The sequence below is a fragment of the Eurytemora carolleeae genome, unplaced genomic scaffold, assembly GCF_000591075.1.
Source record: "Eurytemora carolleeae unplaced genomic scaffold, Eaff_2.0 scaffold1283, whole genome shotgun sequence".
In the NCBI taxonomy this organism is placed as follows: Eukaryota; Metazoa; Arthropoda; class Copepoda; order Calanoida; family Temoridae; genus Eurytemora; species Eurytemora carolleeae.
The window spans coordinates 22,250-94,338 of NW_019402138.1; the positions used below are offsets into that span (position 1 = coordinate 22,250).

The 72,089-nt window shown below is 32.6% G+C and overlaps 1 protein-coding gene across 4 annotated transcripts; it reads left to right on the forward strand.

Moving 5' to 3' along the window:
- Window positions 1-21,153: 21,153 nt before the first annotated feature.
- On the forward strand, window positions 21,154-56,645 carry LOC111717966 (CUB and sushi domain-containing protein 3). 4 transcript variants are annotated; one of them, XM_023493431.1, is made up of 21 exons: window positions 21,154-21,510; window positions 21,964-22,080; window positions 23,538-23,597; window positions 28,130-28,263; window positions 31,268-31,364; window positions 31,835-31,895; window positions 36,122-36,175; window positions 37,891-37,952; window positions 41,242-41,412; window positions 42,860-42,967; window positions 44,273-44,317; window positions 46,676-46,828; window positions 49,650-49,681; window positions 50,553-50,639; window positions 51,217-51,329; window positions 51,463-51,521; window positions 52,069-52,168; window positions 52,785-52,931; window positions 53,843-54,443; window positions 54,899-54,965; window positions 56,293-56,645. In XM_023493431.1, the coding sequence occupies exons 1-21, from the start codon at window positions 21,450-21,452 to the stop codon at window positions 56,598-56,600; spliced, it is 2,637 nt and encodes an 878-aa protein (XP_023349199.1). In that variant the 5' UTR covers window positions 21,154-21,449; the 3' UTR covers window positions 56,601-56,645. The 4 variants fall into 4 exon arrangements, with proteins under 4 accessions (XP_023349199.1, XP_023349202.1, XP_023349200.1 ...); XM_023493434.1 differs by having other exon boundaries at window positions 54,371-54,443; XM_023493432.1 differs by having other exon boundaries at window positions 52,069-52,162.
- The last annotated feature ends 15,444 nt before the right edge of the window (window positions 56,646-72,089 follow it).

Here is a 72,089-nt window from a genome sequence, read left to right on the forward strand (position 1 = left end):
GCCTGGGGGGGGGGTCAAACACATTCCCCTCACTTCTTAAGGGGACTGTAAAGGAAAAATGAAAGGGGGTATAGGCTAAAAGCTATCACTTTAGCTATTGATCGAGACTTACAAAAGTTATGTCTGATGTTCCTGTCTCGAGAAATTGATATAAAACTGTGTCAAATTTATACGAAAATTCATTTACAGTTCTTTGGACAGCTTAAAAGCAAGCAGATTGCACAATTTTTGCAGCAAAATTTTGCACAGACGCCTTAAAAGGGAATTCGCACTTTTTCAGTTTTTCTTAAATACACATATAGGTTTCAAAAATTTTGCAAATGTTTTTGCTTATTTGAATTTACTGGGTTAAGGGCTTTTCAAAATGTATAATTTGTTGCAACTTGCGCAAATTTTTGCTTTATAACTATACAATTTGCAAAAAAAATATTTTTGCAAATTTTTCATTTTTTAGCAGATTATTGAAGCAAAGCCTCAGGGCTTTCAAGAAAACGTATCAATTTTTATGGTTTTGTATCACAATAAGAAAAAAGAGGGGGAAATTTGATCCCCCCCCCCCCCGATTAGTAAACCAGACGTCAGGCTAAATAGGGTTAAAGAGACTGTGAGCGTAATTTCAAGCTCTTTGTTTAATTATCTTGAAAACCACTTGAATTCCTTTAAAATGTTTTGAACGCTGTGTAAAGTTTTAAATCGCTGTAACAAATTTGAGGGAAAAAAAAACAATGTTTTTCCGCCAATTCTAGAAAGTGCAAATCTTAATGTTTCTAAAATTGCAAATATATATGTGTACAAAATTTAAACACGTTTTTGTAGATTACTAAGAAAAAGTCCCACAACATTGAGTGTTTGTATAAAATGCCTTCTTTTTGAGCGAAAATTTTATATTTGGATTTTGAAATCTCACTACCGCCAATACCACAGTTTGAAAATAAAAGTTAAAATTTTGTATTCTCATTATGGATTTTCAAATCTCACTTTTTATTTTTTTCATGAATCTCACTACCTTAGAACTTGACACTATATACTTTTATTTTATAAAACTGGGGCATTTTATACCTACAGCGACATTGATCAGTCGAAGGTTTTCAAGGGTACCGTTATGAATCTGGCATTGCAATCTTTGCATGGAGATTTACTCAAAAATACACTTAAAGTTCCTGGGAATGAACTGCAGGATCTCCTACAAATCCCTCTGTTATCAGCTGCAGTACATTGTACAGTGTTGTACATATTTGAAAAATGAAAAGGATAAATTTAATCAGTTTAAGTGTCCAAAAACAAATTGTTTTCCCCTCGATCAATCCATCAATCAGTTGATTGAAGAATGATCTCCTCTGAACATTATCTAAAGTTGCTCCACCAAAAATCCTAGACTCTGAGTAATAAATTGAACCACACTTACTCCCAGGGGAGGGAAGGAGTTTATGGGAGATTTTACAATTTGATGTTAGAGAAACCAACCTACAAGGTAGACGAACTAATTATTAAGTTGTTTTTAAAGAAAATTTCAAGTAGTTTTAAGTCACAACTGGTTTTCACTGATTCAAATAGTATAACTACGTCCATATACCCAATTTTAAGACGTAGAGCTGGGCAAGTTCCAACTTTTTCTAACCGTTGCGTTATCGTTTCAGGTAGTTTTAAAGTTAAGAACGGAACATTCGTTTTGTTAACAGTATTTTCCGCTTTTTGTATGCTACCTTTAGTTAAAGATGTTATTAATAACGCGTTAAAGGAATATATTCTACCGTTCACGGGTTTTTTTTTGCAATTGACGGCATTAGCTATTCAGAAATTTCGCGGTTTTTCAAATCCTTAATGGTGCAAGCTCCCATAAAAATTCATCAACAGTTTAGCAAGCTGGATTTAGTGCACAAGCACAAAAAAAATGCTGTTAATTCCTATATGTTTCCCAACAGTTGAAATACTTAAGTCCCTTTTGTAGAGAAACCGCAGTTGAAAATAATTATTTAAGTCTAATTCAAACTTTAACAGACACAACTTTTAAGGATGAAGGTTATTTGAAATTACGGTTACAGTCCCTTAGACTACATAAAAAATATTTGCTATATTGTAATAAGAACTGAGGAAGAATTTAAAGAATTTAATCCGCTGTTTATATGTAAGCCGCGGCTCAAATTTTGGTGGTTCCACTTAAATTTGTATTAAATTTTTCAAGATTTAAGCCGGCGGGTTTTGGGGGATTTGAGACGCGACTATTCATTAAATTCAGACACTGGTTCTGTAGTCTTAAAGTGTCCTATTGCCAGAATCAGAGCTGAAAACTTTAGAATGGTGGATATTGAGATTAATGCTTGATCCTCTCTTTTTCTTAATATCGAGACTAACTTAATCTTGTATCTTGTATCTTGTATCTTGTATCCTGAAAAGTGTATAAAATTCAACCAATCACAGTAGCGTATATGAAGCCGATAAATTTGAAATTTTGCGTGCCATTTAAGATTATATACAGAAACAGGAGGCACTCTCTAAATTAAAAAAAAAACCGGTTTTTGATTTTTCTCTACTATATCCAAGAAAGAACGGTTTAAGCAGAAAATCAAAAGAGTGTCCATTGGATACTCAGATTAAGTAATCGGGATTAAGGATATCTCATTCTAAAGTTTTCAGCTCTGAGCTGGGAACTTTAGAATGAAACATCCTTAATCCCGATTGGTTAATTAATCTAGAGATTAAAAACAAGAGGAGAACCAGCATTATTTGATCTCGAGATTAAGAAAAAGTGAGGATCTAGCATTAATCCCGATATCCACCATTCAAAAGTTCCCAGCTCTGATCAAATTCTTTTATACATATAATATTATAGTTTTTCAAAGAATTAAAAGTGTTAAATGCTGATAATTCCTTTATGTTTCCCAACAGATGAAAAGATAAAATACGCAAGTCCGTTTTATAGAGAAAGCACAGTTGAAAATGATTATTTATATCAAATTCAAACTTTAACAGACAAAATTTTTAAGGATGAATGTTACTTAAAATTACGCTACAGTCCCTTTAAGACTCCATATGAAAAAATGTCGTTGACAAATCAAAATTACATTGATTGCTATTAAGTTGAGAGAACTAAGCAGAAAACTTTTGATCCCGATCGCTTAACCCCGATATCCACTGTGGGCACTTTTATTTTGAGGATCAATACCTCCCTTGATCAAAGCTCCCTTCAACACCTAACTGGGTACGATTACCATGCGGGATAAAGATTCAATTAACCTGTAGATTAACAAAAAAGATCGCGTAGAAGCATTGATCTTGATATTTACAGTACAAGAGCTCCAAGCCCTGGTTCTTTAGTCTTGAAGTGTCCTATTGCCAGAATCAGATCTGGATCTAGACTTTCATCATTTGTCTCTTTTTTTGTCTCAATGTATTCTCGGTAAATACATACACGAGGTCATAGTATTAACATTTATCAGAGATCAGGAGACAACGATAAATATATCTTCCAAATTATGCACCCTCCCCCCCCCCCCCACATTGAAAAATGTACACCATGATATCAATTAGTTGAGCCTGGTTTAGACCATTTCTGGGCCGTATAGTTAAGACTTAATGGTTCTTAAGAAAAAAAGCAAGAATGCCACAATATCAAAAACCACTTGATCGAAAATTGTGTTTAAAAACATTTAAAAAATATATTTTCATAATTTCATTGATGAACTATAAAAAAATTAACAACAATTAAACTTTTTAAACTTCAACACACACTAAGGTTAGACAAAAATTGGCCCAATCGGTTTACCCATATTTAAGTTTTACAAACCTACAATAGAATAGATATATAATATATATCTACTAGGATTTCAAGACTATTCCAGTAAGAATTCGAGCTGTTAACAAATTCCTCTTCAAACTGCAATTTTTCTATATAATTCATATTTCGCTGATTTTTATGTTTGCATTGACACATTTTCAAAAACAATTTGACCATCCATAAAGATTCCCTTAGTTCATGTGTGAGTTGCCACAAAAAAATTGGGCCCGATCGGTTCAATGGATACAAACAATACAAACAAACATGCAAAGAATATATAAAGTATGTACGTATATTTAGAGTGAAAAGAGAATCATTAACTTTGTTTAAAGAAAAATAAATTCTGAATCCTTATATTGAGAACTGAGTACTTTAAGTAGGGCTGGGAACTTTAATACTATTTTACTTTATTCTTCTGTGATTTTACTCACAAGTCCCAATGTCCTTTTCACAAAGCGCATCAGAAAATTTCAGACGCAGGGTTAATTTTTTTTGTTTTTGTTTTAGAACATAACCGGCATTAACCCTATTTTTGCTGGGTGGAAGGGTCAATTTGACCCCCCCCCCGTTTTTTTTTTTTACTTAACTCAAAAACTATTGGTTTTGGTCTGTTGAAATGTTCTGACTTTTCCTGAATACCTATAGCACTTCCAGCACTGGCTGAATAACTACTTTTTCCTGTAACAAACTAAATCATTGTTTTGACCCACTTTAACTTGAATAATCTGATAGTTTTTTTGCAACAAAACAAGATAAAATCATAGAAAGGTGTTGAATTCTGGGATTTTTTCGTTTTTCAAGAGAACGTTGTCCAACGCCAGTACTGAGTGAGATACTGAGATATACCTAGAGATAGAAAGGTAACCCTGAGATAGATAAGAGAATATCTTTATTTAGAATAATGATGTGATATGATTGATCACATATTTATCATGGAAAAGAAAGTAATTGGTAAAAAAGCCCTTGAATTAAAAAAACTAAAAAAAGTCTGAAATCAAGTCCTTACACCTTAAACAAAAAGCTGTAAATAAACCATTTGAAGAAATTTTTTTATTGATATAAAAGTGCACAAAAATCTTCATATAAAACTGCTGTGATAAAGTGTAAATTAAATTTTACACGTAGACACTAGACACCATGTTTTTCAAATAAAAAAGTTGTTTATTATGATTGAAGTATATTGAGGTATAACATGTTTTCCAGAAGTTGGAATCTAAAAATTTATAATCTTTCATATTTTTTCAGGAAAAATTGCTTAAAATTTTTTTTTTGCCCAAACACCGTATTTCAATTCAGATTTACAGACTGGCAACCTTGTTTTCTATAAACTCCTTAATTGGCACATAAAAAGTTAATTTTATCAGTTTAAACACTGATACATTTTTTTAGATATTCTTTTACTTTACCCATCCACATACCTAGTGGTTAGCATTAATATCAATACAGTGACGGATACTGAAATTTATATATAAATCTAGCTTGTCTGTTTGTTTGTATCCAATTAACGTCAAAACGGCTGAACCGATCGGGCCCAAATTTTTGTGTGGGACCTCACGCGACCCCAGGGAAGGTTTATGAATGATCAAAATTTTAAAAAATTGTGTTTAAATGTTTTTTTTTATTTTTGTAAAATTTTGAAAATGCGCAAAAAAATATCATGATATCCGCAAACTTTTTTTGTTTTGTTTTATACTGTACAAAGAGAAGATGCTCACAGATAAAGCCACAATTAAAAGTTGAAATAGAAGATGGGCGCGAAGCGCACAAAAAGCCTAGTGTTGATATAATACAATTACAGTACCTGATTATTCATTGGCATCTATACAGACAACTCAGTTCAGTACCGAATACTGTTTTAAAATACAAGTCAGCCTCTGTATTATACCGCTAGTTCAGTAAACGATATATATATATAAATTGATACATAATTGTGTGAAAAAACTACAATAAAAATAATGTACCATATCAACATACCACTGCATGACATTATATCAATATTATCTAATGTCTATTAAACCTCAATTACTGCCAATACCTACTTTATTATTCCACCCCCCCTGAGACCTATATATGTCAAATTTATAATTCATAAAGAAATGTCAACTGATAAATCCATGAATCAACGTCTATAAGAAAATCCTGTAAACTTTTACCATGTAAATACAAGGAAAAGAAAAGAAATGATGTCTTATAGCTAGTACAAAATTAGCTGTTTAAAATTTTTAATATATTAAGATATAATAATTTTGTTTTTTATCCTTCTAAAGGAACTGTAAGCGTAATTTCAAGTGAGCCTCCATGCAAACCCTTAAAACCGTTACTAATCAAATTAGATATATATCAATGTTTTTAATTCAGAAAGCTGCTAAAGTGACTTGCGCATTTCTACTGCAGGAAAACAACGAATTATCAGAATTAAGCACATTAAACCTAGACAAAAGATATTGTCTACATTATTGATCAGATAACGGTTTCAAGGGTAACGTTTTAAATCGGGCATTGCTATCATTTACATTGAGGGTCACTTGAAATTACGCTTACAGTCCTTTTAAGTCAGTATGTAAAGAATCTTACCAGATTTGTTTCTTTTAGTACAATTCACATTCTACTCCATAAATCCAAATTAAAAACCCAATATTAAGTTCTTGTGCTAGGCCTAAGGCATGGGGACCAGGCAACCTAGGTTCGGAAAGCCGGAAGGATTGGGTCCAAAGAGAGACTAGGCCCGAGACCGTTAAAACCTCGAATATACGAGACCTTCTACTCATCCTGGTTCAGTTCCGAGGAATCCTCCAAACCATTCAGCGGCATTCTCCGCGAAATTTCGTCTTCCTTTTCACAAATGTTATTCTTACAAACTTTATCTTTTTTTTAAATCTCTAGGGAAATTTGCGATTAACCTCGTTTGTTATGCATTTAGTGAATGAAAGTGCCTAAATTTTTTTAAATGGTCATTTCAAGAATATTTATTTAACGAATTTTACGAACAAAGAATGCTTTTGACTCAGGTCGGTGCAACTTTTAGATTTGTAAAACGGTAAAAATGTTAATATATTCAAAACTTTGCCAACTTGAAACTCGAGTAAAAGATACAACATTTGTTTTATACCTTTCTTTCAAAGAAGAACCCTCTCTGTTTAAACAATAGGTTGGTCTGGATCAAAGAATTATTAATTTTATATCCTTATAGTGAAATCATAACTCCTGGTATTAAAATTTATTGAAAATTAAAGAATGTTTTGAATTTCTATTATATGATTTGGCTTTTCTCGGACGTGTGTGTGTAAAATAAAAACTATAGAGATGAAGCTACGAGGTCACAAAGTCGTATAAATTTAGCCTATTTACTGGTTAGTTTGCAGTCCATTATTTCCCTTCCTCATCTCAACTCTATCACTTAAAAATGTTCAACTCCCACCCGGGAAAATAAAGTGGGTTTCAAATCTGCAACCACTTAATTGTCCCGGCTCACGTGGATTTAACGGTTCTCTCAATATTTCAGAAAGCTGTGACTTTAGATCACAATATTTGACCCATTATACATAATTTTTAGCCTTATTTCTTAAAAACTGTTTTTTCGGTAAATACATTTTGAATAAAAAGTAAAGAATAAACAAACCCGTAATTTTAAAGATTTTTGGATTATAGACCAAAACACGTTTTATTTCAAATAAAAAAAAACTAAACGCTTCTCACTCTGGTTCGTCCAGGGCTATTATTCACTTTATTTTCCTGACTGCTCACTTCTGATCCTGGCTGCAGATTTTGACCACACATTTTTGATAAATCGTTAATATGTTTTTATTTTTGATAATTAAACAAAAATTGTCAGGAATTTGTGTCTATGTTTAGGAACATGCTCAATTGAAATTTTCTCAATAAATCATTGTTAGAATCAATTATATATTTTTCATCATTATATTGGATTTCTTATTCTTTATGAATTTATTCGCAGATTTCTTCAAATTCTTCAAATGTCGTCTTTTCAATAAAAATTCCAGGAAATCTACAAAAATGTTTGTGAACTATGAGACATTACAGAAGCCAATAACTGAATAAGATTACTTATTTTCGATAATGAAAGTTAATTTTTATTTTCTCAACTTGTTCTTAAACAACTAATTAGTTTACTGTAGAAATTTTTTGTTAACGTTATTAAATGATTTTACAAAAATCGATTCTCAAAACGTAACCACCAACATGGATGACTTTGAACTTCGACTTTGCGCTCAAACTCAGTAATTATACATCATTGAAACGTTTTATATGTCTGAAATGAATCATAAAAAATGTCTCCACAATACTAGATTTTCAGTTCAACTACCATACATTGCCGGTAAATTTTCTTCCAGTAAATTTCTTTTGTTTGCGCTGAATCAATAATGTCAAGAGAGTAAAGTTATTTTAAATGTTAATACTTCTTCATTATTTTGAAAGGTTTCAACAATAAAGCTCTGAGAATACTTAAATATTTAAGAGGCAAGCAGGTATAAATCTTAAATTTTCTTATTTAAAAGAAATAATTCTAAAATCTCGGAGCTTATCCGTCAATTATGTGTTAAATCAACTATTTTGGGACATTTTTCAATTAGACCTAAAATATCAAGAAAATGTACAAAATCTTAAAATTCGGTGATGGTGATGGACCAAACATCTGTAGAGTTAAAAAGTAGATGTTAGTTCCACATTTATTGAAAATATATTTAGGTCTGGGTTGACCCTCGTCAGTTCTTGAGATTGTTTCTTCACAAAGATTAAAAACAAACTAAATCTTATCCCTATTTAACGGTCTTTTAAAAACACTAACTTAGGACAATAATTATTTTTTAATTATTGTTTTTAAAGAATGAACACTGTTTTCGTTACGGCTACTTTATGTCCTGAACAAATCAAACAAATCAAATTTAAATTTCAACCGAAAACTGTAAGTTTTCAAACACAACTAATTTTGTAAATTATTTAAAAAATCATCTTGAAATCGACCCATGCAACAAACTTTTTTGTTTGGGGGGGGGGTTTATAGAATGAATACTAGAGGAGTAGTCCAAGTATATATACGTCCAAGGATATACGTGATGATATTGTCAATTGATTCAATATTTATTATGATTTAATTATCCTCCAACCCTCCGCTTTTTATACTCCCTGAAAGGGACTGTATATGTACTTTAAAATGACCCTCCATTGATAAAGTGGCATGTCCGATTCACAACGGTACCCTTTAAAGCATAGTTAGATCAATAATGAACCAAATTTGTCTGTTTCAATTGTTTATTTTCATTTACATGGGTTCCCCACGGGCAGCCGTAGTACATTTGAATTTTTGAGCCGGGTCAACCTTTCCGGTCCCAGTTTGTACTGTGCCTTGCTCTATGGACAGGACTAGCCGGTGCAAAAAGGTTGACGCGGTCAGACTTAATACTTCATATAGGTTGAATTTACTTTTACTAAAGGGGCAGAGGTGCGTGTCCCTGCAAACGTGACTTGCGCTTTTTTTGGTTCAGAAACAATAAAGAAACTACACGATATCTTCCACATTATCAGTCAGATTATCAGATTTTACGAGTACCATTGTGAATCGGTCATGGTCCTTTTTTAAATTACAACGAGAAAAGAATTTGGAATGAAGAGAATCAATATCAAAATATATATTTTGTAAATGTAAAAGCAATTCAGTATATTCGAATCAAAACTTGTTATTTGTTTGTCAACAAAATTTTCTTTTACATCCATCTAAAATATCAAACAGGGTGACGAGGAAAAAAATCGATTTTTAAAGACACAGAATAAAATTTGTCGAAATTGTCGAAAAGCAATTAAAGCATTTTGCGTTTTCCTTTTTTCATAAAAAAATTATTTTTCCAATTTATTTATTTTGGATCACCCTGTATATTCATATCATCTTCCTCTCGCTATAAAGTTGAAATTTGAAATTTGAATTCTATTCTATTCATCGTTCAGATTTTACAATAATATATCCAGGCCAGCCAAGGGTTATAAAAAAGGAAAATTCGCTCAAAGTTTTTTAAACATGATATATGAATGCGTCGCATGGTTAATCTATATAGGGTTAACCACAATATATTGGGCTTCGCAGACGATTGTATGAAACTTATTCAATCTTCTTTTCTTAAATTCAATGTTTTCTACATTTGTAACACCTGTTTCTATGTTTGAAAATCACTGAAAATTCCGATTTAGTTAGAGGAGTGTTCGCGAAAAATGAAAGGGGGTACAAATTATCAATTGTGATTGCTATACTTATCTTACTTCTATCTGTTGCGTCTGTAAGGAGAAAATTGTGAAAAACGACTCATACCGAAAAACGTTAGCGTCCATACAAATTCAGGAAAGTTGCAACATTCGATTCGGATCGTAAAAAAATCAATTTAATTCCAAACAAATCTTTCAGATATTACAACCTGTAATCCTCGATTTACTTTGAAAAGGTAATGAGATTAATACTCTGAAACAATTTTTGGAGATAATTCATACACAATATCAGCTATATATTAACTTCTTGATATAGAAAAACTACTATTCAAAACGTGTGAACTGTACCAAACGTGAAAGATGTTTTCATAGCTTGAAAAATGTTTAGCACTGTGACCCTTGCAAAGATGGTAATGCCAGATTAACAACAGTTTTGTAGAGATACAAATATTAAAAATAATTTTTTTCTAATTTTTAAACATTGATTTCTTTTTCATTCTTGATCAGAATCAGGCATTGTCCTCTGGCTATGGAGGTTTACTTGAACTTACAATACACGGAACTCTGCCCCTTTAGTAAAAGTAAATTCAACCTATATTAAGCATAAAGTCTGACCGCGACAACCTTGTTGCACCGGCTAGTCCTGTCCATAGAGCTGTAGAGTACAAACTGGGACCGGAAAGGTTAACCCGGCTCGGAAATTCAAACATACTACGGCTTCCTGTTTCTATCAGTCCCTTTCTATGAGGGTTGTCTGCGAATTCCGTGGACAACCCTATTTATACGGGCAACCCTACAAAACCCTATTTATACGGGCAACCCTACAAACTGTCACCCTGTATATCGATATACAGTGTTTTCTGAGAAACCTGAAAACACGATACAGTCCAATAAATGCAATAGATGCCATTGAAAGAATTTTACAAAATAACTCTCACCCGGGCAAAAGGAAAATCTATTTTTGTCAAAACATTCAAAATACTTCTCTCTGAAGTTTAGCTGAACGAGGGGAGGAAGGCCAACCACATCAATCTCTAGTCCGAACCACATTCTCCTCATTTTCTCGTCCGAACCACCTCGAAATCCTCGTCCTTTCGATATTATTTTTTTGAAGTGTCCGATCCTTGAAAATAAATACATTTTTTTAAAATATGGCGACGTTGGCATAAAACATGACTAGAATAAAGTTTTCCAAGGATTTTGAGATGTTGGAATCTTCAAATCCACGAGAATGATGTCAAAAATTATTTAAGTAAAAATTAAATCTCTTCTGCCTCCATAATGGCTAACCTTCGTGATATAAAATAAATAGAAAAATATTCGGCATACCTCTGCCTATAATTTTCCCCATGGAACCACCCGGAAAAATTTTATGGTTTTCATTATAGTTAACAAAAAGGTTAAAGTTCTATAAACTTGAAATTATTTGCGGCATTCTATACCAGGAATATCTAAAAATGCGCGTAAAAAAGGTGTACATTTTTAAGGACATTAAACTTGAAATCTTTAATTCAATTGAAACTTTTTACATTGATTTACAAAAATTTGATATTTCATTTATGTCCTAACGTGGCTTGATTCTTAAAACATAGTTTTATATGGAAGGATTATACACTTAAAAAAATAATATTGAAAGGACGAGGATTTCGAGGTGGTTCGGACGAGAAAATGAGGAGAATGTGGTTCGGACTAGAGATTGATGTGGTTGGCCTTCCTCCCCTCGCTGAACAGTTCAGGTGATAACAAACCCCAAAATCTAACTTAAAGTGATTTCGTATTAAGTATGCCGTGACCCCCCCCCCCCTTTCTTCTGAAAAAGGACAACCTTGCTGTTCTGTCATGTCATATACATACTGTATTGTCATGCACTGTCATGTCATGGACTGTCATGTCATGGACTGTCCTGTCATGGACTGTCATTTCATGTACTATCTAAAAATGTTAAGAAAAAAACTTGAAGAAAGGTGGCCCCGAGCTCTCTAAATTATATATATCTAAATAAAATATTCTGTGTCTACTTGAATACCCTTTAATCATCTTCTCACCATTAATAATTCATCTTCTACCGTCCTAAACCACAATCCTCTCCTTAACCCTTTCCAATCCCCCGCCCTCCCTCTTTCCCCCTCCCCTCTCCCTATCCATCCTTAACCCTTTCCAATCCCCTCCTCAAGATACCCCATTCCCTTCACCCACCTTAACTCTTTCTAATGCCCCCACCCCCTCCCCATAGGAGTAGTCCAAGTATATATACGTCCAAGGATATACGTGATGATATTGTCAATTGATTCAATATTTATTATGATTTAATTATCCTCCAACCCTCAAATATATTTAATATATTAGAATGCACTAACGAAATGTTAGAAATACAAAACTTTTGACATTTTGCTTCAATATTACAAACGAATTGTTAAGGTTTCTGGGTACATCTTGTAAACTTATCAATTCTAAAAGTGGAGTTTTGAGTAGCGGTAGTCTAGAACATGAAGCAAGGGAATACTGAAAACGCCAACAGGGAATTCAACAAATTAGCACCAGTACTTTTAGTTTTCCACTCACATCTATTTATCTATTTTGTATTATAGGAGGAGGGGGGGCTGCAACAATACCTTACTATCAAGGTTACAAGTTAGTTTAACAATTTATTTCATCTTCCTTTTAAAAATTCTTCCTTTGTTCTCTTCCTTACTTCTACTTTTTGCTCCTGCTTTCTCCCTGTTTCTCATTCTTTCTTATTCTTTCTCCCTGTTTCTCATTCTTTCTTCTTCTTGCTTCTTCTTTCATCTTTTTTCTTCTTTCTTCTTATTTCTTATTCTATCTTATTATCTCTCCCTATTTCTTCTTTTTTCTCCCTGTTTCTTATTCTTTCTTCTTCTTTCTCTCTGTTTCTCATTCTTTCTTCTTCTTTTTTCTTCTCTCTTCTTCTTTCTTCTTATTTTTCTCTGTTTCTTATTCTTTGTTATTATTTCTTCCTGTTTTTCCCTATTTGTTCATCTTTCTCCTTCTTTTTCCTCCTTTCCCACTTGATTTGTATTTTTCCAGTTTTGTATTCTACAACTGAATAAAAAAAACTAAGGAACTTAATAAAGGAACTAAGGAACTAAGGGGAAGGTAACTTAACAAAGGAACTAAGGAAAATAAATACAGGGGAAGGAAATTAAAAAATGAACTAAGGAACAGAAATACAGGGAAGGAGCTGAGAAATGGAACTAAGGAACAAAAAGCTCAAGGGAAGGAAGTTGAAAAAAGGAACTAAGGAACGTGGGTGTAAACTGAAAAAAAACTTAAAAATAAGATAAAAATTGTTAATCTACGTATTACTGATTCTGATAATAATCTATAGAATTAATCTTAAAATAAAGCTGGTTGTTGTTGTTGTTGTTATCTTGAACATTATGGTTTATCTTTGCTTTTAAGTTAGGCCAGGGGGAGCTTTTTATCAAGTTTTAGCGAGTGATATAACATTGCCTCGGGCTAATCTGGGAACAAACTTAAAATTTTGACAATATGCACGAAAAAAAAATATCTTAAAATCTCCGAAAATCTTTAAATGTAGAGGCTTTTAAAGTGGATGAATTTGGAAGAAAAAATTATTTTGATCCAACCCCTCCCCCCCATTCTTTCCCTGCCATCTCTCCCCACCCTTCCTTCCATTCTTTGAACTTGATCTAAAAACGGATTTAATTAATAGAAGTTAAAACTAATCCCAAAAGAGAAGACAAGGGCAAAACTGAAAAAGAAATATAAAATACTTATCAATTATAGGGATAAATATATATTATTGTTTTACTAGAAACAATGATATATATATAATTGTAGAAACAAATTCAAAATCGTGTGCAAATGTTGAATTGATATAAAAACAGAAAACAAGATGGCGAATTTTTTGTCGAGTAGCGTTGTTGGAAATATTGGATTTTGTTTTGATTGATCTTCCTTCTTTATAATCCTTTATAATACTTTCCAGCAACACATTTTTACAACAAGATACAAGAAGAGGCAGGTATACTGCCTGTCAGACAACAAGATATAAGAAGAAGGCAGATACTACCTGTCAGACAACAAGATATAAGAAGAAGGCAGGTACCTGCCTGTCAGACAACAAGATATAAGAAGAAGGCAGGTACCTGCCTGTCAGAACTTGCTTTTGATTAGATATCACGCTATATATTTTTAATAGCTGTCCCGTTCACGTGTTAGCAAAGGAATCGGGTCTCAGATTTTCTAATCACTATATCTTTGCAACCTGATGGTATAAACCTTTGATATTTCAAACCTTGATTAATTGATCTAACAAAAATAATAGTTTTGAATATCTAAGGTCTCTGACATTGGGTTGCAAAAATATAGGGCTTAGAAAAACAGAGCTTGTGACAAAGACTTAATTTTTTAATCAAGGTTTTAGCTTGTATTTTCTTTATTTTGTTTTTGGGCGGGTCAAATTCTGAATCCTGAAATCGAAAAATGTCAAAAGTATCGTTGAGAATTGGAGGCTTTTTGTAAATTACATTGACAGTTTCCTTAAGAAGTTTAGGAGGAGAGGCTAATCAATATTTAGGAGAAAGAAGTTCGAACCAACTATTAAAACTTGAATTCGAATCAGATAAATGTTCCCTTTGACCTTTGATTATGTTTTGAAAACTATTTGTGCATTAAAGTTTGACATTTATGGAGACAATCTCTCTGTTTAGAAGTTTTGTAATGCAATTTATTAGTATCGATATTTAATGTTGATTTTTAGTTACGTTTTCCTACTTTCCAATTGTTGTACAGGGGGGACGCATAAAACTGTGGAATATGGGGACAGTATTAAAGGGACGGACCGGCAATGTATGGTGGTTGAACTGAGATTGCAGTATTGGAGAGAAAAATTTGTAGGATTCATTTGAGGCATTTAAAACGTTCTAAAAATATAGTAAAAATTCTATAGTAAACTAATTAAATGTTTAGAACATTTCAAAAGAAATGTGTCAATAAATCAACATTAGAATCAATTATTTCGTCTTCATCATTGTATTGAATTTCTTATTTTCTATGAATTTGTTCGCAGATTTCTACAAATTCTTCAAATGTCGTCTCTTCAATAAAAATTCCAGAAAATCTCCAGAAAATCTTTGTGAATAATGAGAGATTATAGAAACTAATAATTGAATAAGATTACTTATTATCGGTGATAAGAGTTAATTTGTATTTTCTCAACCTGTTCCTAAAAAAACTTATTAGTTTACCGTAAAATTTTTGTTACATTTCTTGTCGTCGTTGTTGAATAATTTTTTAAAAACCGATTCTGAAAACGCACCCACCCAAATTGATGATTTTGAACGTTGACTTTGCTCCCAAGCTCAGTAATTATAGATCTTTAAAACGTTTTATATGTCTCAAATGAATCCTAAAAAATGTTTGCAATCTCAGTACAACCACAATACATTGCCGGTCACTCCCTTTCAGGCAATCAAATAAAAGCAAATATTGTTCAATAGCTTGAAAATAAAAAATGGATTGCACTCCTGTGTTTCATGTTCATAGGACTGTTCAAAAGCATTTTTTGGTCAAACAGTAGTCTTTCTAACTGCAACTAAAGTAATGTGAAAGCATGGTTTAAGTCTTTTGAAAAAATCCAAAAGCATTAAAATTACGAAAATGAAACATAGAACCAACCAACTTAACGAAAATACTGGTGTAAAACAAGTGTCCTATCCTATCTTGATTACAACTATAAATATTAAACCCTAAACTGAGCTTTCGGTGTGTTCTGCAGTGATTTGCAGTACTCTGACCAAATATAAAGTAGCGTGTATTGGAGAGTGATCAACGTTTAATGTTTGTCTTTTTTATGAGCTTCCATAGTTGAATATGCATAAATAACTATATGTAATTTTAACATGGTTATATTATTGTTATGTCTCACAAATCAAACAAATGGACCTTTAAATTTTGTAAAAACGTCTCTAGCAGAATATGTGCACTTATGAACATGGTTTAACACTATTATGATTCAGGAAACAAAAGAAAAAATTTGCCCATAAATTGGTGTTACAAAGGAATTGAGTTTTTGCAAGAAACTTAAATACTCTAATTTCTATATATTTTTAATTATTTGATCCCACAGAATTCATAGTTTGAAATATCTAAGGTTTACGCATTGTGTTGTTATGATAAAGGGATTGGAAAATCAGAGTTTGTGGCAAAAACTCAATTCCTTATAGAATATTTTCGACTCTAAGGATTTTAATATAGTTATAAATAACACAGTTACTACTTTGTTGTAACAAACCGTTATTGACATTATTAGCTATGTGTTTTTTATGCAACATTTTATAGTAGAATATATGTGTGTACTTGTTAACTTGGTTATAACACTGAATAAATGCTGACTCAGTATCTCAGTACAAGGGTAAGGCAGTGAGAATATCTACTAAAAAAAAGAAGCAAATACAAAATAAATGACGCCAGTACGGAAATCTACTAAAAAAATAACTGTGTCAGATTGGGACTTGTTAAAGACCTTTGATATTTTGTATATTTTGAAAAATCCCAAATACTTGTTTTGATATGAAAATCTCAACCATTAAATATTTTAAGAAAACTAAAAACAACAGTTTTGTAAATTTGTATCCTATGAAATGATTTAACTATGATTATGATAAGTTTTAGTTTAAACAATAGTTGTTTTACTTCCTATCCTGTTCTATAATTTCTCCATGATTTATGCTAGTTCAAGTTAAAGCGACAATTTCGTTATTTTCGTTCCCTTTCTATATTTTATCCATGGTAAAACTATTATTCTAGCTTCAACAACGATGTTATTACTTCCTCTCCTGTTCTTGATTTTCTCCATGGTTCAATCGCAACACTATTTTAAAGTTTTAACATTCAAATCCCTCCTGTCAAAGTTGCCAAGCTTTCTGACCAAGATATTCGAAGAGATTTCCCCGGATTATTCTTAAACTTAAAAGGAAATTGAAGAAATTTGGCTCAAACATGAAAATTTTAAAAAGAAAAATTGTGAAGTTCAATTTAGAAACATATTTTGTTATTTTTCAACCCATAGCTGTAAACATTAACGTAAAGGAAATGATGTTTTGCGTCAAACTAAGAAAATTGGATGAAACTGCAAACTTTTAAAAAAAACTTTTCATTAAGAGGGGGTATGATTGAGAACATTTTGCATGATTTAAAAATGCAATTTTTTTACAAGATTATCCGTCGATTTTTAGCGGATCAAAATTGAATTCGAAATAGATGTGTAGAGGTCACAATCTAAAATTGTGTTTATATCCTCCCTTTCATGCTGGTTAACAGACATAAAACTTTATTGGAAAGAGACCAATTTTGCGTAATAAAATCTGCTTTTATCTACCATTAAACTTTTATTAATTTTCTGCTAGACTGTTTCGCCAAGTCTGCCACAAAGTAGAGAACTGAATCCGTAAAGCTAGTGTGATTGTAATCTTTACCACCTTTTGACCAACATGACCGACCTATGATTCCCCCACCAGAGGGAGGTTAAGGTACTTAATGTCTCAATTCTGTCTGTTATGTAGATTAATCACCCGCTGGCCGCTCTGCAAAATAATTCGGAACAAAAATTTGCCCATTTTCATCTTAGAAGACGATAAAATTCTGTACAACTACTTTTTCGGGAAATTGCTACTTTACTGGGAAAGTTTACTTTACCAAGGGTTCCCAAGACCCGTCGAGGGAACCAGTGTTTAATTAAAATTTGTAATTTCCGGAAAAAGTAGTTGTACTGTGTACACGATGTTATCGTCTTTTGAGATGGAATTGTGCATAGCGGGTGGTTATTTTAAATAACTGTCGCAAGGGACGTTACGTAACTTAACCTCCCTCTGTTGGAGGAATCACTGTTTATTCTTATTGCGGTTTCTCAGCGAGATCAAGTGACTTGCGCATTTCTTTTTTGGCAGAAGCAACGGTGAAACTTATAGAAATAAACACTTTTTTGAGTCCTCAGAGTTGTCAAGTGTACTGTTGTGAATTTAACACGTAACTCTGGAATTGGAGGTTCACATAAAACTGAAGAACTATTTGAGAATAATTTTTCAAAGAAAAACGTTTTTTTAAAGCGCGAGGCATTAAAGTTCTAGTGCCGAACATAGGATTTAGAAAAATTGCTATAATATGAGAAGTTTCAAATATGCCAGTGTTTTAGAAATGAGGAAATGTAGGGGTGAGACGGGAGGTGGAGAGTAAGGAGTAGGGATATAAAGTGATTCGTTCAATATTTCATGTAAAGTAGAGTAGAGAAGTGTAACCATGAATTATTCAAAGTATTTTTGATTCTTACGTAAAGAAAATTTCTAAAACTTAAAAACAGTCAGTTCAAAAAGTCAAAACTGGAAAGATATTTTTTAAACCACGAAAAACAATTTCTATTTTTTGTTTTATAAAAACCAGATATATTTTCATTGGTAATATTACGCTAGTTTAACAATATCAATCATCTGAATGTAATCTGGATATCCTCCAGTCTAACTGTTAATCTGTCTGATTGTATTCCTATCTGTCTCTCCATCTATCTATCTATCTAACTATCTATGTTAATATGTTTGATACGTCTATCTATTTTTTTATCATCTATCCACTGTCTTTCTATCTACCTATATATCTGGCTATCCGTCTATCTGTCTTTCTATCTGTCTATCTAGCTATCTGTCTATTAATCTACTTGTATATTGGACATAACAAAACTCTATTCTTAACTAGTCAACATTTCAACTGTTAAATATTGACCTTGAATATGCCCACCCCCCATGAGCTGTCTCACAACACCCCTTTTAGGATTAAAGTTTTTTTTTATAAAAAGTCAAGATTCAAATATTCATAAACTTGTTTAAAACATCATACTTTGTAATTTAGCGCTAAAAAGAAAATGAAACTTGCAAAAAAAATTGCAACTTTTATAATTCAGAAGTTTTCTTATTAAAGAGACTATAGACGTAATTTTAAGTGACCTGTCAGAATCACAACGGTACGTTGTATACTCTTTGTCTGGATACATGAGATTTTATTCTATTACAGTTGTAGTAAATGCCCTACTCCATAACTGTTCCTGGAACACGTATCTTTCCAAGTACCAGTCGATTCCACTAGCTATCAATGTCTAAACCCGGACACAAGTACGTAACTATTAATGCCTCAACTAGGACATGATTTTGAGTTTTCAATTCCGACAACTAGGACACCATCTTGAAAACTTTCAATGCCTCAACTAGAACATGATATTGAGCTAACAATGCCTCAACTAAGACACTATCTCGTAGACTATCAATGTCTCAACTAGGACACAATCTTGAGCTATCAATGCCTCAACTAGGACACGATCTCGTAAACTATCAATGCCTCAACTAGGACACGATCTCGTAAACTATCAATGTCTCAACTAGGACATGATTTCGTAAACTATCTCTGTCTCAAATAGGACATGATCTCGTAAACTATCACTGTCTCAGCTAAAACACGATCTCGTAAACTATCAATGTCTCAACTAGGACACGATCTTGTAAACTATTTATGTCTCAACTTGGACACGATCTTGAGCTATTAATGCCTGAACTAGGACACTATCTCGTAAACTTTCAATGTCTCAACTAGGACAGGATCTTGAGCTATCAATGCCTCAACTAGGACACAATCTTGAGCTATCAATGCCTCATCTAGAATACAATCTCATAAACTATCAATGTCTCAACTAGGACATGATCTCGTAAACTATCAATGTCTTAACTAAGACACAAACTCGTAAACTATCAATGTCTCAACTAAGACACGATCTTGTAAACTATCAATGTCTCTTAACTAGGACATGATCTCGTAAACTATCAATGTCTCAACTAAGACATGATCTTCAACTCATTTGTTTAGAACAAGGAAACAATTACTCTCTCTCTTAGCAATCAAAGTGGAGTCTCTATATCGACTAGCTTTATTTCTTAAGTTAGATTAGAATTGGCTCTTAACAGCGTAATAATAAGCTATGTGCTGTCATATATAAAGTAGTTAAGCAATAACAATATGGGTAAGACAGAGTTATATACATCCACATATTGATTGGGACATTCAATTCAATTCAATGTCACATCTACGGAAGCTAGATAGTTCTTCTAAGAAAAAATAAACAAATTATGCGACATAACAGGTCACCCCTGTCTAACAGTTTAATGATCCGTGACGGTACAACACCAGCTGAATATTCATTCAGTTGTACCGTCCAGTCAGCCTTCCTAGTGTATAGAGTCGACCCAGCACGATTATGCAAGATTAGCGACACTACTACCTCCTCTAGTTTAAATTTTACGCATATTTACGCAAAATTGTTTAGTTACATAAACGAAATTTGAATTTTTTTTTCTTTCAATAAACCTTCTAATTTTCTAAATACGAAAAGTTATGATTGAAAACATATTTGAATCCTAAATGCAACGTGATATATATGTTTACCCGCATTATGATTATACATCAAGTACTCCAGTAATGAGGAATAATGGGTATATCTTGGTATAGTTCTTTAAGTAACAAAACATGCATTACATGTAAATAACACAATAGGGGAAGGGAGGAGGGGGAGAAGGCGGGAAGGCCGAAGGGAGGGGGGAGGGGGGGGGAGCTTTTGGCAATCCAGTCTATTCATATACAATATACATTGTCAATTGTATACGGAATGGTATGAGAAGAAATAAAAGATAAAGCAAGAGGAGGAGGGGAGGACCGTGGAACATGTAGATGTTTTTTACAAAAAAGAGGATATGACAAAATCAATTATGGATAAAAACCCTATTTTACAAAGGAATTGATTCTTTGCCCCAAACTATGATTTTATAAACCTATATCTTTGCAACCCAATGTCGTAGATCTTAGATATTTCAAACCATGAATTTGGTTAGATCAAACAATCTAAGTTTTAAATATCAAAGGTTTACACCATTAGATTGCAAAGATATAGGGATTAGAACATTTCTTTTAATTCGACTTTTGGAAAAATATCTTAAACAATTTAAATATTCTTAAGGTTCAAAAAAATGAATTTAAACTTATTTTATCTTCTTTGTAAAGTTATAATTTTATTTTTTTAAGTTGAAATAGATATTTATGAATAAATTTAAAATAATTTTCTCTTTAACATCTAACAAAATTTCAGATATCAGAATGATCGGGGGGAAAATAAAGAAAAAATCAAACAATTGTAGAGAAAAGTTATTTGTGAAAAAGTGAACTTTTGAAAAGAAACTTTTATTGTAAAGACAAAGTTATATATTAGTGCAAAAATGTTCCTAAAGACAGAATGATAAACAGATAAACTTTTATACAAATGAACTCTATAAAAAAGTTTTCAAGTAACCTGTACTTGGGAATTAAAATGTGAAAAAGTGACAAGATCAATTCATTTTCTAAACTTCTCATGTACTAGATTTTGAAGGAAAAATCTCCGGCTGGTAAAATGTTATTATTCTTTGCTCTGAGTTCACTTCTCTTGGCCTACAATTCAGACAGAGTACACGGTAAACTATTTTAAACTTTATATCTGTTTTTCGGATGAGGAGGTAAATTGAACCCACCCACCCCCCCGGCCCATCCCATCCCATTTGTACGCCATTCAAATCTTTTAACATTATCTAAAATCTAAATATTTAGACAAAAAAAACAAAGCTTTTACATGGAACTGCTTGCGTTCTTATGCTTTCATTGTTCTGTTTATATAAACCTTAAATCACTATTTAGATCCATTTCCTTTTATAAAAGAAAACGATGTATATCAAGATGTATATTGGAAAAACAAACAATCTTGTGCTTTTTTATATTGAAGGACCAAACAACTTTGTATTCCCAGTATATTGGGACACCAAACAACCCTGTATTCTTTTGTACATTAGAACACCAAACAGCCCTGTATTTCTATATATCAAACACCAAACAACCTTATATGCACTTGTAATGGGGAACATCTTGTTTAGGTAAAGAATGTGGGTATCCAGGAACGCCAAACAATGGAACGTTCCAACCTACCGATCGTATATTCTATCCTGGAGATGAAGTTATCTACTCATGTAACTCTAAATTCATAATCAAAGGTTGGAACAATATTTAGATTACAGATTGCATTTGCATTATAATTTTAATCAAAGAGCTCACGCACCTCTGCCCCTTTAGTAAAAGTAAATTCAACGTATATGAAGCATAAAGTCTGACTGTGTCAACCTTGATGCACCGGCTATTCCTGTCCATAGAGCTAGGTGCAGTACAAACTGGGACCGGAAAGGTTGACCAGGCTCGGATATTCAAATGTACTACGGCTACCCGTGATTAAATTAGGCAAACTTATCTTGTTGCATGCAGATCTCATGAAAATTTCTTTAGAAAAAGGATTCTTGAGTGCTAATGGGTGAATGCTGTGGGCTTAAAAATTGCAAAAGTAACAATTTGACCTTACGTAATTGCAAATAGCTAGAAAGCTCAAATAATTGTAAATTACAGAAATTTAGCAATTATACTTGCAACATTACACAATTTAACAATTATACTTGCAACATTACACAATTTAATAATTATACTTGCAACATTACAAAATTTAACAATTATACTTGCAACATTACACAATTTAGCAATTGTACTTGCAACATTACACAATTTAGCAATTATACTTGCAACATTACACAATTTAATAATTATACTTGCAACATTACACAATTTAATAATTATACTTGCAACATTACAAAATTTAGCAATTATACTTGCAACATTACACAATTTAGCAATTGTACTTGCAAGATTACACAATTTAGCAATTATACTTACAACATTACACAATTTAGCAATTGTACTTGCAACATTACACAATTTAGCAATTATACTTGCAACATTACAAAATTTAGCCATTATACTTGCAATATTACACATTTTAGCAATTATACTTGCAACATTACAAACTTTTGCAATTACACTTACAACACTACAAAATTTAGCAAGTATACTTGCAACATTACACACAAAGGATGAGGTAATTCAGGGTTCGACATTCTAAGTGCCGTCAAAACTCAAGTTTCATCAAAAGAGGTTTTGGTTGTCAAACTCTTATCTTTTTGAGGAAACCCTGAAAGGATTGAATAATAATAAAGGCAACATTATTTAGGTGCTAAAAATAAAGACGACATTATCTAGGTGATGATAATAAAGACGACATTATCTATGAGATGATAATAAAGATGACATTATCTAGGAGATGATAATAAAGACGACATTATCTAGGAGATGATAATAAAGACGACATTATCTATGTGACGATAAGAAAGACGGCATTATGCGGATGATAATAAAGACGACATTATCTATGAAATGAAAAGAAAGACATTATTATCTAGGAGATGATAATAAAGACGACATTATCTAGGAAATAATAAAAAGACGCCAGTATAGGGTATGATGATAAAGACGACATTATAAATGTAAGGAAAAGAAAGACGACATTTTAAAAATGATGATAATAAAGACGACATTATGTATGAGATGATAAAAAGACGACATTATCTAGGTGATGAGAGGAGAACTTGTAACACCGATGGAACTTGGAATGGGAAACTACCCTTTTGCAGTAAGTACCTAAATACAAAATTATAACTTTTAATACAGTGATAACCAAAAAATACATCGGAAATAAAAAGACAACTTTAAAGCAATAAACTTCAGTGTATTTATAATGTTGTTACAAAGTAAATTATTTTACTAAAGTTAAATGGGTCTGTTTATACTGCACCTGGGTTGTGGTGGCGCATGCTCATTGGACTATTTAAATTCAGAATTTGAGTCTGAATGTCGTCTTCCTATTTCACTTTATTGCAAATGATTGCTTTGTTAATATGTTTGCTCTAAATAAAAAGTTAGTTAACAAACAATTAAAATATTTAAGAAATTAGAAAATATCGAAGGTTAGGTTTTCCAAAAGAAATTGGTTGCACATCTGAGATTTTATAAGGGCACACTAACCCCCCTGCCCGTCGCCCCCCCTTGGGCCCCCGATCTTCAAGGGTAAAGCAATAGAATTGTAATAATTTGGTAGTTTATAAGCAGTTTATTCTCAAACTTAATTCAAACTTTCAAACTATTCTTTTCTCGACTCAACAACTTGAAAATTCCAGCCCAGCTTCACTTGGTTTTAACATTTAGAAATAGATATTTTGAAAGCTTTGTTAAATTTTTAATAATTCTGGACAATACTTTAACATTCTTTAAAAAAAATAAGCTTTTAAGAAGATGTTTTTAAGTTGTTCAATAACAAAAAAAAAACTTCTTTAAAATTTATTTTCATCCTTACAGTTGCCAAAACAATATCGTTAAAAAGATGTCAGTCTTTTTATTTCATTTTTGTTATGAGATTTTTGAAAACTTAGTTATTTTGTATTATTTAAGAAGTAGAGTGACTCTTTGTTGGGAGATATATGTTTTCAAAAAAGTTAATTTCTTGTTTAAACTGTGTCATTTTTTAGGTGAAGAAGTTTCAACTACTTTGAATGTTTTCCCCTNCTCCTACAATTCCAGGTTTTTATTGAAACTCTGAAAAGTTTTCTTTTTTCTTGCTGTCATAACTTCCCTTTAATCCCCTCGATATGCTAATCTGTCTCATTCAAACCTATTCATTCTAACTGGGGGGGTGCATCCCCCCTGTTCAAACTGGTTAAAAAGGGTAAGCCCCCCTCCACTGGTTACTTTGTCCAGAATATTAGAATTTTTACAACTTAAAAACAATTTCCATTATTCATAATTATATGCAGTTTTATTGATAAATCTTTGAAAAATAACAAAATATTCCCAACAAAATAGTCAAAAATAACCAATAAAATAAATTCCTTTCTTTCGCACTCCTTCTAATAATGTGTTGTAACTGTTTGAAATAATTCTTAAATCCTTATAATGGGGTATAGTAATACCATTATATTTCAAGCCCTGCTGCGCTATTACCCCCCCCCCCTCTCCTCGGACCTCGCACTCACATATCCTTCTAACTCCATTCTTATCCTCCCCTGTAAAAGAGAACGTCCACCCCTCTTCCATTCAGATGCGTATTCAGGGGGGACTATTGGAACTTTATGTCAGTGTTTTAGGGGTTTTTCGGCCACCCCCCCCCCCCTTGCAAAAATTCCTAAAAACGTCCCCGCTTCCATTATTATCCATATTTCCTTTAAGTGCTAATTAATTGTTCTTTAAGTTTTCCTTAAGTAATTATAAAACCATACATTAATTAATTAATCTATAGGAATTAATTACTCCAGTTTTCAATTCGCAAACATAAAGGGAAAAGAACAAAAAAATGAATATTTGTGAAAATAAAGGGAAAAGCGAAAAATGGGCAAGGGGGGAAGCACAAAACAATTCTATATTTTTTTTCACAAAAACTAGCAAAATTATAGCAATTAAGTTAATGTTGAATATAACTGGTGTATATAAAGGTGTTCTTAAAACAATAATACATTATTAAATCATAATATTTTGTTTGCTAATTGTAATTTGTCATGTAAAAAGTCAGCAATAATATAAAACATTAAATTGGTAAATTGGGAGTTGGATTAATTGGGAAGATTGAGTAATGAATAGATGTTTTATGGGGACCACTGTATTGGGAAGAGAATAAGCAAGATATAGAAGTTCAGAACAGAGGTACAGATATAATAAAATACGTGTATAAAAACTATGGAGAATATGTAGTTTAGTGGATAAAAAATGTTGATAAGGAGTGAAGACGACATTTTGGAAGGAATTGGCGGATTATTTTTAAGTTGGAATAAGAGAGAGAAAAGAGTATAAAAATCATCATTAGAATCATTCAGTACTCTGAAACAATAGTTTTGAAGCAAAAACGACATTTTCCGTACATTGGAGCGCATCGAGAGTAACCAACCGTATTTATATACAGCCTTACTTTCTTCACACTTCTTCACTTCGTTTTATTTCAAAACGAAAACTATCAAATCAAAGATCTTAAACATCGAGTTGCAAAGAAATAGGGATTAACAATTCTGGCAAAAACTGAGTATTACAATATAAATGAATTCTAAGAAACTAAAAGAAAATTGTATTTTAGTTCTATCAACTAAAAATCGATAATTGCCAGTCTTCATTAAACATTTACAGGTGTTGGAAGAGTAGTTGGTTAGCACATTTCTAATTAGTAGAAACTAAAGGGATGTACACACATAGAAATATTTATGTATTATAAAACTTGGTTTTACTTTACCAGTTTGTAAACCCAATCTCATGGCACGAAAAATTATAGTATAATTCATTTTAAGACAATTAAGAACAAAGTTTGGCACTAAATTAAGAAAGATAGGGATTAGGAATTATTGAACTATTTAACATGAAAAACATCTCAATTGTCAGGAAAAATTTAAGAGTTTGACTTTAATCTCCCTCATCCCCCCCCCAAAAAAAAAAAACTATATTAGACAAAAATGGCCTAAACAAAAAGGAAAAAGTAGGATAAGGAAGTAGAGATTGTTGAACTAACTTTAACCTTAGAGAAAAAATACTACCTCTCATAAATTCATTAATTTAGAGCCCTTATGTATTATACAAGATATAAGTATTATGTAGCTTTGGAACCCAGCCTTGACTGGAGTTTATAAAAGTTAACCCAATCAACTTAGCGCGTTCTAACCTAGCTAAGAACATTTCCGTGGTTCCCCGAATTCATCAAATCAAGATTTTAGACAAATTGGTCCATGTGTTTATGATCGGACATACACACATTCAAACTTTTATATATAGATTATGTTAGATTAATGTATTCTACACATCATAAATAATTAATATTCTAAACCTAGATGTATACTGTATTAGTAATTAAGAAAACCGCGCTGGGCCTTTTATTTACCAGGAAATTAATTGAAAAGTAATAATTATGAATACAACAGAAAAGAATGAGACAAGGGTCGTTGATTTGGTTTTATTTACTTTTTTGCCACTTAGCGCACCACGCTTTTCTATTAACAAATTAAGCAAATTACAATGTTGATCGGTCGCCAATTTTCTTCATATTTGTAAAACTTAACTTTGTCGCCAAATTTATCTGTTTAAATGGATGCATTTTTCAGAACAATAAAAATAATAATGACAATAACTTTATTAAAACCAGTGTTGGGAAAATGAAATTATATGTTAAAGGGAGTGTTCGCGAAAAATGAAAGGGGGTATGGGCTTAATGCGATAAAAAAGCGCTTTTGATCGCTACTAATCTTACTTCTATCTGTTGCGTCTATAAGGAGAAAATTGTTAAAAACGACTCACACCGAAGAACGTAGTGTTCATACAAATTCAGAAAGATGCAACATTAAACTCGGATCGTAAAAATTTCTATTTGATTCCCAACAAATCAATCAGATATTACAAACAATAGTCATCGATTATTTTTCGACGCATTCGTAAATAGTTGATATTTCTTAATATTTTGTATTTTTCATGATCTGAGAGTTACATTTTTTCCTGTTTCGAGGATTTTTGATAATGAAGACGACATTTTCATATTTTCCAGGAATGTTCGAAAATCCAGCGCCAGCGAAAATTAATTAAAAAACCAAAATCAAAAATATTATGAAATATTAACTATATATGAATGCGTCGAAAAATAATCGATGACTACTGTTTGTAATATCTGAATGATTTGTTTGGAATTAAATTGATTTGTTTACGATCCGAGTTGAATGTTGCATCTTTCCGAATTTGTATGGGCGCTGCGTTCTTCGGTGTGAGTCGTTTTTAACAATTTTCTCCTTATAGACGCAACAGATAGAAGTAAGATTAGTAGCGATCAAAAGCGCTTTTTTATCGCATTAAGCCTATACCCCCTTTCATTTTTCGCGAACACTCCCTTTAAATGCTTTTTATAAAGAAAAGTTGACATAAACCAAGTATCTTCCTTGTCTGTGAAAAGTATTCACAATTTATTAATTTCCTTATGCAATTACGCAATATGCAATACCCAATATGCGATACGTATTGAAGAAAAAAATTTTCGTTATGAACATCTTAATTACATCACAATAAAAAATAAACTCTTTAATCTGCAATATCATTATAACTGTAAAGTGTAAATAATAATTGTGGAAAAAATAATTTTGAATAATGTTGCAGGAGAAAACCTTGCTCTGGGAAAGACTGCAACTCAGTCAGATGTACTTTGGAGTTACACACCTGAACTAGCGGTAGACGGAGATATGAACACCTGTAGTTTTACCTCAAGGAAGGAGGGACAACGCTGGTGGCAGGTAACCTATAGAACTAGCAGTAGATGGAGATATGAACACTTGTAGTTTTACCTCAAGGAAGGAAGGACAACGCTGGTGGCAGGTAACCTATAGAAATAGCAGGTAGATGGAGATATGAACACATGTAGTTTTACCTCAAGGAAGGAGGGACAACAATGGTGGCAGGTAATCTATAGAACTAGCAGCAGTTGGAGATATGAACACCTGTAGTTTTACCTCAAGGAAGGAGGGATAACGCTGGTGGCAGGTAACTTTTAGAAGAAGCAGTAGATGGAGATATGAACGAAATAGTTTTACCTCAAGGAAGGAAGGACAACGCTGGTGGCAGGTAACATATAGAACTAGCAGTAGATGGAGATATGAACACTTGTAGTTTTACCTCAAGGAAGGAAGGACAACGCTGGTGGCAGGTAACTTATAGAACTAGCAGTAGATGGAAATATGAACACCTGTAGTTTTACCTCAAGGAATGAGGGACAACGCCGCGCTGGTGGCAGGTAACCTATAGAACTAGCAGTAGATGGAGATATGAACACCTGTAGTTTTACCTCAAGGAAGGAGGAACAAAGCTGGTGGCAGGTAACCTATAGAACTAGCAGTAGATGGAGATATGAACACCTGTAGTTTTACCTCAAGGAAGGAGGAACAAAGCTGGTAGCAGGTAACTTAATTATAGAACTAGCAGTAGACGGAGATATGAACACCTGTAGTTTTACCTTAAGGAAAGAGGAACAAAGCTGGTAGCAGGTAATCTGTAGAACCTTCAGTAGATGGGAAATGGGGATAGGAAATCCCAAGTTTTACAATGATGGATGGAAAGCGCTTGTTGCAGGGAAATTATAGAATATACAGATAGAAACACAAGTGTAATGCTAGCCGCAAGTAAAACAATTTCTACCCAAATGTTAGTTTTTGGTCCAGTTTGGCGCATTTGACCTTCAAATCTGAGCCAAGCTTTTATCAATATCCAATATCAGATTTAATGATTGTTAACTGCTTATCCATTTAACGGATGTAAGAAATTAGGAGTTTGGAGAATATAAATTTCTAAGTATCTAATCTATGCAAGATTAAGAAAATCGAGAATTATATAAATCAATAAATAATTTATCATTAAATACTAGACAAAATGTGGTATGCTATCTGCAGCATTTATTGATTAAAGGATTAATTTGGTTTTATTTTAATCTAAAAATTGTCCAGTTAACAGGGGAATTTAATAAATAAAGTTTATTGGTAGGATAAACTATTTCAGTTTTTAGAAACAAATAAAAAATGGCTTAAAAGGTTTGCACTTCCAAATTAAAAAACCTAATAATTCTCTCGTTTTATATTATTTGTAGGCTATTTTTAAGATATTGTGACGGCTGTTATCCAGATATTATGTCTGCTGTTTTTCAGATAGCTATTTTCCAGATGTTGTTTCGACTATTTTCTATAGATATTGTGTCAGCTGTTTTCCAGATATTGTTTCAGCAATTTTCCAGAAATTGTGTCAGCTGTTTTCCAGATATTGTTTCAGCAATTTTCCAGACATTGTGTCAGCTGTTTTCAAGATATTGTTTCAGCAATTTTCCAGAAATTGTGTCAGCTGTTTTCCAGATATTGTTTCATCTATTTTACAAATGTTTCTTAAATATTGTGTTAGCTGTTTTACGGATTTGTAAAACCATAGTTACAGATATTGTGTCAGCTGATCTACAGATGTCAGCTGTCTACAGATGTCAGCTGTCTACAGATGTCAGCTGTCTACAGATGTCCGCTGTGCTTAAGATATCAGCTGTTCTTAAGATATCAGCTGTTCTTAAGATGTCAGCTGTTGAGATGTCAGCTGTTTTTAAGATGTGTGCTGTTCTACAGATGTCAGCTGTTTCCAGGGTCTGTAGTCAGGGTCTGATGTTAATAAGATCTAATTTATGCAAAATCTACCCACAAATACAAGATGGTGTCTTTTTCTTTAAAATTCAGCATACTCTGAAAATAAAAGAATTATTTTAAACACAAACCCCTCTTGATTCCGCTCCTAGATACGTAAATAGATAAATAGTAAGATAGATACAGAGGTAAATAGATAAATAGTAAGATAGAATTGTATTCTTGTATTCTTGTATTCTTGTATTCTTGTATTCTTGTATTCTTGTATTCTTGTATTCTTGTATTCTTGTATTCTTGTATTCTTAAAGGGACTGTAGATATTATTTCTAGGGCTCTCCATTTATAGAGTAGCATGTCTGAATTATGTATACAAGTTCACAACACTATCATTTAACTCTTAAAGGGAGTGTTCACAAAAAATGGAAGGGAGTATGGGCTTACTTCGTAAAATAGTCGATGGTGATTACTGCTAATCTTACTTCTATCTGTTGCGTCTATAAGGAGAAAATTGTTAAAAACGACTCATACCGTGTCTTCAGAACGTAGCGTCCATACAAATTCAGAAAGTTGCAATATTTGACATGGATTGTAAAAAAATTAATTTCAAATCATTCAGAGATATTGCAACTTATAATCATTGACTTTTTTGACGCATTTGTATATAGTTTATATAGCATGATATTTTTATTAGTTTTATATACAATGCACTTAAAACGAGGATTTTTTTTATCCGTTGGGTGTCTCTTCTATATGGAACCACAGAAACATCGAGAGTAGAGACACCTAACGGCCAACTTATTGTCGTTTAAATTGCATTGTATACAAAAAATGCGATATATTATGAAATATCAACTATATGATTTGTTTTTTTTGACAATTTTCTCCTTATAGACGCAACATATAAAAGTCAGAGAAGTATCAAGCACCATCGAATATTTCTCGACGTAAGCCTATTCCTCCCTTTAATTTTTGCGAACACTCCCTTTAATGTTGACCAAGATATCCTTATACGCAAATAAATTGGTATGCACCAAACAACAAAGATACAGTTTTACAGATTTCAGTATTTCTTTGTTTTTTAATGATGTAAATAAAAATTATAATTTTTCCAAAATTATAAAATATTTAGGTTTCCCTAAGCCGTCATCTCCTGATATCCTCAGTATGGATCTCCATGAGTCCTGGTTCATATCAGAAATTCTCTATATTTGTCGTAGAAATCCTAGGTAATAACAATTCACAACTGTACCCTGTAAACCTATGTCATCGTTAGCAGACAAATCCATGTTTTTACTTTTAAAAATGTTATGCAAAATTTGATACCGGCCCTCTGGTGCTATCATCAAATTACATTAATTTTGTAATAAATAAGCTAGTTGGTATTTTTGAACAGTTTTAGAAAGTTTAAGCTCCAGCATTCCTTGCAAAGATTAATCAATTAAGCAGTGAGTACTAAATAGTTAAATTAATGAGGGAAAATCCAGTACAGGTTCCAAATTAAAGGACTCTGGTACCAAATTTTATGAATGAGAGATGGGTTGTTGAACTACCAACAAATTCTGAATGTCTGCTTTAAAGTTGAAGATTTTTAAGGATTTGAATAAGTGACTCTGAATTTGAACCCTTGTCCAAGACAAAGCTTATAGTATATAGCCCAGCTTTCATAAAATATATATTACACGGATAATTAATATAGATGGAAGTACTGCAGAGTATAAGCCCTGTGCTCAGTTTGAAGGAAGATTTAAAACTCTTAGGTCAGTAACACTTCCCAATCATTCTCTTTCATGTCAGTAACCATTCCCCCTCATTCTCTTACATGTAAGTAACTCTTACCCCTCATTCTCTTACATGTCAGTAACACTTCCCCCTCATTCTCTTTCATGTCAGTAACCATTCCCTCTCATTCTCTTACATGTAAGTAACTCTTACCCCTCATTCTCTTACATATCAGTAACACTTCCCCCTCATTCTCGTTCATGTCAGTAACACTTCCCCCTCATTTTCTTACATGTCAGTAACACTTCCCCCTCATTCTCTTTCATGTCAGTAACCATTCCCCCTCATTCTCTTACATGTAAGTAACTCTTACCCCTCACTCTCTTACATGTCAGTAACACTTCCCCCTCATTCTCTTTCATGTCAGTAACACTTCCCCCTCATCTTCTTACATGTCAGTAACACTTCCCCCTCATTCTCTTTCATGTCAGTAACACTTCCCCCTCATTCTCTTACATGTCAGTAACTCTTACCCCTTATTCTCTTACAGTAGTATTAACTCTCATTCGTCTACAAGTCAGTAACCCTTCTCCCTCACTCTTGTACAGGTCAGCAGCCCTTGCCCCTCATTCTTTTAACAAGGCCTTTATCTTACCACACAAGCATATCATATCTTACATGAAATCACATATCCCACAATGGAAAATGCTTTTGCTGGTTTGGGCCTGCAAAAGGTTTATACCTTAGTATCGCAATGATTAAAAACTGGAAAAAAATTGAACTCTTCTATTCTAAAAGGTAGATAATAATCTAAAGTTTTAACAATATTTGAATTCCTTCCAAGATATATCTGTTAAAATAATTTAGGTTAACATCAAGGCGGTTGATTTTTTATTAAGCAAATTTTCAATTTTTAAATTATTTGTTTCCAATTTAGATACAAAATATAAATATTTCAATGAACATGAAGAAAACAGTGATTGAAATTCCTCATTTGTCAGTATTTTCTGTTCAAACTCCACATGGATACCTAAGTTGCTTGCAAAGATCACTGCCATTTGTTGCACTGCATCTTCCAGAGGTGCATGTAGATTGAATTCCATTGATCTGATAGATACCATTTAGTCTACTGTTTATACACCTTAGATTACAGATTGGAGCAGTTGTTGTTGGAGCAGTTGTTGTGGGAGCAGCAGTTGTAGTAGCAACTGTTGGTGTTCCACATGGATATCCTAAAGCCATGCAAAGATTACTTCCATCCGTAGAAGTGCAAATACCTAAGCTGCAGGTTGCAGGGAGACCATTCAATAGATAGTTTCCAGAAAATGTCCCCACACATCTGAGATCGCATGCAACACCTGTAGCTGGAGCTTGGGTTGTAGGAGAGGCAGTTGTTGGTTGTACTGGAGGATTAGTTCCTGAACACCATCCATCTGCAACATTTGAGTTGATCCAATCCAAGTAGTTGGTAACTCTAGCATATACTCCAGCAGTGTTAGTAGAAGCACAACCTATACCATAGGATACAACACCTACTACTGTGTATCTTCCATCCTCCTTGACAACCAGAGGTCCACCACTATCTCCCTGACAGCTATCAGTTCCTGCTGCATAAGCACACATCCTTGTTTTTCCAATATTTGCGTATGGTCCTAGGCAGGTTGAATCAGAGTTAGCTACAATTTTAACTGTAGTTTCCTTCAGCAAATCACTTGTAGACCCTCCTGAAGAGGTAGTGCCCCACCCTGAAACAACTGCTTGCTGGCCTACATAAAGATTATTTGGATCAGTAGGTAGGCAGGCAGGTACAACATTGGCGTTAAATACAACATCAGAAGACAAGCGGAGCAGAGCAATATCATTATTCGTATTCTTTTCATCATAGTCATCTCTCATAATAATATTGGCAACAGGAATATTCTGTTGTGGTATTGTCTCGATAGCAAAATTTTTACTATAATCTCCAATTTTGACCAACGCACTCCTAGCCGCGACACCTCCACTCACAACACAGTGCATTGCAGTCATGACATACCTTTTATTGATCAATGTACCTCCGCAAGAAGCGCAACCATTAGCAAAACAGGTCTGAACAAATACTTGATATGGAAGCTTGTTCTGTGGGGTAACTACAGATCCACCAACAATTCTTCCAGCTGCTGGATTAGGATTGCTCACAGCATACCCGCATCCACAATCTGTTGTAGCTCTGGCCAAAGCCATCTTAGGAGTCAGCAGACTGGGATCAACAACCTCAGTTTCATTTGTAAGAAGCTGGACCTCTAGCTTTGGAGTCAACAGGCTTGGATTGATTTCTTCAGTCTCATTTACAAGAAGTTGAACTTCAAGTTTTGGCAAGATATTCCTTGATTCGGTTTCATTGCTGATCAAGACAATATCAAGCTTAGGTTGAATATTTTTGGCCTGGGATACTCCAGCCAACAGAAAAGTCAAACACAAGACAGATCTCATCTAAAAATGTTCATTTTAGCATCAAATTTAAATTCAACATCTAAACTTGCTTTTATGGTGTCTTTAAAGTGTCTTAGATTTAGTAAAAACAATGGAAACATCTTATAAGCAAAGAATATGGAGAAAATGGAGGTTAAAAGTTATAAATGAACACAACAAAAAGGCCTGATTTTGAATGTCTAAAATAATGATATTACTGCACCTTGGGAGAAGTAGGCTTGAGTAACGTACTACAGAAGTCCCAGCAGTATTTATACCAAGATAACACTTGTGTGTCTATTTGCTCAATTACACAAATACTAAGTTTAACAAAGCTTTGAAAGGGATTGCTGGTGTTGCAGAAATGTTTTATCGCTGAATTCTTATTTTGAGAATAAAATTCATGATTTAAAGAACTTAACATTTTTACAATATAAGGCTTTTGACGTAGGAAATGACAAATACTAACTCTGTCCTGAACATTCTTCTAATTATATTTATGCTAAAACGTTAGTTTCCTCCCACAATATGGCCAGAACCAAGGGCTGTATAACCAAAGGATAAAACAGTGTATGCCATACTAGATTGTGCCAAATTAAAAAAATTTTACTTTCTGGTCAAATTTTTGATTAAAATAAGAAGCTTAATTTGCAAGTTGAATTAACTAGGACCTATACCCGATATAAAAAAGTCGGTTTCACAACTAGTCCAACTAAAGATACTATTACAACCGAGGCCGAATTTAAAATCGGTTTAAATTTAAGCCGCTGCTCAAATATGGTTGGTTCTACTTAAATTTGTATTAAATTTTTCAAGATTTAAGCCGGCGATCAATTAAAACCGGTTTTTGGGGGGTTTAAGACGTGGCTTAAATTAATTGTATATTTTTATTGTAAAAGATAAAAACATGTCCAAATATAATAAGTATGTGAACAGTAGTTTTTTGTCCTAGCACTCTCATTTTAGACACTATCACCGTGAAATTATGTGACTTTTAATGAATAGTAATTAAAAGGATTTTTAGTTAAAATGATATTTTTTTTATTTATTGTCCGGTCTGTGAAAAAAAATCTTAAATAGCCCACTTTTTTGTGACTATAGCTACAGATCTAAAAACTATATTTTTGAAAAGCTTTGAAAAATGCATGGAGAAACATATGTGTCACATGTTTATATTTCATTTTGTTGATCCTTTTTTAGGCTTTTTTCCCACCCTCCCTAGCACCAAGTTATCGGTCTACTTTTTTTTTCTTGGAGCTGGCCATGAAAATTTGGGCCATGAACATGCATTTCAACCCTATACCTCTAAGGCCTATATTCTCTAAGGCATTTTTCTTGGAGGGGGGGCGACAAACGCCCCCCCCCCTTTGTCGCTAGTTAAAAGAAAGTTTTATGAACGCTATGCAATGTTATTGTTCAAAATTATTCTTTAACTTCACTATATTAAATTTATTTATACTTTTTGTTCGAAATATATCTTTAATAATGTACATTGATAATACCCTATTTACATAACTAAACATTTTTACACATTTTTAAAATCAAAATATTGAGAAAAAACTTGAAGAAAATAGTTATAGATATTGTTTATTTTTATTTAAATCAGCCACATTGAATCAAAACAAAAAGCATTAGAGAGTAATGGTTTGGATGCTTTGGAGTAAAATTTGAATTGTTTATCCTTATTTTCTACCATCCTTGTCTGGCCCATACACAAACTAAAATCCTTAACCTATGGAAAAATTAAAAACTTTTTTCATTTTTTGATGTTTTTCATTTTTTATTATTTTTATTAATAACATTCGAAATTCAGAAAAGAGTTCGAGTGCGTGAATGAAGGTCAAAAGGGACAGTTTGTTTATATCAGGTAACTTTTATATTCTAAAAATTCCAAAACAAGAAAAAAATTCTAGCGTTTGTTTGATAAAAATAAAATAAAATTTAATATATTGAAAACATACAACTAACGGTTTACAAGGGTATCTTTTATTTTTTCATGTATTTGCAAATCAAGAAGTTTTTTTTTGAAATATTTCAAAAACGCAGAATTTTTAAATAACATAAAATTAAGTAATGAACGAATTTTTTTTTCGGAAACACTTTGATAGATGTACCATCGTAAGACACATGAGCTCGCGTATAGTATTGTTAATCTAAAACGCTTAATCTCGCTTAATCTCCAATGTGGGGTTTTTTTAATTTAAAGAGCAGTGCTCGATCCCTTCAGTTGAGTTGTCCCTGCAGGATTTGACCAATTAACTGAACCCGTAGCTCTGCATAATATTGAGATCGTTGGTTGATCCCTAAAATCACGACATAAAAATTCAATTTACTTAAAAATATTTTATGGCACTTTTTAGTCCTAGAGCTAGATACTTAAAAAATAATACTTAAAATTACAATTCATTATCATAAAATCGAAGAATGATTAAATAAAACGTACTTTTATTTAAATCAAAATCATGTTCTATTTAATTTATTCCAGTTTAAGCAAACACAGCAGGATTTTCCTAGAATTTGATATCTGAATCAATGTGTTTATTGTACGAATACAATGATTGTATATTCAGTTGTTAAGCCAAAACAAATATTTTTTTTATATTATTCCTGTCATTTAGATCTGTTGAATACTTGTATAAAAAACATTTATGTGTAAATACAGATATTTCTGTTAGAAATTACAAAATTTTCTAGCTTTTATAAAATCATATAATTATGTATAAAAAAACAAAAAATCAATAATTTAATATCTTTTAAAGATTTAAAAATTTCCCCCTAGTATTAGCATTAAGCCTACATTACTTAAAGAAATGAGCATTTTATAATCTTCAATTCAAAGATGAAAGTTTAGGGATAATATGATGGATTTAATATATTAAGAAACACTAAATATAAAAAACATTAAATTATTTTCAAATTTAATCCAAAGATTAAATGTTTAAAGATGTAATTTATTTATAAACATGTAATTACATATTTAAATCTGAAAAACATATATTTATAAACATCAAAATCGTCTCAAACTGAAGTGAAAAAAATAAATCTTTCCACAAACTAAATTTTTCAATTCCCTATATCTTTGCAACCTAATTGTGTAAACCTTTGATATTTCAAACTTAGATTATTTATTGAAATATCTCAGGTTGGGTTGCAAAGTTATAGGATTGAAATAAGCAAAGTTTATAACAAAGACCCATGACTCCTTTCCTGAAAGTTTTAAATCTTATATGTTTTCAATCATAATTATTGAATAAATATTGAAAAAAAGAAAATAGATTTGAATTTATGATATGTAACGTAAACAGATAAAAGAAACGAGCCTGTGCTACAAACATTTATTTTCGAATTCTAATATCTTTTGCAACCAAATGTTGTAGGCCTTATAAATTTCAATCTGTGAATTATGTTAGATCAAATAATCTAAGGTTAACACCATCAGGTTGCAAATGTATATGAATTAGAAAATTTTTATCTGGCATAAAATCAAATACTTGGTGTAAAACCAAGGAGCTACGAGGTCTTAAAGCCATACCAAAAAAAATAAATTTGACCTTTTATTTAATTTAAAGATTGCATATTTAGGGATGATAGAATGGATACAGAATACTTTGGACTTTGTGAAATTCAAGTTTTTCAAGCGCAAGGTGAGTAAAATACACTTTTGAAACCTTCTTTAAAGGGACTGTATGCGTAAGTTTTTCAAGCGCGAGGTGAGTAAAATATGCTTTGAAACCTTCTTTAAAGGGACTGTAAGCGTAATTTAAAGTTTTCAAGCGCGAGGTGAGTAAAATATGCTTTGAAACCTTCTTTAAAGTGACTGTAAGCGTAATTTCAAGTGGCCCTCCATGCAAAGATTGCAATGTCCGATTTACAACGGTACCGGATTAAAAGCTTTGTCTGATCAAGTATGAACTAGATATCCATGCTTTTCTTTCTTTAAACTAGATACTTTCATTTGCGTTTTCTATGTGAAAGTAACTAGCCAATTTCTTGCTTATTGTAAGCAATGGAGAAATCAACGGAATTAAATACTTTTCGAGTTAAAAAAAAAACAACATCGTCTTCCACTTTTTTATCAGATTAAGGTTTTAATGGTACCAATGTAAATTGGGCATTGCCATATTTGCATGGAGGGTCACTCAAAATTACGCTTACAGTCCCATTTAAACATACTTTAATTAGAAATTCAAAAGTGCGCGCTTCTATTATTTCTATTTGATAATTCTGTAAATAAATTTGATAATTACAAGCTCTAAACAGTGGTTCAGCAGATTTCAAAGCCAAGTTTTACAAAATTAAATAATTAGACTCCAATCTTCTTATATAACGGGTATTTCAGTGAAACTTTTTATATTTTTTTTTTTATTGATAGACCTAAAGACAAGCAGGTCAAAGAATTTATTGTATAACAATTGATCTTTATTATTTTTTTTTGGTATTTTAACATAATAAACGAATTTTACAAAAAAGGTTGCTTGGCATTCTCTTTGGATTTCATCCTAATCCCCCCGCCCCNCATAGTTTCAGTAGAAGTAAATATGTCTATTTACTGATAGCGCCGATATAAGGATTCATAACTCTGATTGGATAATGAGATAGATAGATAGATGTTACCGCCATACTATTGCTATTGGTTCAGAATAGACAACAAACACATGACTGAACCCTGATTGGATCATGCGCCTTAATGGACTCGGCATACATGCGCCAACCCTCCTTAGCTTGCAATGATTGCCGTCATTTTGAGTTCAAAGTTTCAAAATAGATTTAAAATCCTGGAATCTGATCTTTTAAACTATGTAATTTTATTAAAGTGAAATTTAAACGAAACCCATATCTACATAATTTCGATTATTAAGTAACCATATCGTGAACTTTTTAAAGTTAAAAAATTAAAATTGAAAGAAACAGGATACAATGATAACCAGAAAACTCTGTAAAAGGAAGACGACTTTTATGATTTAATAAGTTTGTGTAAAACTATTCGCTATAACAACATAAAATACACTTAAGTATGTCCGGGCGATACAATACAAACTTGGACCGGAAAGGTTGACCCGGCTCGGAAATTCAAATGTACGACGGCTGCCCGCGAAATCATAATCATAAACCATAAAGCATTCTTCTATTTGTAGTATTTGGGGTTCCACTGAATTTCTGGTCATTTTTGCGCAATTTTTGGCCAAAAAAATTTTTTATCCATTTTCAATTTATTTAACAATAAACATTGTTTGTTCAGCATACAAACTGTCTGAACATATTTTTAGAGTAAAAAAGTAAACATTAGAGATACAAAGCTGGATTAGATGTCAGATTCCAATCCTGATATATCCGGTCGATACAAGTATTCAAGTGACCTTTCATTTTAAAAAGAGTTAGTCCGATTCACACTGATTCAATAATATGAGAGAATCCAGTCTAGCTGAAGTACCCGGCGTTGCTCGTGGAATTTTTAAATCAAATTTTGAAAGAAAAAAATGATTTTTGAAAAAAAATCCAATGCTCTCCCCCCCCCCCCCCCGGGGTACTCAAGGGTTCAACCAATTCGGTCCAGCAGTTTGGCCAGCTATAGCTAACATATATATCATACAAATATATACGAGCGAAGAGCTTTATGATATGAAAGTGTAAAACTCTGAAAATTTTCTCCATTGTTTCCAAGCAGAAAAGCGGAAGTCTCTATACAGAGAAAAAATGTAAAATTATCTTTTTTTCAAAAGGAGGATGTTGGACATCTCATGCAGTCTTTTTCAGACAAAGGTTTTCAGGATACCATTATGAATCCGACATGCCGTCTTACAAACTGAGAATCTGACATGCCGTCTTACAAACTGAGAATCTGACATGCCGTCTTACAAACTGAGAATCTGACATGCCGTCTTTCAAACAGAGAATCTGACATGCCGTCTTTCAAACAGAGAATCTGACACGCCGTCTTACAAACTGAGAATCTGACATGCCGTATTACAAACTGAGGATCTGACATGCCGTCGTCTTACAAACTGAGAATCTGACATGCCGTCTTGCAAACTGAGAATCCGACATGCCGTCTTACAAACTGAGAATCTGACATTCTGTCTTTAAAACTGAGAATCTGACATTCCGTCTTTCAAACTGAGAATCTGACATGTCGTCTCACAAACTGAGAATCTGACATGCCGTCTTACAAACTGAGAATCCGACATGCCGTCTTACAAACTGAGAATCTGACATTCCGCCTTTAAAACTGAGAATCTGACATTCCGTCTTTCAAACTGTGAATCTGACATGTCGTCTTACAAACTGAGAATCTGACATGCCGTCTTTCAAACAGAGAATCTGACATGCCGTCTTACAAACTGTGAATCCGACATGCCGTCTTTCAAACTGAGAATCTGACATGCCGTCTTACAAACTGAAAGTCCGACATGCCGTCTTACAAACTGAGAGTCATTTAAAATTACGTTTACAGTCCCTTTATCTTGTATTTGAATAATAAGAGTAAACATTAGATAAATGTAAACGCAAGTGTGCAAAATATAATCACACAATAAAAGCAGCGCAGTTTTGCAAGTTTTTTATTCTCGTGATAATTTCGCACAACAAACCAGTGTTTGAATCAAACTCATTTTTAATAATGTTTGAAGAATAAAGTGAATATTTTACGATACATTCCATAAAAAGATTGATTCATTATTTATTATTTAAGAAAATGTTAAAAAAAAGGAGAATTATTCTACGCGGAACTTTGTGTGCATAAGTTTCTTTTTAAATTAAATTACACATTTTTGTTTCTTTTTTGGATTAACAATAAATCATTATTACAACGTGATTTGCATCAAATTTATACCGACAAAAGTTTTAGACGTAAATAACTACTCATGGAAAACTTATTTTACTACAACCTAACTTTTTTAACTTTGTCATTTTTGTTATAATTTATTTTGTATTTAGAAGTTGAGGACTGTGGGTCCCCTGAGTTGCCCCTGAATTCCCAACTATTTTCTCTGACCCCCTCTCAGGCCGAGTACTCCTGCGCCCCTGGATTCACACTAACCCCCCCTGGTAGGGGTATTCTAAACTGTAGCAAGGAGGGGTGGCAGGGACAGATCCCAACTTGCTCAGGTGATCAAATAAATATTATCTATTTTAAAAAAATGTCGGTGCTGTGCTTGGCCCGTTCTCCACGGTACCCTTTAAACATTTCTCTCCTAAAAGATATCTTCGTTTTTCTCGCTTAAAATGTGTAAAATCCATTCATTGTGTCTGTTGTAAATAATCCGCAAATAGCAATTGAAAATAACCGATTTTTCAAAGAGAAATCATGGATAGCTCATAAATCTTTAGCAGACATGTGCACTCCAGAAATGGAGGGTCACACAAAATTATGTCTACAGACCCTTTAAAGGGCTGGGTTGGTTTAAATTTAACAGTGCCGTATTAGGATTGCCAAGAAACTGTTTTTTTTTTTGTAAATAAACAATAATTAGTGAAAACTATAAGCTAGGCCGTCTGATCTCAGTTTGCAGTCTGTGTTACGGTTTTAATAAAACTATATTCTTTCCTGTCCCCCACGTTAAATCAACGTAGAAGCGTTTTTTACAAGAACAAGATTGGTTTGAAATTATAACATGTAACCATTTAGATTTGCTTTTCTCACATACTCACACAATGGAACATCTGTTTTCAACATAATTTAAATTCTCTGAATTAAAATCTATTGTTTAATTTACAAAATTAATTTAATGATTGTTTTCAAAGTATTATTTATTTTTTATCAATTGAAAAAACTAAAAACCACCAGAGTTATTGTGTTTATTAAAAAGACAAATAGTTCTAAAGAACCAAAGTAATGTCAAGTAGTCCAGATGAACAATATTTTTCATTGTTTGGGACAATTTCTAGGCTTTACATCTAGTCTTCAAACAATGCATGTCTGAAAGTCTTTTACAAGAGGAAGGAACAGTGGAAGTATTGACATATATCATTTTTTTTACAAAATGCCGCAAAGAATTCTGAATTTTAAAACTTAATTTTTTTACAATAAAATTACAAAGTACAACATCCTTAACGATATTTCTTAATTAAAAGAAAAAACAGAGTCAACAATTATTATTTTTATTATAAAGATTTATTCACACACAAAGATATAAATAATATCGACCTTGGTTGGTTTTATTGGAGATAAAGGCTCGATGTTGCGTCTTGTTCTCATAAAAACCCGGAATGCGCCAATTACTGCCATGAAAATCCGCAAAATAGAATATTAAAATCGTTTTTTTTTTAACTCAACTCTGTGAAAAATAAGATGCAGTCAGAATCTCTGAAAGCTCAAGCCGTAAATAAGGTCCGACGACAGCTTAGAGCTGAGCCGTATTTTCTTGAATTGTTTAAATCGCCGGCGTTGGATATGTGAGCACACTTAAATTTAAGGAGCAATGCTCTATCCCTGCAGGGAATACCCATCACGGGATATTGAAGAAGAATTAAAAAGATCTGAATAAGTCGGAGATCAGGTTGCAAAAATATAGGAAGTAGAAAATTAGAATGTGTTTTTATTTTCTTTTTTTAGAGTTAAGTTGCGATCATCCAACCTCTGCTAAGGATGGATTTATTGAAGTTTCTAACTTCAGAGGAAACTATGTTTATGGGAGCAGAGCTAAATACCATTGTAACCCAGGTAGGTTAAACTAAATACATGCACCTCCTGTCTGTATTTAAATACAGTGAGAACCAGAAAACTCTGGAATATGAAGTCGACTTTTAAACTCAAGTTTTGACTAAAAGTAGTCCAATGAACATGAGGTATACAGCAACTGTGTAATGTAAACACTAAACAGCCCCGCCCAACTCCTTTAATATGCAGGAATTTCGGAGACCTCGAAGGAATTTATAAAATGTCTTATTTTTAACTTGCTGATAATGGAATGGTGTATGCAGATATTTAGTTGTTTAGTTGTCAATACTACATTTTATAAATTCTTTCGATGGCTCCGAAGTTCTAGGATAAACTGTAATTGATTTGAAAACTTAAACTATTAAAGCTATTTGCTTTGTAACAACATCAAATACACTTTAGTGCTGCTTTAATGTCGTCTTCCTATTTTACAATTTTCTGGTTATCTCTGTATTTTCTGTCATATTTTGATCAAGACTTGGTAGGATGGATGTAAAGGCGGAATAATGGACATGGTAGAACGGATTAGAAAGACTCCTGGAAGAAAGAATTAGCAAGACTCCTGGAAGAACGGATTAGAAAGACTTCTGGTAGAAAGAATTAGAAAGACTCCTGGAAGAAAGAATTAGAAATACCTTCCCCTGGTTGAACGGATGAGAAAGACTCCTGGTATATAGGACGGATTAGAAAGACTCCTGGTATAACGGGTTAGAAAGACTCCTGGAAGAACGGATTAAAAAGACTCCTGGTAGAAAGAATTAGAAAGACTCCTGGAAGAAAGAATTAGAAATACCCCTGGTAGAAAGGATTAGAAAGACTCCTGGAAGGACGGATTAGAAAGACTCCTGGTATAACGGATTAAAAAGACTTATAGCAGAACGGATTAGAAAGACTTCACTCCTGGTAGAACGGATTAGAAAGACTCCTGGTATATTGGACGGATTAGAAAGACTCCTGGTATAGCGGATTAGAAAGACTACTGGAAGGACGGATTAGAAAGACTCCTGGTAGAACGGATTAGAACGACTCCTGGTAGGACGGATTAGAAAGACTCCTGGTAGAACGGATTAGAAAGACTCCTGGTAGGACGGATTAGAAAGACTCCTGGTAGGACGGATTAGAAAGACTCCTGGTAGAACGGATTAGAACGACTCCTAGTAGGACGGATTAGAAAGACTGCTGGTAGGACGGATTAGAAAGACTCCTGGTAGGACGGATTAGAAAGACTCCAAAACAACCTTTTTCTGAGACAAAACTGCACGATAGTCCCATAATCATTGACTTAAATAACAAAATGTAAATTTACAGGATACATATTGTGGGGAAATTCTACACGAGTTTGTGATGAGTCAGGTAAAAAAATCTTCTTTTTTTCAAAAATAAATAAAAAAATTCTTAATAATAGATTTTCACCTATTTAAAAATGCACATGATACATTAAAAAAGTTTAATGTTAAACTCACTGCTCAAAGACTATCTTTGAAGGTTAAAATAGGCTTTCTAATTTTAAACAATCGATGTTACTGCAAATTTCACAGTCTTGATACTTTATTCTTAAAAATCTCAGCTAACAATTAGAATTTTGTTATTCCATCTATCTATTTATCTATTTATCCATCTATATGTTTATCTATCTATCTATCTATCTATCTATCTATCTATCTATCTATCTATCTATCTATCTATCTATCTATCTATCTATCTATCTATCTATCTATCTATCTAACTATCTATCTATCTATGTGCCCCGTAACCTCACTAGGGAACTGCGGGTAATGTATAGAATGGAGAAGTGTCCTCACATAAAATTAAATTTATAAAAAAAATCTTACATTCAGAACATGGAACTAGAGTTCTCTTATTTTTTCATTTTCGTAAGCAAAGAATTTCATTGAACAGAGCGTTCACGAAAAATGAAAGGGGGGTGTAGGCTGAATCCGAATCAAATTCGCTACTACTAATTTTACTTCTATCTATAGCGTTTGTTTGAAAACGCTTAATGTTAAGAACAGAGAGGCCGTATAAAGTCAAGAAGTTGCATAATATCTCTCAAACCGTAAATTATTCAATATAACTAAGACCGAATTTAAAGAATTTGAACCAGGTCTAGACCTGGCTTAACCATCTACTGCAATTTTAAATTTAAATCACTGATTTAAATCCTTCAATACCGGCCACCCACCTCTGGCCCTTTAGTAAAGTAAATTCATATTGAGTGTCTGCTTAATTTCCCCTATGTCCGGGCGAAACAGTACAAACTAGGGCCGGAACGGTTGACCTGGCTCGGAAATTCAAATGTACTACGGCTGTCCGTGCAGCGGCAGTGGGTATCTCAGCGAGGCAGCTCAAATTCTTTAAGTTCGGTCTCTGATCCGTTAAGTATTACAATTAAAATGTACTACGGCTACCCGTGCAGCGGCAGTGGGTATCTCAGCGACCCAGCTCAAATTCTTGAAGTTCGGTCTCTGATCCGTTAACCCTATCTCTGCAGGGGTACTTGAAAACCAGGATATGCTGAAAATTGACCCCCCCCCCCCAGCAAGAATACGGTTAAGTATTACAATTCAAATATTTCGTATTTTTTCCAGTCATTCGAATGTAGTTAAGGGTAGAGGACAACAGATAAACATACTATTTTGCTTTAAACAAACATATTTTGTAGATTTTGATAAAATTTTCCAGTTATATAGGAAGCCTGCAAAAGAACTAATTTGGTATGTGAGACCAGTTTTAAGTTTGTCAATTTACTTTTAGTCTTGTAAAAACCGGTTTTTATAAATATCTTCAAAACTCTGTAAAATCATATTCTCACTTTTTGCAATCAATTCTGCTCTATTCTTTAAATTTATAAAGATAAAGGAACGGAACTAAAATTCTTGAATCCATGCTTGAATCGTAATATCTTTTTTTTAAAGCGCCACCAATAAATATGTGATGTGAATATGTAAATAATGAAATTGTGAATCATGGATGGCACTCTTTTGTTAAGCTGGGAGTTTTTCTTAATAATATTATGACCCTTTCCAGGGTAAATAAATTTGATTAATAAAGGTTTTTATATTTCTTTTTAATTCTTATTTTTAATTGAGTGAACAGTGAACACGGTGTTTGCTGTAGGCTCATTATCGAGGATTAATAGGGGAGGAAAGGGTAGGCATAAATAAAAGGGGGGGGGGGCAGAAAATAAATACAAATTGTAAGAGGAATTATTTATTTGTATAACAGAGAAGAGTTATACACGTCAGGAACTTTCAACTTTATTTCCGTGGAACGCACTTTCAGTAAAGTACCATTATTGGGCCTGTAAGCGTAATTTCAAGTGACCCTACATGCAAAAATGACAGTGCTCGATTTTCAAAGGTTCCTTGGAAACCTTAATCTAATCAAATGTGGAAGATATCGTCGTTTTTTTGTCTAGAAATGTGTTTATTTCATTCTTCTTCTTCTTATCTAATTCATTCATCTTCTTCTTATATAATTCATTCTTCTTCTTCTTATCTAATTCATTCTTCTTCTTCTTATCTAATTCATTCTTCTTCTTCTTATCTAATTCATTCTTCTTTTTCTTATCTAAATTGCCATCTTTTTAGGTTTACATTCTTCACTCATATGGTTTATCAAAGCAAATCAACTTTTTTATTAAGTATCGATGGCGTCTAACAAAGATACTGTGACGAAATTATTTAATGAAAAACAAATATGTTTCTTCAGGAGAATGGACCGGCCATCCGCCTACCTGTCGGCCGATTTCCTGTGGGGAACCGCCGATGCTCCCGAAATCGGCGGTTGCACTGTTAAATGGGTCAGCACAGTGGCGATCTATCGCCCAGTATTCCTGTCTACCTGGATACCAGTTTATGGACGGTAATATATAAATTATATAGTTAATCGCCTTAAATTATAATTTTCTAATCCCTTTTAACCTGCTCCATGGTATAAACCTTGACGAATGTTTGGATATTCAGGGTTACCCACAAAGGATGAGACTGTAAAGACGACTTGAAACTATTAAGATAGTAAAGGTAAAATTAAGTCTTGTTGGCTTGGATTACTGTTCCCATGGCTTAATAAATAATGATTTATCAAAGAAGGAAAGACAAAAGTCGTCTCTGAAGTCTCACCCTTAATGTGGGTAACATTAACATGGAAAAACAATCAAGAAAAAGTTAAAATACCAAAGGTTTACATAGTTAGTTTACAAAGTTGAAATATCAAAGGATTACGTAATTAGGTTACAAAGTTGAAATATCAAAGGTTTACGTAATTAAGTTACAAAGTTTAAATATCAAAGGTTTACGTAATTAGGTTACAAAATTGAAATATAAAAGGTTTACGTAATAAGGTTACAAAGTTGAAATATCAAAGGTTTATGTAATTAGGTTAAAAAGTTGAAATATCAAAGGTTTACGTAATTAGGTTAAAAAGTTGAAATATCAAAGGTTTACGTAATTAGGTTACAAANGCGGGAGGTGTTTTATTCTGGAATTGGATAGAGATGCGGGAGGTGTTTTATTCTGGAATTGGATAGAGATGCGGGAGGTGTTTTATTCTGGAATTGGATAGAGATGCGGGAGGTGTTTTATTCTGGAATTGGATAGAGATGCGGGAGGTGTTTTATTCTGGAATTGGATAGAGATGCGGGAGGTGTTTTATTCTGGAATTGGATAGAGATGCGGGAGGTGTTTTATTCTGGAATTGGATAGAGATGCGGGAGGTGTTTTATTCTGGAATTGGATAGAGATGCGGGAGGTGTTTTATTCTGGAATTGGATAGAGATGCGGGAGGTGTTTTATTCTGGAATTGGATAGAGATGCGGGAGGTGTTTTATTCTGGAATTGGATAGAGATGCGGGAGGTGTTTTATTCTGGAATTGGATAGAGATGCGGGAGGTGTTTTATTCTGGAATTGGATAGAGATGCGGGAGGTGTTTTATTCTGGAATTGGATAGAGATGCGGGAGGTGTTTTATTCTGGAATTGGATAGAGATGCGGGAGGTGTTTTATTCTGGAATTGGATAGAGATGCGGAAGGTGTTTAATTCTGGAATTGGATAGAAATGGGGGAGGTGTTTTATTCTGGAATTGGATAGAGATACGGGAGGTGTTTTATTCTGGAATTGGACAGAGATGGGTGAGGCGTTTTATTCTGGAATTGGATAAAGATGCGGGAGGTCTTTTTTTCGAAATTAAAGAAAGGAATTAAGTCTTTGCCACAAACATAGATTTTCTAATCCCTAAATATTTGCAACCCAATGTCGTAGACCTTGGGTATTCCAAAATATGTATCTGTTAGATTAAGTAATCTAAGTTTGAAATATCAAAGGCTGAAAACCTCAGGTTGCAAGAATATAAAGAGATAAGAAAGTTTGAATTTGTGGCAACAATTCAATTCCTTAAATTTGTCAATTTGTGAAAGAACATATTTTTGCTTTTATGAAGATTTAAACCATTGTCAATCTTATTTTATGGTGGGTAATTTATCTTATTTAAATTAGGTTGGTCTTCCCTTTAACCCTAAACAGGCTGGGGGGGGGGGGCGTTTGTTGCCCAACCCCCGTAGTTTTTTTTTGTCCTAGTACTCTGATTTTTGACACTATCAACGTGAAATTGTGTGACTTTTAATGAATAGGAGCTTAAAGGTTTTTTTGTTAAAAATATTTTTTTTCTAATTTATAGGATAGGTTACAGGGCGGAAAAAAAGTCCGGTCTGTGAAAAAAATATCTAAAATAGACCATAATTTTTTTGTGACAGATTTAAAAACTATATTTTTGAAAAGCCCTTTGAAAAATGCATGCAGAAACATGTGTCACACTTTGATATTTTTTATTTAAATATTTTTTCATTTTTTTCCCTTATTTAGGCATTTTTTCCACCCTCCCTAGCACCCAGACTTTTAAAGTTATCGGTCTATTTTTTTTCTTTGAGTTGACCATGAAAAATTGGGCTATAAACATACATTACTAGGGAGTGGGCGCCAAGCGCCCCCCTGGGGGGTGCCCCCCCCCCCCCCCCGAGGCTATGCATAAATTTAGACCTACAGCCTTAATAGGGTTCAGGGAATCTCAGTTGAGGGTAGATTTTAAAGGTTTTTATTGTGTTCACATTTCTCTCCGTCTATTTACCACCAGCTCCAGTGTTTGAGAAGACTTTATGAAATATGTAAAAAGATTACAGAAAAGGAAAAAGGAAATCTTAATTTTATTCCGGCTCAATTTAATTCAGAATTCGATTCAGTTCAGAGAATAATATTTTCTTTCCTGTTTTCAAAAATTAAAATATCAATGAAAACAAAAGTCAAATGGGAAAAAGCACAAGATAGTTCAAGCACTAAAAAAATAAGATGTAACTTTCGAATTTCTTAAATAAAAAATGTTGTACAGTAGTATGCGATTTTATCAATACAATGAAGACGACTCTCGACTTTAATCATTATTTATACCAAGCTTTTAAACAGCATGGATACACAAAAAACATGAAATCAGAGAGAAGCTAATAATTAAAAAAGCTTATTTAATTGCTTGTAAACCTGATATTATTGAAAAAGCTTGTAAACAATTAAAACTTAAATAAAAAAGTCGTCTTCATTATTTTGCTATAATCGCCTACAATAGAATCACATGTAGTCAATACAAATAACAGAAAATTCAACGTAGATGAATTATTTACAATTAAAAACATTTTTTTAGGGATAACCAATGTACGTGAAAGTGCCTGCCAGGTATTTTTTTATTATTTTAGTATTTTTTTGTCCCTTACCATTTACCATTTACCATTTACCATTTACCATTCACCATTTACCATTTACCATTTACCATTTACCATTTACCATTCACCATTTACCATTTACCATTTACCATTTACCATTTACCATTTATCATTTACCATTTACCATTTACCATTCACCATTTACCATTTACCATTTACCATTTACCATTTACCATTTACCATTTACCATTTACTATTTACCATTTACCATTTACCATTTACAATTTACCATTTACCATTTACCATTTACCATTTACCATTTACCATTTACCATTTACCATGTACCATGTACCATGTACCATTTACCATTTACCATTTTCCATTTACCATTCACCATTTACCATTTACCATTTACCATTTACCATTTACCATTTACCATTTACCATTTACCATTTAACATTTACCATTTACCATTTACCATTTACCATTTACCATTTACTATTTACCATTTAATTTTCTCTGAAACGTCGGGTGGCTAAACTTTCCAAAATAATAGTTAATGTATGTAAGTGCTAAAAGAGTGCAAAGACGTTTAGTTCCTCCAGAATTCAACCCCACTCAATAAATGTAAAATTTAGTTTTTGTTGGTCTTTAAAGATGTGTGAAAAAATATAGATTTTTTTTATGGATTAGTGAAAAATTATGAATTTTCATTTGGCGATGAGTGAAAAAAAATATAAATGTTTGCTGGAATATTTTAAAAAATTATAAATTTTATTTTAGAACGAGAGAAAAAATATGAATTTTTGTTTGGGCTAGGTCAAAAAATATCATCTTTTGTTTGGAGATGCGTGAAAAAAATTTAAATTTTATTTTGTTTGTAGGACACAGGAGCTTGGTCTGCTGTAACCTTCAGTTGTGTTCCTATTCAACCCAAGAACAGTAATCCTATAAATACCATTTGGATTAAGGTAAAAAAAAAATGTACAAAAATTCGGTGTTAAAAAAAATCTCTTTGTTTACATTGAAAATGTACTGCAGTTTATGGGAAGAAAATAAACAAAACAGTAGATGAGCAGTACAATAGATGAGCAGTACTGTACATGATCAGAACTGTAGATGAGCAGTACAGTACATGAGCAGTACTGTAGATAAACAGTACAGTAGATGAATAGTACAGTACTGTTTTTTTACTTATTTAATGAATGCCGCACAGTATACTTATTTTGCAAAGAGTCCATAAAAATGTTAAGATTTAGAAAACTTCCCCTAGTATTATTTTAGTAATTGTGTCTCTTTTTACATATAGTTTTTTTAATGACTGGTGGCTAAAGTTTAAAATATAAATGGGTTCAAACTTTCAAAGATGTTTATTTCCTCCAGATTTCAATCCTCTCAAGTTCTCGACCACCTTTACGTTCGAAATTTAATTTCAAATATTGATTTAATAAGTGTTGGCTCAAAAAGCACATTTCTTGCAGTCTCTGACTTGGAGGCATGTGCACCCCCCCCCCCCTCATGCGCCCCTAAATACTATTCTTAAACTAGGAGAGAAATGATAAGAATTCTCCCAGCTATATGACTATAACACTACTCAGCCTTCTAGCAGCTGTCATTTTTGGAATATCAGTTCTAGCAGCTATTATTACCTTCAAACGATGGTATTATTATTATGTTTATAATCAATTTTATTATTATTATTATTATTATTATTAATTTTATTATTATTATTAATTTTATTATTATTATTATCGTTATTGATATTATTATTATTATTATTATTATTATTTATAGGGTAAGAAAGATGGAATACGCCCAGCAAGAAAATATATTTGTGGAAAAGCCTCTTTTAGGAAAATAATTTGAATTATTTCTATTTCGTATTCGACTCACCATCGTAAATAAATATCTCAATAAAAACTTCTGAATTTGGTTTTAGCTTTAATCTAATTTTAAACAGGGGTTATTCACTCACACTAACTTTTAACTAATTAAACATCTTTTTGTGAATTGATTTTAATGAATTTTCAAATATCGTTTTATATTGAAACATTTAACTGATCAATGATAGAGAAACCACAGTTAATAATAATCAATTTTTAACAAGAATAAATTTCATGAATATCTCATTCATTCTGGACACAGACAAAGCTCATAATTAGGTTTCAGTTGTGAACGAAAATGACATTCTTGAAATAACGGATCTCTTTAAGTCTTCTTAAGTCTCTTTAAGTCTCTTTAAGTCTCTTTAAGTCTCTTTAAGTCGGAGAGACAAACAGAAAAAGAAAATAATTTTCTAGGTCTAAGATTCAAAATTACCTGGTGTACAGAATAATGTTTGATTTGATCAACTTTAAACTATTTTTTCGTGAGAAATTTTTTTAATTATCCGGTTCACAGAGAACCAGCATGAACACAACCACCAGGCTCCTGGACAGGAACCGGTTCAACTTGAAAACAATCATAATAACAAGTTCTCTACATTTCATCTTAGGTACAGGTACAGATACAGGTACAGGTACAGGTACAGGTACAGGTACAGGTACAAGGTACAGGTACAGGTAACTTCTGGTATAAAATAACCCTAATTTAAATTCTGTTCTTGAACTAAGGAATACTTAAAACTCTCATCTAACACAACACAACTAGACAATAAACTGTAATTTAAAATCTTAAACAGCCTCTTTACTTCAAGTCCTTGAAGGGACTGCATGAAGGTTTGGACACTTTTTTTTTGAAAAACTATCTTTTTGTTTTGAAAACGAGGAAGAAAAAAGAACAATGAAACGATCGTTTAAAAAAATAACATTTTTCGTTTTCTTAAAGTTCAAAACGAATGGTTCGTTATAAAAAAAAAAAAATTTTCTAAAAAACAAAACGATCGTTTAAGAACTAAATGAAAACGAAACGAAAAGTGATTGTTATTTCGATCGTTTTTAAAACGATTAACAACCCTAATAAAACAGTTAATTTACTTATCATTTTTGTTTTAAGTGCCTTGATTCTAAGGTCTTCTATTTATTTTCATTCTTGGTTCTTTTTAAAGTGTCTTGCGGATTACTGTATCAGAGAAAAAGAAGGAAATTGTTATGATTTAACATTTTGTTTATTTTTAGTCCCTCGAGCTCCCCTACCTCTAGTGCTGAGACTCGAACCTCCTCTCCCAAAAACTCGAACTGTTCGATGGAACGACGCCACTACAGTTCGAGTTGTTGCAGGAAGCAGTTCAATTCAATGCCAAGAATGCAAAATGGAAATCTTAGGTAAAACAAATACATTTACAATTTTTCTAATAAATTCTAACGGTTGGCTTTGATGAGATTGATTTTATGCACACTTCTATTGCAAAAAAACTAAATCATTTCAATTTCCGAAAATCTTAATTTTTTAATTAAAAAATTTAACTTTTGTATGTAACTTTTTTTTTAATTCTGAGGTCCAAAACCTTACAAACTTCTTAGCAAGTCAGAAGTTTTTCTTAATCGTTAAGTTTTGCTTTTAGGTTCAAGTCTGAACTTTTAAAGTAGGAAAATAATAATAAAAAGTATAAAATATCTGGGTTCAAGCAAGAATGTAAGGCAAGGAAAGTTAATTGCGGTTGTGTATACTCTGTGTACATATTGAAACCAGTTCTCTCTGAGCCCAAAACTTAAGACAGGGTATCGTTATGAAAACCAGCTTTAAAACCCGGGTTTCACGTATGGGGTTAGACAGTTTTGTGTATATCAATATTTTTGTTATAAAATAATATGTTATTTAGTTTCTTCATATTCTCCATTTTCCGAATCTCTTAAATCAAAATCTACACAAATATTAAGACCCCAAAAAGGAAGCTCGGGAGTTTCGTTCAACGATACTCTTTTAAATTTCGGGCTCTGGGCGGAATTTGTAAACAATAATAGATGCATCAGTGTTCGTTTAGTATCCGAGGAGGTTAAAAGCATTAAATTTTGATAATTTTGATAATTCACATAATAGTTTCCTATGACCAGAATATTTCATTGATTTTTTATGTGAATGATGGATCCCATGTCAGGCTTCGACATCTGTCTTGTGTTTACATTAGCGCCCAGAGACAGTACACTGCAGTACTAAAGATGTGTACACTTCTGAAATGACTTTCCTTGCCATACAACCTTGGGTTCAAGTATCTTAATATAGATGAATTGTCTAGGTTCAAGTATGCTGATATAGATGAATTGTCTAGGTTCAAGTATGCTGATATAGATGAATTGTCTAGGTTCAAGTATGCTAATATAGATGAATTGTCTAGGTTCAAGTATGCAGATATAGATGAATTATCTAGGTTCCAGTATCTTAATATAGGTGAATTGTTTATGTTCAAGTATGCTGATATAGATGAATTGTCTAGGTTCCAATATTCTGATATAGATGAATTTTCTAGGTTCAAGTATCTTAATATAGATAAATTGTCTAGGGTCAAATATGCTGATATAGATGAATTGTCTAGGTTCAAGTATGCTGATATAGAGGAATTGTCTAGGTTCAAGTATGCTGATATAGATGAATTGTCTAGGTTCAAGTATGCTGATATAGATGAATTGTCTAGGTTTAAGTTTGCTGATATTTATGAATTGTCTAGGTTCAAGTATGCTGGTATAGATGAATTGTCTAGGTTCAAGTATGCTGATATAGATGAATTGTCTAGGTTCAAGTATGCTGATATATATGAATTATCTAGGTTCAAGTATGCTGATATAGATGAATTATTACAAAGAAGATCCAACCTAAATGTATTTGAAGACGCTGTTCAGGGAAAAAAAACATGACAAACTTGATGTAATTCAATTATAATTCACAACGGTAACCTATATTTGCGTATCAATAAGTAAGATATAGATGTCATATAGATATCATCTGGAAGATATAGATATCATATAGATATCATCTTGAAGATATAGATGTCATATAGATCTCATCTGGAAGATAAAGATGTCATATAGATATCATCTGGAAGATATAGATGTCATTCTACAGTTTCAATCAGAGACATCGAAAGAATTTAAAAAATGTCTTATAAAGTGTTTAATTCTGTCAATTTCCATAATTAATTTTGCTGCAAAAATCCTTAATACACTTTTATATAAAAAACTTGAAAATCTCATTAATCCATGAACCAACAAATGTTAATGGTTACAGTTGTGAATTACCAAAAGTGTAGTAATCCTATTCTTTTAAAATAGAAAAAAAAGTTTTTGTTGTTTTACAGTATGCAAATGTTCCAGTAATACCGCGGCCTATTCACTACGCAACCCTATCCCGAGCCAAGCGACAAGGAACCTTCTAGAATCTTTTAATTTGTAAAAACCTTCAAGAATCTTTTAATTTGTGAAAACCTTCTAGAATCTTTTAATTTGTGAAAACCTTCTAGAATCTTTTAATTTGTAAAACCCTTCTAGAATCTTTTAATTGTGAAAACCTTCTAGAATCTTTTAACTGTGAAAACGTTCTAGAATCTTTTAACTGTGAAAACCTTCTAGAATCTTTTAACTGTGAAAACTTTCTAGAATCTTTTAATTGGGAAAACCTTCTGTAATCTTTTAATTGTGAAAACCTTCTAGAATCTTTTAATTGTGAAAACCTTCTAGAATCTTTCAATTATGAAAACCTTCTAGAATCTTTTAATTATGAAAACCTATACAAAAAAAGTAAATTTATTGTCTTTTTCATGAGCAGCAGAAAAAAATTAAGTGACGGAAGCAATGTAGATTGTTTTTCCATTGAAAATCAGCAGGAAAGTTAAAAATTAAAAAATCTTTTCTCTTTTTAATTAATTACAACTTTAGAATAGGGGAGGATCTGTTTCAAGGGCGTATACAGAAATAAATCTGGGGGGAGCAAAATATTTTTTTGCCCCCCCCCCCCCTAGAGCTTTTAGGGATGGGGGGAGGGCAAAATTTGAACCATAAATTCAAAACATTTGGCTTCTTGGATACTTTCAAGGTTCACACTACACATACATCACTATACAATCGAATTACCATACAAGGACTATTTCATCTCTCCATCAAACAAAACTAGCAGAAAAAAAACAGCAGAATAATGTTTTTAATACTCTTCACTCTTCAGTTTCAGATTTGAAAAGTGTGATAGCTCTGAGTTCCCCCCCTTTACAGGTCTAGGTAAGGGCACTGCCCCCCTTCCCCCCTGTATACGCCCTTGTGCTATCTTAAAATTAGGCAGACGCTGAACTCCAACCTTTGAGTGTGCGAGGTGGGGAATTAAAGTTATTCCAACAAATTTGGTTGGTTTTGATTTTCTTGAAAGTTTTAAAGTTGGAAACTTTTGAAATGAAGTGAATTTAACTCATTATTTGTGAAGAGATTAGAATTGGTAAAGTGCAGTAAGAGACCACTTAATCCCCTGCCCCCACATGTAAGAAAGAGTTCAACTCTTTCTGTTCGTTTAAAAGTTTCCTCTACATATATATATACTCTCAGGAGTACGATACAGAATATAAATGTCCCTAGGGAAGCACATTTTGTCTTTAAAAATTTAAAACTTGATTTATGAAGTATGACCCCTCCCCCCCTTCTGCCAATAAGTATTCAGGAGGCGATTTGTCGCAGCTTATTCCTGATTCTACGAAGGTTTATTAAGCAGTGGAACACCAGGAAATGTCCCAAGGTGACTCAGTGCCCGACATTCTTCAAACTATTGCTCAGCTGGATTCTCACACCAAACCAAACCCCGCCTTCGGCCAGCTGGGCGGCCCGTCTAACCCAAACCAAACCTCAACCGTGGTTCCAAACCAAACCCAAGAACACGTGGGTGCTCAGCCCAAACCAAATGTTATAGTTAATGAACTCTCAGGAATGATGTTTACAAATGAAAGAAAACTTATAGATTTAGATGACGAACAGTTTAATTACTTATCGATCAACCAAACCCAAATGGACGATAGTGTTTGATTATTTATTGTAAAGTTTATTAGAAATATATTGTATAATTTTTAATTCTGTTAATGTACTCCTTATCCATGACTGGTTTTTAATGCATACGTTAGAAAACTCCATTTTGCAAATTATTTGATTTTTGCAGAATCCTGACTCTGTTCATCAAATTATACTTTTTCACTTAAACCCCTGAAATCTTCATTAATTCACATTATTTCTGATACAAAAATAAACGATTAGAATTTTGCCAAACTCTTTTTAAAATTAAACTAAAAAGATAACTTTGCATGGAAATTTCATGTCGAAAATTGGTTGTGTCAAGGCTGTAGTGCAAGGAAAGTTATTTCAGAGGTGTACGCATCTTTTGTACTGCAATGTACTGTCTCTGGGCGGTAATATGTAAACACAAGACGGATGTCGAAGCCTAGCATGGGATCCATCTTTCACATAAAAAATCAATGAAATATTCTGGTCATAGCAAACCATTATGTGAATTATCAAAATTATCAAAATTTCATGCTTTTAACCTCCTCGGATACAAAACGAACAGTGATGCGTCTATTCTTGTTTACAAATTCCGCCCAGAGAGAACTGGTTTCAATATGTACGCAGAGTATACGAAACTGCAATTAACTTTCCTTGCATTATAACCTTGGGTTGTGTAGACACGGTCTCGATAGTAATTCATCATTTTACAGCTGTGTATCTCATAAGTTTTATAGCATGACATACAAAATGGTCTTTATAATCTTGGTAATTTTAAGGAAAAAACTAAGGTTTTTTATTATAAAAAAAAACAGACCAACAAAATAGGTAAGTACTATTTCATATTTGGTGTCCGTGGATGAGTTTTAAATCAAAAAGTAAAAAAAGACAACATGTAAATTTAATGATTGCTGTAAAGAAGAACCAAATACGATTGAATTAAAATTTCAAATTGAGGAGACATGGCAGGTCCAGGTTCATATAGATAGGTATATGTGCATAGAGAGTAGAATATATATTAGAGGGGAATTTACTAGAAAAAAGTGTAAAACGGCCATTTTGTTGTACTGTTTCCATACTGCAGGTGTACTTCACATATTTATGCTATATAACCTTTTGGGCCCTGGAACATCATTTTATAGAAATGCTAAAATTAATAATAAAAGAAAACCAAATTATGAAATAGGCTGGTTTCATAATTGACCAATGATCATATCACACAGACTCTATGCCTTCCACTTTACAAACGATGATTTTCCGTTATAACTATAAATCAAATGATGTTTTTTATTCACCTAATTCATTATAAAGTTTATTTAACAGTTTAAAAAATTCGAAATTGAAATGAATAGTCTAGGGAACATACTGTTGTTAACATAAATTCGAAAATATAAGGAAGACGATTTTACCGACCCAAAATGCCTCTGTTAATTCTCTAAATGCGTGTGTGCACAGGAACCACGAAATGAAGCAAGCACGCCCCACATGTCAAATCCCCGCTCAACCTAGCTCCCACTTCACCCCAGCGTCAGTTAGCTTTAGAATGTCGAGATGTGAACACCTCTGATCTGGAACTACTAACTCCTTCATACCGCCGCCGATGTCTACTCTAGCAACAAATGCTGCTAATGTCTAAGCGTCCATCATGTCCAAATCCACAAAGCAGTCGCATGTCCCGGGGTTGAGAGGCAATTCAAGTTCCTCCCTACACATGTTACAGACTGCAAAACCCCCCCCTCCACAGTCGCATGTCCTGGGGTTGAGAGGCAATTCAAGTTCCTCCCTACACATGTTACTGACTGCAAACCCTCCAGGACTGTCGCTTAGATGTGAACCCTTTGCTGCCAAGATGCTGACACCTGTGAGCTGACCATCATGAAGCTCCAACTGTTCCAATCCTTTCAACACTATTAATCAACATGAAGTTGCTGCTGATGTTTGTCTTTTCCTTTATTAATTTCAATCAACCAATTTTAACTTGGCAATATGTGCAAATATTTCAAAACAATATTATTTTTCTTAAATAAATGTTATAGAATATTTGGGTTTTTTCCTGATTTCTTTATTTGTATATTTTCTGACCTTTTTAAAGGTCAACAACTGTATTAATGTACTCTACTGCATATAATTTGTGAACATTTACATGATTTGTACACTTTGAACTCCCTTTCAGGCTGAAAGGGACTGAAAAAATTCATACCGAGAGACTGATATTCTTTAAATTCCCCTCTAATATATATTCTATTCTCTATGTATATGTGTGTAATTATTATACCATAGCAAGTCATAACCTGCTAGCTCTGAAACTGAAATAAAAATATATGGCTCAACCTTGCGTATAAACTGTGTAGACCCATGTGGTCGTTTTTTGCCTAATTCTTGACAATTTTTAAAACATTGCACAAGGAAAAACTAATTTCATGTTTAGCTAGATTTTTAAATATATTTTAATGTTGAGAAAATCCGCCAAATCTAAAAAGAAAAATTGAAACATGGAGGATTTTTTGTCGTGTGTAGCATTGCTGGGAAATATTGGATTTTGTTTTGATGGATCTTTCTCCCTTATAATCCTTTCCTGCAAACCATTTTCATGTCAATACTCTGCCAGGGGGGGGGGTTTAGGCATTAACTTGATATTTTCATCAAGAAATTTTCTAAAGAATATTATTTTTAAATTTTACAAAAACTAAAGTCACGTAAGTACATACATACACATTTCGCCGATTTGCTGTATACATTCATATAATATAAAAATATATATATCAGATATAAAATTGTGTAAATATGACAAGGTCTGAACAATAACTTCTAACTGTTTCTGGCATCCATACATTTACATATATACATTATACAATGTACTGTATACTATATACTGTATACACTATATATCAATCATGTATCTAAGCTTTTAAGTTCTTACATCTGGGAGGGGGGTGTTTGTATGAAAAGTCTTTTTTTGCAAAATGAAAAATGTTCATGTAAATTAACCAGTATTTTAAACCAAAAAGAAAAGAAAAAGTAAAGAAAATATTCAAGAAAGAATGTTACCTGAAAGATGTTAGCATTTCTGCAATGAAGCAAGCCAGGGGTGGATACAGGAGGGGGGGCGGGGGACATTCGCCATCCCCTGAATTTGGAATTTTTTGTTCCTATTTTCAGAATAGCTTCTCAATAGCGTGCTTAAGGGAAAGAAACCCTAGTGCAAAACAGGAAAAATATCTGTCTTTATAAACTATAATGTGTGAAAAGTTAAAGATCTAGTTTTTTAGTCTTTGGTCATTAATTTTGACTCTTTTTGAGTCTTTTAAGTCAAAAAAACTTTTGCCTGCAGCGTGATTTTTTGTTCCTAATTATGAATTTTTTTGTTCCTAAAAAATCTCCCCCCCCCCTCACTTAAATCCTGTATCCGCCCCTGAAGCAAGCACTTGTAAGTGCCTTAAAAGTACTTTTGCCTGGTGAATCTGAGTGCCACCATGTAAGTATATATGTGAGTAATCCTATGTTTTTATATTTAAAGCAATATTTTTATTTATAAAGTATACTTTTCTGATGGCCACGAAATTTTCACATTAATTTAATAAATAAACTTTAGGAAACACGATTTTGACAAATTAAAAGAAAACTTTTTGAGAGAGTTTAATCTTTAGACTTGAAAACGCGTAGAAGCACAGAAGAAAAGATATTGTCCAGATTTTTTATCAAGTGTCATTTTGCACATCCGCTTTGATCTAACAAGATTCATAGTTTGAAATATAAATGGTCTATGACATTGGGTTGTAAAGATTAGAAAATCATAGTTTGTGTGAAAAGACTTATTCCTTTGATAAATTCCCGGCTATTTTTAAAAGAATCAAGTAGAGCAGGGGTATATATCCACAGTAGTCGACCTATATATCAATAAATTTGGATTATGGTACTATGATACAATTTCAGTACATTAAAATTCATTGGTATAGATACACTGACACTCATCAGTGTAGCCATTTCAGTTAAAGATAATGTATTGAAATATATATCAGCATTTCTATTATATTAAAATTTCATGATGCAATTTTGTATTGATATAACTGTTGACCACTGGAGTACACTAATGTTGTATTAATATATATGCTGACCACTGGAGTACACTAATTTTGGATTGATATATATGCTGACCACTGGAGTACACTAATTTTGTATTGATATATATGCTGACCACTAGAATACACTAATTGTGTATTGATATATATGCTGACCTCTGGAGTACACTAATTTTGTATTGATATATATGCTCACCACTGTAGTACACTAGTTTTGTATTGATATATATGCTGACCACAGGAGATATCTATCTATATATACATATCTATATATATGTATATGTATAAAGTTGTAATTTCTGTTTGTTTGTCCTATCATAACTCAGGAACCTTTGGTCCGATTTGCCTCAAGCTTTGATTTGAGTACTCGGGAGACCCGCGGGAATGTTCTTAAACTGGTTTTGAGATTCTAAGTAAATTGCGGAGTAATGTTTAGAACCTGGCCACCGCTGGGTTCCCAAGCTAGTATAGTAGATTATAATATAATGTAGATTTTTATATTTGCTATTTTTAATTTTTTTGGGCTCTTACACTACTTTTAATGGATTTTATATAAGAGTTAAAAATGTTGATTTAAAATATTCTGTTACACGGGTAGTACATGTACTGTACACGGGTAGCCGTAGTACATTTGAATTTCCGAGCCGGGGCAACCTTTCCAGTCCCAGTTTGTACTGTATCGCCCGGACAAATTGGGTAAATAAAGCAGACATTCAATAGGTCTAGCTGGTGCAACATGGTTGACGCGGTCAGACTTTAGGTTGAACTTACTTTTACTAAAGGGTCAGAGGTGCGTGGTTACAAACAGGATGATGTAGTTAGTTTAGTATATAAGGACCTAGAAAAATGAGGCACGCAATTAGTTTCTTTATATAAATATCTAGGGGTGGAGAACAGGAGGTGGGGTGGGAGAAGTAAGGATAGACGGGCACGAACAATGTACGAACAAAAGGGATCGTTCACAAAAATGGAAAAATTACGAACGAAAAACTGAACGATCGTTAAATTAGAAACGAACGAAATAAATGGAATATTAACGAAAATTTTTTATAACGAACGATATAAATTATTTTTGAAGGATTGAATAAAATACTAACGAAATGGGTCGTTCACGATGATAAACGAACGAAATCAGAAAAAATCGAACGTGCCCATCCCTAGATAGAAGAGGGATGACAATGTGTTTAGTTCACATTCAATTCAATGTTATCTTTTCTAAAAGTTAGAAAATTTCCATCAGCCAGTCCCCTCTTCCCCACCCCATCCCTTAGTATTAGACTTTTACATTGTCTAGCAGTTAACATTCATTCATTTTCCTGATGGTCGATCTGTCTCAAACTAAACTAAGCTAGTGGTGTAGGCCTATGAATGGCCGGGTTCTGTAAAAAGTCGGGCCGCGCCACACTCCTGTATGCCGAGTCCATTAGCGCCTGATCCAATCAGGTTCAGTCATGTGTTTGTTGTCTATTCTGAACCAATAGAAATATTATGGCGGTAACATCTATCTTTCTATCTATATCATTATCCAATTAGAGATATGAATCCTTCAATCGGCGCTATCAGTAGGTGGACACAGGTGGACACATTTACTTCTACTGAAACTACAGTGGCCATCAAAATTAAAAACGGGCAAACATTGGATAAGTTAGGCCCGGTACATGCCACGCGTCACTCAGGCTTGTACAAGGAGTAGGTCCGTTCGAATTCAAATTGACCTTAGAGTCCACTTTTGGTCTGTCTAGCATAGTGGACATCTAAGATCTGTTTTCTAAATCTATCTATCTACAGTCTAGCACATTAGACATATATCTAACAGATTTATACCTACCTGGCTATCTATATATCTGTCCATCTATATTTTATTTGTCTGTCTATATGTCTATACATCTATCTGTTTGTATGTTTATGTATCTATCTATCTGTCTGTGTATCTGTTTGTCTATTAAAGGGAGTGTCCGCAAAAATGAAAGGGTAGGCAGATATTTAATTCGATCTTGATCGCTCCAAATTTTACTTCATATCTTTTGCGTATATGCATGAGGAGAAAATGTTTTAAAACGTCTAAACTAATTCAATGTATTCGTTTATAGTTGATATTACAAATATTTTTAATTAATTAATCAATTTAATTAATATATATATATATAATTAACTATCTACCTATCTATCTATCTATCTAACTATCTATCTATCTATCTATCTATATATCTATCTAACTAACTATCTATCTATCTATCTATCTATCCATCTATTCATCTATCTATATATCTATATGTCTTGAATATATATATGTAAGAGTTGTAAAATATCAATGACTAGAAAATAACACATATCTATCTATCTATCTATCTATATATCTATCTATCTATCTATCTATCTACCTATCTATCTATCTATCTTTCTATCTATCTATCTATCTATCTATCTACCTATCTGTCTATCTATCTATCTATCTATCTATCTATCTATCTGTCTATCTATCTATCTATATATCTATCTATCTATCTATCTATCTATCTATCTATCTATCTATCTATCTATCTATCTATCTATCTATCTATCTATCTATCTATCTATCTATCTATCTATCTATCTATCTATCTATCTATCTATCTATCTATCTATCTATCTATCTATCTATCTATCTATCTATCTATCTATCTATCTATCTATCTATCTATCTATCTATCTATCTATCTATCTATCTATCTATCTATCTATCTATCTATCTATCTATCTATCTATCTATCTATCTATCTATCTATCTATCTATCTATCTATCTATCTATCTATCTATCTATCTATCTATCTATCTATCTATCTATCTATCTATCTATCTATCTATCTATCTATCTATCTATCTATCTATCTATCTATCTATCTATCTATCTATCTATCTATCTATCTATCTATCTATCTATCNAAATCACCCCGGACTAACCGGAGTGAGAAGCGTTTCTTTTATTTGAAATCAAACGTGTTTTGGTCGATAATTCAAAAATCATTAAAATTACGGATTTGTGTATATTATACTTTTTCATTTAAAATGTAATTACCGACAAAACAGTATTTAAGAAATAAGGCTAAAAATTATGTATAATGGGTCAAATTGTGATCAAAATTCTGAAATATTGACATTGACTTTTCACAGCGGCCAACCTTTAAATATTTATCTTATTAATCAAGTGGACCATATTGTCTAAAGGAGTTCCGCGCATGCTCTCACTCTGTCTTGTAATTCAACGCAGCATGCGCGTAACTCGTTTGGGCTTCCGCCTCAGGGTTATTGTGAACAAAAACCCTTAAAAATCGACATACAGTGTTCTATCCGTATTGTTATTAATCTATACAGATAGATAGATGAATAGTTGGCTAGAACCAAGGTACTAATGCAAGGAAAGTTAATTGCGGTCGCGTATACTCTGCGTACATAATGAAACCAGTTCTCTCTGGGCGGAATTTGTTTACAAGAATAGATGCATCAATGTTCGTTTAGTGTCCGAGGAGGATAAAAGCATTTAATTTTGATAATTTTGAAAATTCACATATAAGTTTCCTATGACCAGAATATTTCATAGATTATTTTTTTGAAAATGGATTCCATGTCAGGCTGTGACATCCATCTTGTGTTTACTTTTCCGCCCAAAGACAGTACACTGCAGTACAAAAAATGCGTACATCTAGTAGGGGTATTTAAACCTTTTAAAGAATTGGACATAAACAACTTTTTTTTTAAAAAGATACTGAATTACTTATTTTCTGGATTCTTTTTGTCTACAAGCTTAGCAATAGTTGCGATAGTAATTAAAAAAATGCTTAAATTACTTTTTTTCTTCAAAAAATACAAATCGATAACCCGCAGTAGTTCGCATCAGGAATGATGTGAAATATATACAGGGTGTCCCACGAAAGATGAGAGTTGGTAAATAGTTTAGAATGTCTTCTTCCATAATTTGTTTAATTGTTTAATACCAAAGACAATAGTAAAAATATTGTATAGGAGTCATGTTATCTTAAATTAATTTCAAAGTAAAATATATTTGAGCAAAAGATTTTTTAAACGAAATAAACTGCATATGGAAGACGACATTCAAAACTATTAACCAACTGTCATGTTTCGTGGGACACCCTGTAGTAAATCCCAAATTAATGCGATACATCACGTTCCCAATGCAGTAAAATTGGTGCTTACAATAACACAGAGTATGTACAATCCTCTAGGCGCTTATTTTATGGATAATATTAACTTTTTAGTTTAGAATTTAGGATTTGAAAGCATTTTCTGCACAGATGCAGAGTAACTCAATAACAATGAGTCTAAAAAGACGACCACCAGCTGTTTGGTTTTGTAAAGAAAGAAAAAAAAGGAAGGAAAGCAATGATGTAAAAAAATTAATCGTACAGCGTATTCTGTAAAATCAATTTCAATATGACGAATTTGACTTGTAATTGAACAAAACATTCTAAAACCCCTAGTAAAACAAAACCTCTGCTTATGTGGGTATTTAAAGAGCCAAGATCCACTTAAGGCCGCTGATTACAGTACATTATTTAATATGTTCCAAGACGGATCTTTTGATATTTGTAAAGTCATATTTTGACCATAAAATGATTTCCCTTGCATTAGTTACATCGATCAAATTTTTAAAAGATTTTAAGTTCTGGCCATAAATATTTCCATGGTGTTCTTCCAGAAAAACAATTTAACCCGATTTTATTCTAATGAGAAAGTTTTTGATTCTCTTGTAAACATGGAGGACAAGTGTAATTCAAATCATGGACAAATTCTGGTAAGAATGTAAGATTAACAAAGGAACATAAAACATTATACGGGCTTTCGTTTCGGATAATCTGATAAAGATAGTAATTTCATGAATTTATTGTATCAAATTCTCCATTAATTTCAAGTCAAAAAGTTTTGAAATATTCTTTATGAAAATAAAATGGCGGTGAAATGTTTTTATAATGCGGGAAAAAGAAAAAACAAAATGGCCGCTCTGAACTGTAAAAACAAAATGGAGGATATGAAAATGGATTAACTATAGATTATTATTTGCTGAATTCAGTCTGGCGGTTAGGAAGATCAAACTTTAATCAAATATGAGCAGAAGGAAAGGGGGAAGGCCAGGGGGCAAGGGGAGAACCCCCCCCCCCTCTTCTTCAAGTTTATCTATATAAGTTTGAAATACTTGGAAGGCCCGAAAGTTTGGTAAAACAATAATATTTGATATTCAGCCAATCATTCAAACTTCAATATATTCAAATATTTTTAATATTGATTTATTCATTCAAAAACTTAATTCTTTCTTGGTAAAAAAAAATTTAGATGTATTTATTATTAAATATTGTTATAAATAAACTCTCATATACGTGTTTCCATTCTGGTGCAGGAAATTAGTTTTGGAAATAATAGAATTACAGAAATTATATTTATTCTCTCTTTTTCCCCTCTCCTAAATATATTTTCCCCTACCCCTAAATATATATTTTCCCATGCCCCCTTCCTACCCTTCTCCCTAGTAAATTGTAAAAAATGTGCAATTTTTTCCTTTTTAGACCTAAGAGACTGTTTACAATTAGTGAACTTTAAGGATTAACAAGAAAAAACCTTCCCATTAAAATAGAATATGTCATATTGTAATAAATACAGTTTGAACATGCATTTTCTCTAAATCTAACTGCGCCAATCCTGAAATACGCAAACTTGTAATGCGACTAGACTAGCTACGTATTGTGATTAGCTTAACTATATTATGATATATATCTGCGTAATATTGTAAATATGTAAAAATACTTAGCATATATATATTTTTGAATACATCAGTTGATATAGAGACTCCGCTTTGATTACAGTGTTGAGAGTAATTTGGTTTTTGTTGAAACATATGAGCTGAGATTGTGTCCATTGGTCTGGCATTGATAGATTACAAGCTTGTGTCTATGTTGACATTGATAGCTGACGAGATTGTGCACATTGGTTTGATATTGATAGATTACAAGCATGTGTCCACACAGGCTATTGAAATTGCAACACAGGCAATTTCTCAACCATGCTTAACTCCCCGGTTCTGAAGGACACACAGTCCAAATCTCAACTCATGTAATTCAACGAGGACCCATGCAATCCTTAAAGCTATATTCGATCAGATTGCCAATTATCAAGGCAAGATCTCCACTTGTATAATTCAACAAGGACCCAAGCTATCTTTCAAGCTATATTCGATCAGATTGCCAATTATCAAGGCAAGATCTCCACTTGTATAATTCAACGAGGATCCAAGCTATCTTTTAAACAATATTCGATATAATGCTAAATCAACTAGCAAAGATCTCTGCTCGTAATGTTTCAACTAGAACACAGATTACTTCTAATACCATAATCAAAGCAGAGTCTCGATCAACTAACTTTATTCAAAAAGCTTATGTTACAAGTTAACAGGAATTGAGATAATTCAATTCCTACGATGTTATCTATATCACATGATTAATACCATCGTATTATGTATTTTACAAGATTAGAGAAATTGTATATCATGCATTCTAATTATATAAATACACGTTTTTATCTCGTAATTCAATTATGTCGCATGATTTAAGCTAATCGAATTAAATATTTCATTGAAACGCACTTTCAATGAATAATGTCACTATGCAAGTTTACAACATTTAATGATTAGCAATGTACAATGTATTTCAATTTCTCAGAATATCATGTTTGCCCACTTTTTGCTACAATAGAACTCATTTGTTTGTTTTTTAGAAACCTTCCATGATGAGACTCTAAGAAGCAACGGTTGTTAAAAAAAACTATTGTTTACTATGCACTCCTGTATGCCCTGATTAGGCATAAATTGCCTCTTTATTTGGCATCAGAGTTTCTTGTTTGTCTTGCAACAGAGGATTATGAATAAAACTAACAATAATTGGAAAAATCAATTAATCATATTGCTGGGCCAGTGACCCCCCAAATTGGTTCATTATTACAAGTATAGGAAAATTGTAAATTAAACCATCTGTCGTCTAAATCTTTTAGTGACCATCCCTTTAAAAGATAAAGATAATGATACGAAACTTTGTCTATTTAAGTATGACTAAGATATCAATGTTTAATTAGCTATCAAGGTTTAGAATTTTGAAATTGCGGGTTTTCTACAAAAGTAAGTTGCACAATGAGTTTAACAGAATTAATACTTTTAAATCTATAAAAACTAGAATTTCTTTTACATGGTGAATCTAGCATTGCCATTTTTGCATTGAGGGTCACTTTTTGGTTGTTTTCCAGTTTACAGAAAACAGGGACCTTAAAAATAAGTTTGTCCGAAGTAAAAACTTTTGGTTGATTTATCATAATTTTCTTCTGTTATTCGTTTGACAGAATAATAAATATATTTTTGGTAGAAGCAAAATATTAGAAAATGGAATCGAAATGTATGAAAATTAAGAACATATATATTTTACCAAATTATGAAATAAATGATTTGCGGAAAAAAGGTTCAGAAAAATAAAATCGTTTAAATGATTAAAATATTTCTATTTTCAGTTTTTATCGACATTTTTCATAAGTGAATAATTTTAGTCAAAAATATTCTGCAGTATTCTATATTATATTTTTTAATTGAGAACACCACTGTTTGCATTAGATTCATTATAATGGATTAATAGTGTATGTATGTGCTTGCAGTGCAAATAAAAGCAGGTTTATAAATAAATATAATATAATAGGGATTCCTGGACGCTTCTTGCCCCAATTATTGTAATAATTTATAATGATAATTATAATAAATAAAAAAAAAAATTTTAAATGAAGTAAAATTTTTTTATTATTTTATCTGAACCTGCCGGGAGCAGCTCAGATCGTAGGAACGGTTAGGTACCAGTTCTTTGGTATTCAGGTTTTACACCTTTAGAAGGAAACCTAAAATATAACAATTTTAAATTTCATTTTGGACTTAATGAAATTAATTATATTTATTTCTAAGAGAGCTTTTCTCCAGATTAAACTAGTTTTAGATAAAACTACACACCATCTTTTGCGCATCCTCTGTTTATTCAAGCTATCAGGACCAGCAAAGTCAGAGTGTGGTGAATTCTAGTTAATGTCGTCTTCCAACTGAAGAGGCCCATTTTCTCTAATTCTTTAGACTATGAATACAACGAAAGGAAAGGTTTATATTGCTTTCAAGGTTTTTAATACCTTAATTTCAAAAACTAGTTTTGCAAGTCTAAGAAAGTGGCAATTCAATTCTTTTTAAAAAGTTTTACTAGAATTTAATAAGTCCACAATAAATTCTTGGGTTCCAGTAAACAAGTATGTGTTCAGAGCTAAATGTGATCAATTATTCTTACCATTAGCGTTATAGTTTCAGTAGAAGTAAATATTTCCATTTACTGATAGCGCCGATTGAAGGATTCATAACTCTGATTGGATAATGAGATAGATAGAAAGATAGATATTACCGCCATAATATTTCTATTTGTTCAGAATAGACACCAAACACATGACTGAACCCTGATTGGATCAGACGCTAATAGACTCGGAGTGTAGTTCAGACTAAAAATGTATTGGGTTTTTTTACATAAAAGTGTGTTTCATACTGTAAAAATGTTATAATCATAAATATTTAGTTTAGCTAAAATCCATAAAAAAGCATGATTTAGAGATGTTTGATATCCGATACAAAAGTTAAGTCTCACTGACCATATTTCCTGTGTTCTGGTATGCCTAGTATGGTGAAAATGAACTAGAAAGACTGACTGCTTTATCAAAAGTGTAAAAGTGATAAAAAAGAGCTGTAAGGCATAGAAGCGTATCCCCAGACTAATGTTATGAATATTTAAGGAGTTCCTATAAAACCCATTAGGAACAGTTCAAACTCCGGGAATAGGACTAGGATACGACTGTTAGAAATCTTTCAACATCTTTTATTAGAGATATAAAATTCAAGGAGTGAACGGGGGGGGGGTGAGGAGGTTATACGGGGAGGGGAGGTGAGTGTGATAGTAAAGGATCTAAAAAGGAAATAAAGTTCTTACATTTTTATTTTTCATTTGTATCTTTTTGTTTAATTGTAATGGAATTTTGTAAAAAAAAATAATGACAATTTTGTTTCTAATTAATATTTGTCAAAATAATTATTTTTTTTCATTGATTTCCAATAAACATTCCAAATATTTGTTGGTAGGTGAGTCTGGAAAAAAAACTATTGTTTACTATGCACTCCTGTATGCCGAGTCCATTAGCGTCTGATCCAATCAGGGTTCAGTCATGTGTTTGGTGTCTATTCTGAACCAATAGAAATAGTATGGCTGTAACATCTATCTTTCCATCTATCTCTTTATCCAATCAGAGTTATTAATCCTTATATCGGCGCTATCAGTAAATGGAAATATGTACTTCTACTGAAACTATAATGTATGGAGAGAACAAGGGAGAACAGGAGAACTATAATGTATGGAGAGAACAGGGGAGAACAGGGGAGAACAGGAGAACAGGAGAACAGGAGAACAGGAGAAAAGGAGAACAGGAGAACAGGAGAACAGGAGAACAGGAGGAAGGGGGGTGGATATATATATTTTCCACTGCTGCGTATAAGAATAATGGTGTCCCGAAAATACGCAGAACAAAAAAAACTTGAACATTTGCAAATATATATTGCAACTTATTATTTTATCATAAAGACTAAATTTGTAATGTTACGACCTAGAAGCAAAACAATATTATATGTACAGAAACTTTGAATTGCTGTAAACTAGATTTGTAAATATTAAAGGGAGTGTTCGCAAAAAATGAAAGGGGGTATAGGCTCAATGCGATAAAAAAGCGCTTTTGATCGCTACTAATCTTACTTCTATCTGTTGCGTCTATAAGGAGAAAATTGATAAAGACGTCTCATACCGAAGAGCGTAGCGCCCATTCAAATTGAGAAAATTGGAACATACGACTTAGACCGTAAAAAAATCAAATCAATATCAAACAAATCATTCCGATATTACAAACTATAGTCATCGATTATCTTTCGCCACATTTGTATATATTTGATATTTCATACTAGTTTTGATTTTGTTTTTTAAAATAATATTTAGCTTACAACTTGTTTTTGAACATTCCTGGAAAATATGAAAATGTCGTCTTCATTACCAAAAATCCTCGAAACAGGAATAAATGTTTTAAAAAGTAACTCTCAGATCATAACAATTAAAACATATTATGAAAAATCAACTATATATAAATGTGGCGAAAGATAATCGATGACTATAGGTTGTAATATCTGAATGATTTGTTTAAAATTAAATTGATTTTTTTACGGTCTAAGTCGTATGTTGCAATTTTCTCAATTGGTATGGACGCCATGTTAATCGGTATGAGACGTCTTTAACAATTTTCTCCTTATAGACGCAACAGATAGAAGTAAGATTAGTAGCGATCAAAACCGCTTTTTTATCGCATTAAGCGCCCTATACCCCCTTTCATTTTTCGCGAACACTCCCTTTAAATGTGTCAGCTTAGTCTAATGTTCTTTATAAATCAATGACCAATGACAGATTTGTTTTGATTTAATTTTAAATGGACAGATGGTTAAAGTAAGAAATAGAGTTGAAATCACAAAATAGAAAGATGAATATTATAACTCATTACTCAATATGACTCTTTTCGTTCCAAAATTTCCCAACACTGTTTTTCATCTTTTTAAACCCCCTAATGGTTTAAAAAGCAAAATGGACCCCTCCTCCCAAATATCTTACCCCACCTCCACATAGGGCTGGGCAAAGTTCCGTTAACGAAATGGAGGTTTTCAAAAATTAACGGAAAAGTCCGTTAACGAACGGCAAAAAATTTTTAAATCATTAAAGAAACGGATTAGCCGTTTTTGAAAAAAAATTAACGGTTAAAACTTTAACTAAAAAGCTAAAAACGGTAGATTTCGTTATTTTCTTATTGAAATTGCATGCATTTTTTTAATTTAAAAATTTTACGCGTTTTGATGTTTTTAAATGTCGTCTCCTGTGTTTACAAACCGGTAATGAAATTTTGTTCATAGTTAATGCCGTGAATACTGTGATTACCGGTAAAACAGTCGTTAAGACTGTTTTACCGGTAATGAAATTTTGTAAAAACATTAATGGATAGAGCTGCTATAGATAGTTGAAAATTTTCAGTTAATGTCGATAGTAAAATTGAAATCGTTAACTAATTTAAAAAAACGGAAAATGTCCTTAACGGAATAAACGTTCCGTTCTTACAGCTTTAAAATTAACGGCTCACTGAAATTTTCATTTTTTAACGATTGGAACTAACGGTTAATTAAATGGCTAGAAAAGTTGGAACGTGCCCAGCCCTACGGCTCCACAGGCATTTTTTTGGGAACTGTGTTATATTTTAAATAGAAAAGGTGAATTCAGAAATATTTCAAGATTTTGCGGGAAATAAAAATTTTAGCAA

Excerpts from the sequence above, each read along its gene's own strand:
- LOC111717966 (XM_023493431.1), top strand. The coding sequence starts at position 21,450 with ATGTTATTATTCTTTGCTCTGAGTTCACTTCTCTTGGCCTACAATTCA. Across the intron at positions 37,953-41,241 it reads TCAAGTTTTTCAAGCGCAAG|AAGTTGAGGACTGTGGGTCC; the intron begins GTGAGTAAAATA and ends TTTTGTATTTAG. Across the intron at positions 46,829-49,649 it reads TGGATACCAGTTTATGGACG|GGATAACCAATGTACGTGAA; the intron begins GTAATATATAAA and ends ACATTTTTTTAG.